The 66,583-nt window shown below is 47.1% G+C and overlaps 1 protein-coding gene and 1 pseudogene across 1 annotated transcript; both read left to right on the top strand.

The window, feature by feature from the left end:
• Positions 1–20,885: 20,885 nt before the first annotated feature.
• INSYN1 (inhibitory synaptic factor 1) lies at positions 20,886–33,309 on the top strand. The gene is made up of 3 exons (XM_039856457.1): positions 20,886–21,746; positions 22,140–22,848; positions 32,487–33,309. The coding sequence occupies exons 2-3, from the start codon at positions 22,693–22,695 to the stop codon at positions 33,207–33,209; spliced, it is 879 nt and encodes a 292-aa protein (XP_039712391.1). The 5' UTR covers positions 20,886–21,746; positions 22,140–22,692; the 3' UTR covers positions 33,210–33,309.
• A 17,627-nt stretch (positions 33,310–50,936) lies between these two features.
• LOC120597826 (heat shock protein HSP 90-beta-like) lies at positions 50,937–54,757 on the top strand (annotated as a pseudogene).
• The last annotated feature ends 11,826 nt before the right edge of the window (positions 54,758–66,583 follow it).

Below are 66,583 nucleotides of genomic sequence, written 5' to 3' on the forward strand. Positions count from 1 at the left end.
GAGGGCAGGGTCCAGAGCAGGGAGAGAGAGTGGGCCCTGGAATGATGAAGACCTGTACTATAACCCAGCTCTAACACCTACATCTGGGTGACTTTGGGCCAGTCCCTAAACTCTCTGAGCCACAGTTTCCTCATCTGTGAAATGGGAATGGTAGTAATAGTAGTTACCTTGCAGGGTCAGAGTGACGTCACTATGAGCGAGTGAAGAGGGTTTTCAATCATTTTAGCTCCCCTGGGGCTTTGAGAATAAGGATTTAAGTGGTCTGGAGGCCAGAGGTGGCCAGGTGGTCCTTAGGACTCAGATTCCAGGGCCTCAAGTACTCTCTTTACTCCAAACATGAGAGAGAAAGAAGAGAAGAGAGTAGCAGAGGGGCAAACATAGCAGAGCTGGCTGGTATTGTGGCTCCACAGCTGCATGTCACGTTGGAGCTCCCCAGCCACACTGGATGTTCTGGAAGGGGTTGGATCTCCTGCTCCTCCTTGTCCCATGGAGGTGGCAGCTGTGACATCAGCCTGGCCCTACTTTCCCTAAGCAAGGGAGAAGCACTTAACAAATATCTGTTGATGTTCTTTGAATAATTCTATGATCCATTTCTTCACTTTTGAAACCTGTTGGAACCTTCTTCTTCCTGCTTGGAAAGTGAAGAAACTGAGGACAGGAAGAGGCAGAGTTGCTGGGCCTCTAGACATCGTCTGGTCCAGCCTCCTCATTTGACAGAAGGAAACAGAGCCCAAAGGGAAGAGAGTAATTGGCATGTAGGCAGTTCTGGTGTATGTTTAGTACAATAAATGTTCACTATAGTTGGGGCCAGATGCTTTAGTTAATTCTAACCCAGCCCTGTGAGGTAGGCATTGTGGTTTCCCATTTTGTAGACCAGACAGCTTTCTCAAGAAAATTCTACTAATAGGAGCTAGAGTTAGAGCTCTGTGTTTGAATTCACCAACCCACTCTTGGGATGCCTATATGAGTGGAATGTCCTTTCTGGCTCTGTGGAATGCCCTCTCTGGCTCTGTTCGGCACCTCCTGTACCCTGCCTCATCCTCTTGGCATGCTCCGTGAACTTCAGGTCTTCAAGGAAGCCTCTCCAGGAACTGAGGGTGGTCTGCCCACTCTCCCATGTGCCATTGCTCCATCCTGACCTTCAGAACCCCTGAGCTCACTGACGATGTTGAATCTGTCCTCTCCTCCCCAACTGTGAGTCCTTAAGAAGAAGGGTCTGGTTCTCATTAGTCTCTGCATCTCCATACCCAGCACAGGGCCTGGCACAGAGTGAGCCAATGTAAATGTTTATGGAAGGAAAGGAAAGAAGGAGAGAAGAAAAGAGGGAAGGCAGGAGAGCAGGAGGGATTCCAAAGTCCATGCTGTTTCCTCTATCCCACAGCTTCTTTTGACAGTCAAGGTCAGGCCTTCAGGTGTTATACTAAATTTGATATCCTTCCTCCTCTCATCACCACTGCCCCCTCCCCACTTCCCTAGTCTCCCTCTTCCATATGCTAGTGCCCCCTCCGCCCCTCGCTGCCCACCCCCACTCCGCCTCCCCCCCGCCTCCCCACCACTGTCAAGGGCAGCAGCTCCTCCCTGCCACACTGTCCACAGCTCTTAGGAATGGCCCTGCCAAACTCACTCCTAAGAGGGTCCAGGCCTCAGCAAGAGTTCCCTCACCAGGCCACTCACAGTGAACTGGTGACAAGGCCTTGACCACAGACCAGAGGGAGAAGGGCTTGGGGGCCCAGACTTGTCTAGACCTTTGAAGTCACTGAGAAAGTGCCACTTTCTCCACCAGTGCTACCCTCCGCTTACTGGGAGCTCTCATGGTCCACGCTCCCTCTCCAAGGTGGGTAGGGGGCTGGGGAGACTCCCAGTGTTTGTCAGCCAGAGTACTGTAGCTGGGGAGGACTGTGTTTCCATGGATACAAGCCATGGGATCTGCTGGGAGATGGGGCCATGGTGTACACAGACACAGATCCACACGGACCTGCAAGAAAAATAGCAACAGATTTGCTGAGTCATTGGCCCCACATATTTATAGTCTCTGGCAAAGGCAGACTTGCCTATCAGAGACTAATAATACTGCAGCAGTGTGTTAATTGCAAAGACGAGTCTTCAAGCATCCATTCAGATACCCACGACTGCTCCTTGAATAAAGAGTGGGGCCCTCACAGTGAGAGTCGGCATGTATGTGAGTGTGTATATTTAGGAGTATATGTGTGCAGGTATGTGGAACCCAGCTCAGGCAGATAAAGAAAACTCAAGCACTACATCAGCCAGTCTGAATCCACCCCCACAGCACTGTTACAAAGCATTCTGCAATCACCTAAGGATATCTAGGACTCAACCTTAGTGGAGAGGTGGGCAGGAAAGGAGAAAGGGCTGGTGGCTGTCTTACAGGATGGGGGAGGGGCCAGGATGCTGGTGTGCAGCCCTGAGACCTTTATCCCACAGCCCATGGGGATAGCCACAGTCCTCCAGCTCTGGGTAGTCTGGTAGTTAGAAGAAAGGGAGAAAACATACCTGCCTTCTAGGAAGTCGGCCCCATGCCCACCCCACCCCTGCACCATACCCGAGGTCACACAGGGGCCCCAATACAGGAAACAGAGTCAAGGAACATGGGTGCCCAGGAGCCTGGGTGCCATACTGAATAAACTCAAAAGGCCAAACTCAACTATAGAGAGGAGTCTTTGCACCTTTGCCTCTGAGAGCCAGGAAACACATGTAGCTCTGATGCAGGCAAATCAAGTCCTCACCTCCTACAACTTGCATTGGGACCTTATGATTCCACCCCTGAAACACTGGCACTAGTGGCACTAGTATGTGCCTATCCATTGTCTCTGCCACTCTGGGGGCTCCATAGACACTGGGGCCACATGTTCCCAGCAGAGAAGACCTTCAATGAAGACTTGTGGATAAGAAACCAAATCCCTCTAGTTCTTTGAAGGCACTTCTCAGGTCTCCCCAAGTCTTCTGAACGCCAAGCCAAATACTCCCCTGGCAGAGAATCAGGGCTCCTTGCTGGCTCTGTTCCTCTCTGGACATGCTTCTTCTTACATAGCACCCTCATTAGATGCAGAGAGCAGGAGATGGGGCCCCGAAGGGATCCTGGCCTTCCTAATCCCCCATTCTTGCCTACGGCCCCAGCCCTGTTCAGGACTGCAAGGATTGTTGAATCCAGTCTTCCCTTTGATTTAGCTGAAACACGGCCCCTGGCCTCTGCCCTCTAACTCAGCCTGAGGACAGAAGCCATATTCTCTTTACAGGGGTTTGATGGCAGAGGGGTGGTTTCCTCCAGGGACCCACAAAGGAACAGCAGAGCAGGGCTGTGCAGAGGGGAGGAGTTCACTGTGTGAGCGAGGCCTCAATTTCTCCCACTCCAACCTCCAAAACAGCTCAATCATTCGTGACTGAGTTCACAGTATTCCAGGGAAGGAAGACAGGAGAAGAAGGAGGGAGGGAGGAGGGGAGACGAGAGAGGGACATCCTTTCAGTTCTCATTTCTTTTCAAGAGCAAGTTGACTTAAGAGTTATTATTAATAGTAAATTAAATGGTGCAGTTATTCTGAATAATAGAGATCTCTTGTTCCAAGTTTCCACTGTCTTCTCTCCAGGGAAATACCTACTGTGGCCTGAGGTGTGGCATCCAATGATGGGCATTAGTAAGACAAAGATGATGCTCCCACTATGCCTAGTCACAAGCTGCCCCATCCCTCTAAGATTGAATGTGGGGAGACTGGCTTCAGGTGCCCAGGTGCCCTTTGTGATCTTATCATGGAGCCCGGATTGTGCTCACCTGAGGATGAGAACCTCAATGATGGTATCCCTGATGGCAGAAAGTGGCCCTTCCCTTTGCTAGCTGGATGACCTTGGGCAACTTATAAACTTGTCAGTCCCCTCATCCATAAAATGGGGATAATAACAGTATCTACCTCATGCTGTTGTTAGAAGATTAAAATTAATAATGATATTGTTATTATATGCATAAAGTTAATATACATAAAGGGCTTATAAGTGCTAGGCACTTAGTAAGCACAGTGTAGAGATTTTTTAAATAAATAAGAGGTGGCCAGATGTTCAAAGGGCAGAGCCTAAAATTCAAGACTTTAGGCATCAGGGTCTCTGTGTTTGAAACTACTCACTGCTCAGAACTCCTCACTAGAAACACGCTCAGACTGAGGAAGGGATTAAGCAACTTGGTGTCTTGCTCCTCTCTGGGCCTCAGTTCCCCTTCCCCCCCACCAATGGGGGATGCAGCTGTGAGGTGATAGCTATGGCCCAGCCTGCTCTGACCTGTAATTTATAATATCAGATAACGTTAATTGATTGTCTGCTATGTGTCAGATCTAAGTGCTTTACAGTCCTCACAACAGCCGCATGGGGGGCACTCTGTTCCACAGATGAAGAAACCGAGGCTCAGAGAGGTTAATTAACATGTCCAAGATCACACAGCTAGCAAGAGGTAGAGCTGGAATTTGAACCCAGGTCAGCCTGACCCCACAACCTGACCCCAGTGCCCTTTAGGCCATGTCATCTGACTTCTCATCAGATTCTTGTCTAGGAACATGTCATGTAACTCAAGATTGCTGGTAGTGTTATGGGGATACACAAAAGAGAGGAGGCAAGTCTGGGCTGCCCCCACCCCACCCAGGCTTAGTAGTCAAGCAGACTTCTACTTGATATCAGCTTGTCCCAAGAGGTGAGAACTCTACCTGGCTGCCTGGTGCTGGAGGAAAGCATAGATCCTAGGCAATGGAGAGAGGAGACCCTGGGAGAAGGTCCAATGGAGAGACAGAGGCAGAACTGTTCCCCAAGCCCGGATCAGGTGACAGCTGAAACCCAGGGAGAAGGCAGGGCCCATCGAGCCCCTCCCATCTATCCCAGTCATCTGGTCCCTTCTGGGCCCACTTGGCTTCCTCCTCCTATGTCTCCAATGGCAGCAGCTCTGAGGGAGAACACTCTCCCCTGGACCCCAATGCTGTGCTAAGTCATTGATTATATGGAGGAAACAAGGCCAACTGCATTTTCTAAAGAGGCTCCCGGGAGCTGCCTTCACCTGTGAAGCTGAGATTGGGGCCTCTTGAAAATTAACCACTGGGACTTGGGACAGTGAGCCCTGGGGGGTCACTGTCAGGGCAGGGGCTCAGCAGGGTGCATTTGTGAGTGTGAACACATGAGTGTGTTCCACCTAGGGCAGTGCTTGATGGAGCAGCACTTGCTCTGGGGCAGGCTGGGACTGAGAGATGAGACCCTGGAGAAGACTAGGCTGGTACTCAGCCTCCTGGAGTTCCTGGAGATAGATGTGCTCATAGGAACTACCTTCCACCTGATATGCACAAAAGAGGCAGTGAATTCAGGCACTGTGGCACCTGGGGAGGGCCTTCTAACCCAGCCTGCTGGGTCAGGAAGGCTCCCTGGAGGAATAGGTAAGTCCTACCTGGGGAATGAAGGTGGGAAAAGCATTCCAGAGAGGGGAGCTGAATGCGAGAGAGTGCAGAGGCTCAGGAGGAGACATGGGGTTGCTATCTGCCAGGACTTCCATGTGGTTAGAGGGGAGAATGTGGGGGTAACAAGGTGGGGTATTGACAGGACCACTTGTAAGAGGTCTGGGCAATGTGCCTAGAAGCTTGGGTTTTTCTGCTGAGGGCACTGAGGAGCCACTGAAGGGAGTCATCTGATCTGACCGGCCTTTCAAAGGTCAGTCTAGGACCAGTTGATACCCCATCCAGCTCTTCGGAGCCCCAGCTCAAGCCCCTAGGCGTCACAGAGAGCCTGCCTGAGACTGCATCCTGGATTAAAAGGTAGGGGGCCATGGCAGGGCATAAAATAGATCTGCTATTCAATCAGATTTCTCTGGGACAATGGATCTCCTTCTCATTTCACAGATGGCTATGTTAGAAATACAATGAGGTGAAGACGAGATGATTACATATCACAAAATCAGTCCATATAATTAATCATGTCAATTACTAGAAAGGGAAAAGTTATGTGTAAATCTTAACGGACACTAAAGATGCATTTGATAGAATTGAACATCCATTCTGATGAAAACACTTAGTAAAATAAAAGCAAGAGAACATTTCCTTGACATAACAAAAAATATCTGTCTGCAACCAACAGTCAATATCATTCTTTGCAATAAAACACGAACGAGAGGCATTCATATTTAAGTCAGAGTGGGACAAGAATGCCTGCTATTAACACAGTTGGTTTACGTTGTTCTGCAAGTTCTAGCCAATGTAATAGTACAGTAAAAGTAAAAAGAAGCATAATATTCAGGAAGGAGAAATTGCTATCATTATTTGTTCATGATATGACTGTTTATCCATAAAACTCAAGAGAATCAACCGAAAAACTAATAAAAGACTAAGAGAGGTCAGTAAGATGGCCAGTATCAACATAAATACACTAGTGGTATATTCCAGTTAGAAAACACAAAATAAAGAAAAGAAGTCCCCAATGTGGGTTCTTCAGTGACTCCCCACACCCTGAGCAAATGGAGTGAGGAAGGCATTCCAAGTTCAAGAATAAGCTCTAAGCAGTCGACCCTGGTAGGAGAGGGGAAGGGTATCCTAGAGCATCTTCCAGGGCTGGCAGCAATTGGGCTTGAGCTGGGAGCTTTTCTGTCAAGGGAAGACCCAGCCCTTTGGGCCTGGTTCCCAGGAGCCCTAGTAGACAGCAGCAGCTCAGGACAGTGAGACCAAGGCAACTCCCTAGGGTTTGGTGAGCCTGGACGCACTGAGGGGAAGGACTCCGCCCCCCTGGAGGCTCCAGGCTTCACTGGATATGGGGTAGGGAGACTGCAGACCCTGATGGAGAATCTTCATCCACTACAGGGCACAGACTCCCAGAAAGTGAGAATGGCTAAAAGAGTGTTGCTGAACATTTGATGGGTTAATTACAAATTGCTCCTCTGGATTCATTAAAGCAGATGTCCTAAGAGAACCTGTCATGGCAGACGCATACCCAGTGCCCCTCCAAGCTCCACTCTGATGCCAATGGCTCACTCCCTAGCTCTCTCTACCTCCAGACTCCTGGCAATTGGGCCTTGTCTAGCTGGGGTGGCCTGATTCCCCTGGAGGTACCCAGCAAGGCTGTAGGTACAAGGGCACTACAGGGCCCATTTTCAGAAGGTAATGCTTGTAGACTTCTCTCCCATTTTCCACCATGTAAGTATAGCATGATATGCGTGCCCGGGTCATCTCAGATGCTGGGGAATGTCTGGGTTTTCAATCACTCACTATCAGAGAAACCCCATGGTGGAAAGTGTGACAGCTGGCCAACATTTTAGGGTAGCAAACTCTCTTGTCCCTACCCCCTTTCTCTTTTGTCCTCATTCACAGGCTCCATCTGAACTTTAAAAAAAATCATTGGCCCCAACCCTAGCATTACTGTTCCTTCCCCAGGAACAGAACGATCACCACCCAGGTGAAATATTGCCACTTAAGAGAGAGGTTAGGTGCAAGGCAGTGGAGCGTCTGTGGTGGAATTTTAGACACTGAGACAATATATAGAGGCATTTAATCACTGAATTAGGTGAGGGTCAAACTATTTACTGCCTGAAATTAATGAGGGTCAATGTGGTGCTTCAAGACCCTTCAGGAACCTGTGGTGGCCGAGTGATAGGGAGGAGGGGAAGGACAGGACAGAGGAAACAAACCAAACTAAGCATCTGCTAGGTGCCCTAACCAAGATGTCCCATGAAATCCACAACCAGAGAACATAGGCATTATTTATCCTGGATTCAAACCCTAGGACTCCACAGTCCATGTTCTTTGCTGGGCCTTGGCTCTTCCTTAGAAAACCGAGCTTTAGATGGCAAGCCCCTGATTCCTCTCCAGATGCTAATCTCCTTCTACCCCTCTGCTCTATTTCCCTCCTCTTCCTGTCTTCTCATCTGCCTTGGAGCCTAGAATTACCCCATTAATGCTTTCTACTCTTGGGATCAGAACTGCCCTCCTGGGGGTGCTCTGTGACCATCTATGTCTCCCTGTCAGGGGCCACACTGAATACCATGCCCTCCAAGAAGGGAGCTTTTCAGGCAGGACAAGGAGTGGGGCACAGAAAGGAAAGAAAAGCAGACCCCTTGCAGGCTGTCTTTGTGCCTCAGCCCCCACCTTTCCTTCTTCTGCAAATTCATTGATTATCTGGAGTTCCCACACTCCCCACGCAAGCCCAAAATTGGGGAGAAGACTCTGAGGGGTGGGTTTGTTTGGCTTGATTCACCATATCCCCCTGGCTTCTTGGTCTTGTCACCATGGAAACCTTGTGAGGTCACCAGTATCATTAAATGGGAGGAAAAAAATGTTCCTCCCTCTCCCGTAGCAAGTGCCCACTTGGCTTCAGTGGCTTCTGTGTAGGAGTGAGGACAACAGTCCGAGGGGAGAAAACTAGCCCCATCCTCAGAGATGGATTAACCCCTTGATGTCCAGAATGCTGGCTGCTAGGACACAAGCCGTCTGCCTCCCTGAAATTTTTCAGGGAAGAGAGAATCCTGCATTTTTGTGCACACGTGAGCAGGCTTCATGCTACACGTGGAGAAGTGGAAAAAAGCTCTTCTCAGGCGATGGTACTAAGTAAACGCTTGTCTAGCAGACTCGGGGAGCTGTTGCGGGGTAGGAGAGAGGGAACCAGAGTTCCAGACCATTGCTCTGTACCCTTCTCCCTCTTAATCAAAGGTGAGAGCAGGGATTGCCAATTAAGGCTGGCATGAGAGTGGAGGGGGTCAGAAGCCCTCCCCATGCCCAGGGGAGTGCTAACATTGGATCGGGTGCCACAGAACCTTCACATCTTCTTCCTCCATGCTGCCAGAAGAACACTGGAGAGGACCCAGTGCACCTGCTCTTCCTGAGTCCAGCAGTGGGGCTGGCAGCTCAGCTCCTCATCTTCTCCTCCTCTTTCCTACAGGCAGCTCAGCTCCCGCTCATTTTCCTACCAGGATCCAAGAGGTCCCTGTACTGCCCTGCTGGAGTCCAAATTCTTCTTTCCACTTTCAAGACCCTTCCCAGTACTCACTATCACTGAATTTCTCTCTGACCATTCCCTCTCACAGGTGGGTCGCCTTGCTCTTCTAGACTCCTGCTACTTCCTTTATTCACATTGTTTCCCACGCCTAAGACAACCTCTCCCCGCTTTGGCATTTATTTAATCCTATATGATATTCTTCATCATCACTTACACAATTTTCACCTTCATGTTTCCATAGCACCCCAGCACTGCCCTCAGGAACTTCTCCAATACCCCATCACCCATGGCTTTAGTGCCACCATGACCGGTGGGCTCACTTCACCACCAACACCACTCTCACCACCATTGAACTATCACCACTGCCCCTTCTATCATTCACACTGCCTTTCGCCATCATCATCACGCCTCACCACTACTGCCAAGTCCCCGCTGTCAGTGCCACCACCACCATCTTCATCGACACTGCACTCACCATCCCCACTACTGTTACCTGTCCCCACCACCATCCTCACTGTGACATGACCACTCATCACTATCGTAACTACCACTGCATTCATCACCATCGTTTGAAGAAAAATTATGTCTTTCTTCATAAAATCAATTTCAAATCCTCCAATGGAGGCCATGAAAGAACCCACATGGGAGGCTCTGGATCACAAGGCTCCCATTTGTGCTCTCTGGGATTCTTCCTCCTTTAAAGATCTCTCGCCAGTTGCCATTGTTGCCACCAAGGGCATCCCAAAAGGAAACTTTCTTGACTAACTCAAGGTATAGCTGAGACAAAGAACATTGATAGTAAGTAGGACAATAATATAAGCTGCTGATGAGAGAGTACATATTGGCACAGACTTTCTGAAGAGTAGTTTAACAATACGACAAACAAAGCCTTTGGAAAGTTCATTCTCAGAAATTTTACTTCTAAGAAACTATCCTAAGGAAATAATTAGATAAATGTGAGAAGATGATGCATACATGTCATAATAGCAATAACTGGTAACAGCCTAAATACACAGGAAAAAAAAAAAGAAATGGTTTAAGGAAACCACATGGACTAATATGCAGCTATTAAAAACAGAAAATATAGAGTTAGCTATTGACATAAAATAAGCTAACTCTATATTGTTAATGAATAAAAGCAAGTTTCATATCAGCACTTGTAGAATAACCTCCTATTCCTGTTTCTAAAAATGTAAATGTGTTCATGAAACAAGGTGAAAACATTTTCTTAACAGCTGGCACCAGAATCTTTCTGAGAGAGAGAGAGAAAAAAAACTGTCTTTATTTATAAATAGAAAAAACTTTCACCAACTGTTTAGACAGATGATGGTTGCAAACCACTCAGCGTGAGACAAGGAGAGGAATTAATTTTGCTCCTGAGGAAGATGGCAGAAAAGGGTGTGGCGATCAGAGAAAAAGGGAGAGGGACAGGGAAGTCAGTATGGAGAAGCGAGGCCAAGATAAGAAGCACACCAGAAACCCCCCTGGTGGTGTGGGGGAAGAAAAAAGGCCTTTAAGAGTTGAGATAATTGATCTTTGCTGTGTGGCTGCAGTATGGGCCATTGCTTCTTCTCCCCACACCAAATATTTCGTCAAGTCTACTAAGTGCTCAGAATTTCTGAATGAATGATTTTCCATTCACTCAGAATGGAATTGGAGTTTCAGGTCTGATCTACTCCAAAGTAGTTATTTCTGGTGGAGTAAATTTGGGTGGTATGTGTAATTTTTAGTTTTATTTGTATTTTCTAGTTTTCTAAAAATAAACAATAAAGAAAGAAATGTAAGTTTCAGGGACCACATTGGGAATACACCATAGAGTCAAATGGAACTGAACCATCTGGGTTAAAAAGTATGGCCAATGCCCTACCAGGAATATCCATCTTGAGGTCCTAGCACTTAGAAGCCTGGTCCCGAGAAAGTAACATTCTGGGAGACTCAAGGAATTCCCACTCCAGTGCCTAAACTTAGACCCATCTTCTATTTTTGTCTCTGCTCAGAAGACCTACATCTTCCTGCATGGGTAACAAAAGGAATAACCCCCTCTTCAGGGGACATCCTGCCACTCACGAGGACTTAGGCATGTGAGCTTGCACCACAGCAGTTCTAATAATCATACAACAGACACGTACACACGACAAAAGAGTGGTCATCTCCTTTGGTGCACCTCCAACACCACCATTGTCATCCCCTTCACCACCACCACCATCACTTTCGTGACCACCAGCATCACCTTTACTCCCACCACCATAACCTCCAGCTTCCTTTTTATCTAAGTAGTGTACGCCCATCCAGTTCTGCCTACTTTCAGGGTTAGCTTGAGGTGGGTCTGAAAGGATACAAAGAAAAGGAAAGTGGGGGGAGGGCTATTTTGTCCCCATCTCTTGACATGTCCCTGATCCACACAAAACCCTGTACAGTTCATTCACTTAGTATTCAATGGAATAATGTAGCTAGTAATGCATTTGTTTTGCATTCAGTTGGATAACACTGTTAGTTATGAATTTATGATTTGCAAAGGGATAGGCTTTTTTTTCAAGGCGTTAGAGAAGCTGTTGCTTACAAACTTGTAATTTGCCGCTGCAAATCCATCTGTAAATGACACTATTGCAAGCTGAAAATCTCCCAGGCACAAGGAATACAGCCTCAGAATTAAATTGTGTGTTTGACAAGAACCTGCTGTTCTGTCCTGCCCTGGCCCTGGTGGCTCCACCCTCTCTCCTGGGTTCAGCCTCAGCCTTATCAGTTAGCCTTCATCAGTTCAGCCTCCACAGCCCTCACCATCTCCCAACAGCAGTCCAGCGCTCTGCCCTGCTCTTCTTCCACATCCAGAGTGGGGTCAATGGCCCAGCCAAGGGTGCACAGCTTTCTGAGGAAAAGTGCAGACTGGCTCAGCCAGCATGGGCATAATCTGGGTTGTTGGATGAACACAGATCCCACTGTCCACTTTTCCTAACTCTCTCTGGGCCTTTATCTCCCCATCACTGGTGAAACTCCAACCCCCTTAAGAAGTGTTTCCCTCAGATCTGTCAGCCAGAGCATGGATAGGCAGAGTCTGCTCAGGAAAGCGACCCCTTAATCAGGACTGAGCCCAGATGAGGCATTAAGAGGGTAGGTGAGGAGTTGAGCCAAGGCCCAAAAGGGCAGAATTGGGTGGGGGCTGTGATCTGTGAGAGCTCAGCCTACAGACTATATGGAGCCAACCCTCTTTGCCTCAACTATTTCTAGGCTCTTATATTTTATACTTTTTCATCTTATTTCCTTTTGTGCTTCTCTCAATTATTTCCTAATTTATTCTCTTTTTAGTAAAAATTTCTTTTAAACTTTAAGATTCTTTAACTTAGGTTGAAAAGGATGAAAAATGAAATTGGTGCCTGATAGAAAGGCAGAGCTGGAAAAGAATTTAGGGAACTCATCAATAGAGTCAATCAACAAGCACTCACATAACTCCCTCCCCACTACGTGCCAGACACTGAGCAAGAAAGCGGGAACAAATAAGACGGCATGGCCTCTACTATAGCAGGAAGGCAGGACATTGTACAAGCAGGTGGGATAAGGCATTATCACTGCTTTGATAAAGGGAATCTGTGTGTTATGAGGCCCCATGGCAGAGTCATCAAAACTAGTATAAAAGGGTTTAACATGAGACCTGCTACCGATAAGCTGTGTGACCTCAAGCAAGTTGCTTAATCACCCTGAACTTCCTTAGTTGTCAGTCAGTATTGGCTGAACACTTGTCCTGTAGTCAACAAGAAAGATGTACATTCTAGCAAGGAATGCAGATATGACATCACAAGGGGCAGGGGCTAGTCTGGGGGAGGGTTCTGGGAAGGCTTTCCTGAGGACTGAAATTTAAGGCAAGGGCCTCAAGAGTGAGCGGGAGTTAGCTGGGCAAAGACAGGTAAGAGTGCCTCTGAGCAAAGGGAACAGCATGTGTCAAAGTCCAAGAAATGTGTGTGTCCAAGGCAGTGAAAGGTCAGTGCGACTGAAGTACAGAGAGTAAAGGGAAGTGAGAAGAGAGGCAGCCGAGAGAGCTATAGGGGCCAGACCACCCAGGGACTGGGGACCTGTGAGAATTTGGGACTTTAGGAAAATGTAAAACACATGAGGGATTTCAAGCGGGGGGATGAATGATATGCTGACTCAAAGTTCTTTGAGATCAAGGTGGCTGTGATGGGGCGAATACCTTGGAGAGGACCAGAGGGCATGTTGAAGGGGCTGGATTTCACTGTCTTATGGAGAGATGATAGTGCCTCAGAAAAAGGGGTGGCAGCAGAGAAAGCAAGACAGGAGAAGTGTTCAGGAGTCAGAATGAGAAAACAGGTGGATCTGATGTCCGGGAGTAAAGAGAATTTGTAAAGGAAAATTCCCCGAGTTTGTGTAAGAGCAGCTGAGATAAGGGACACAGGGGGAAGAAATGTTAGAAAACATCCCAAGTTCAGTTTTGAATTTGAGCTTCCCCAGAAGCAGGGGGATCCAGGAATCTGGAACTTGGAGAGAATCTGGGCTGGAAAGCGTATTTGGGGTAAGGGGCCATATAGATGGTAACAGCAACCACGAGAGAGGGCAGAATGATGGAGGGGAAAGAGAGAAGTAAGAATGAAAAGGACATAGAACTGAGGCTTGAGCAAATCCAATGTTCGAAGATGGACAGGGTGGGAAGAAGGCAGAGGAAGCTGTCTGCCAGCAGGGAATATACAGCCAGCAGAAACCCAGGAAGGCTTGGCATCCTTGAAGCTAAGGGAAGAGAGTTGGTTGACTATACCAAATGCAGTAAGAGGACAAGTCAGATCAGGACCTGTGGATTGAGCATCTTGGTGGTCACCATTGACCTTAGGATTTAAAGTTTTATTAGGAAAGTAGTGGAGGTGGACCCTGGGCCACAAAAGAAAGAGGAATGAGTGACAGCTGGGGGAGGAAAGGCAGGACATAGGGATAACTCTTAGGGAAGTCTGGCAGTGGAAAGAGGAACGATGAGATAGTACTCAGAGAGAACAGTGGGATTTTTTAAGATGGAAGAGTTCAGAGAGCAGGTTTAGATGCTGATGGAAAGGAGACAGAAAAGAAGGAGAGAGGGGTGGGCGAGAGGAGAAAAGAAAAGAAAAGAGAAGAGAATGGACAGCTTAAGATTCCCCAGAAGACAGGAAAGGATGACAACGCAGTTCTCCCATGCTGTAGGCAGACTAATTGAAGATTCTTTTTGTGAAAGTACTCTGCAAAATATCATCTTCCTGCAATATCCCAACATCCTACTTTCATAAAAGGAAGCAGAGGCACAGAGAGGGTATGTGATTGGTCTAAGTCACACAGCAGGGCTTTGTATACAGGTTCTTTCCTGAGAAGAGCAGGATCTGAATGTTAGAGATTCAGAAGGGTGTGAAAGCTCAGGATATGTCTTGTGGGGGACCCCTGAACTCTGAGCCCTGCCCCTTCCCTCCAGCTTTTCCCATCTCAGGTCACCTTTAAAATATTTTGTTTAATAAAGATGTAAAACAAGTAAGTAGTTTAGAGATTCAATATTCAAGAAACATACCTTGAAGACCGACTTCAGCAGACTCTGCTGGACATTGAGGACATAGAGGTATCTGCTCTTTAGCAGCTCATATTCTGGTGGGAGAGGTCAGAGCCACGAAGATGATGTAATGTGGCAAGTGCTATACTTGTGATGGACAAAGACTCTATGGTGGTGCAGAAGAGGAACCTCGCATAGTGGGAGATTCAGGGGGGTCTGGCAGTTGACCTCAAGGAAAAGAGTGAGAAGGGGAACATTCCAGGCAAAGAGGAGAGCAAGTATAAGGAGGATAGCAGGGAGAAGCTGCAAGTAGCTCAGTCTGGCAGAAGCATAGGGAGCAAGAGACAACAGAGAGGAGGTTGAAGAGATGGATGAGGGCAAGCTCCTGAAAAGACATGAATGCCAAACTAAGGAGACTAGGCTTGCCTTGTAGGGACCAGGAACCAAAGAAGGTCTCAAACAGGGGGATCAGAAAGCCAATACCAGCAACAGCAGACTCCGTGGGGGTGGGTCTGAAGGCTGGCAAATCCATTAGTTAGCCATCAGCTAACACAAGGATCAGTGAGTACAAGAAAGAGCCTGATCATCAGTAGTGAGAAAAAGAAATCTGTCTACACGATGTCAAGAGGGTAGAATCAACAGGACTTAGTGACTAATTAGATGTAGTAGAATGGGAGTTTAGAGTGATCTCAAGTTTCTGGCTTTTGTGGAAGAGTGGAAGGTGATGCTACCCTTTGAGATCAGGAAGACAAAAAGGGATATCTTTGGTGCGGGGCGGGGCGGGATGGTAATGGGTTCTGACTTGGGCACATTGAATTTAAGATGTCTGCAGGATGTCTTCATGGAAATGTCCAGTAGGCTGGTGGCGCTGTAGTCTGAAGCTTTGGAGAGGTCTCCAAATAGCGAATTGGAAGTAAGAACTTTTAGAGAATGTTAAAGAGCTTCCTTGGGGAAGGTATGCGGAGTGAGAAAAGAGTCTAGGTAAGAATCCCATAGGTCACCAACAATTAAGGGACCAGACAAAGAAGAAGAACCTTGAAGCTGCTGAGAAGCAGCACTCAGAGAGGTAGAAGAGAATTGGGAGAAATGAGTTATGAAACCACAGAGGAGAGGGTGCCAGGAAGCAGGATGAGCTTAGCAGGCTCAGGCACCACAAAGGAGTTGTCCTGGACAGAGGATGAAAAGTGTCTACTGGTCTTAGCAAGAGCAAGATCTTGCACGGTGAGGGTGATTTCAACAATGCAAGGACAGCTGGAACCAGGTTATCAGGTTTGAGGAGTGATCAGAAGGAAGTAAGCAAGAAGCAGCAGCCAGTGTAGAAAAATCTTTTGAGAACTTTGCTTCAGCTGGGGAAATTTCAGTGGGCAGGAAGATGACAGAAATGTCCCCAGATGTGGCTTCTCCACTATAAGCCCACAACTGTCCAGCCAGTTATTTATTCCTTGTTCTGAAATAGGCTATCTTAGGAGACTCAGATATAGACTCTCCTTTACTTGGGGATTTTCTCATGAAAAATTTGCTTATGGCGTTATGCATTCACCCCACCTCCGTGTTCAGAAAATTTCTCTAAGTTCCAAATATCAATAACAATAGCTAATATTTTGGGGACACCTACTAAGCCCTATGTTGAACACTTTATACAGATTGTTTTATTTCGTCTTCAAGATGACTATCAGGAAGGTATTTATGGAGAAACTGAGGCTTGGGGAAGAGTTAGTGAGTCAGATGGTTAGTGGGAAAGCTGGCATATGAGTCAGATCCTTCCAACTCCACCACCTAAGTGCTAGCTTGTCTAATGTCTCTATCGTCTCTGAAGCCTGAACGTGCTCACTCTGGCTCGGGCTGTGCCTCTCCAGTGCCAAGACCCACTTCTGCAAGAATTCAGCTTACGGATTGAATCTTTCTTCCCTCCTGACCTGCATGCCTATCTTGGTCCTGCACAGTTGGGCAGAATGGATGGAAGACTAATAAAAACAGCTACCATTTTTCCAGATCTGCCTCCTCCACCCTCACCTTGGGCACTATGTTTGATGCATCTTGTTCCTTATCTCATTCCACCCTCAAGGCAGTCACTATTATTTTGTCTACTTTACAGATAAGGAACCTCAAATTTAGAGAGGGCAAGTAATTTACCCCAAACCACACAGCTGGTGAATGGAAGAACTGGGACCTAAATCCAGGTCTGTCTGATACAATAACCTCTCAAATACCCACTCTCCTCTCTGTGGCCACAGGGCAGCAGCTCCTGACCCTCTAGTTTCAGGATCTTTAAACATTTCCTCCCCCATGTAGAAGTTCAATCATTTGATAGATCATCTGTTCATTTAGTATTCCCTGAGTGTATCCATAAGGCTCCCATTGGTTGCATGAGACAGAAATTCACTAAACCAGCTAGAGTAATGAAGAAATTTATTGGCTCACATAGATGGGTAGAGGATGTTGATGCAGTTCCCAGGACTAAAAGAAGGACTGCAGGAACCAAGGCGTGAGAGCCAAAATCAGGACTCAATGCTGCCATCATGCTCTCTAAACTCCTCCCTGCTCTATTGCCTTTCTTGGCTTCTACATTTAGTGGGAAATATGCCTTGTCCATAGCTTAGTCCAGCTTTGTGCACAGCAGGAAGGAGGCTTCCACCTCCTGGCATCTACATATCAATCCCAGGGAAAGCCTCTGACCATGCTTGGGTAATGTCCCCACTCCTCCAGCCAATCACTGGTGCTGGAGGATGGGCTTCTATGATTGGTGCAGTCTGGGTCACATGCCTACCTGCTGACAATGGGGTGGACATGGGTGAGAGTAATAAGACTTTAACAAACAACCCATCGGGTCTATGTGATGACAGGGAGGAATTTCCCAAAGGAAAGGGATGCCAGGAGTGGAATGATAGAAAACAGGCCATAGTAAAAGTCGCTAGCTGTCACTCTCCACTCCACTGGTCCAGGTGAGAGATGAGACAGACACAACACAGACACCATCCTTGGAGTTCACAGCCTCACAAGGAAATAAGGCTTACAGACAGGAAGCCATTAGTAAGACCTGAGAGCAGCTACCATCTATAGAGCATCTACCAAGTGTCAGGCTTTGGGCCAAGTACTTCCACGTTCATTATCTCAGTCCAGGCTCACAATGACCCTAGAAAGTAAATAGTCCTGTCATCCCTATTTTTCTGAGTCAAAGAGACAGTAAAAAATAATCTTTCTTTTTTGCCTTTTTGTCAAGGCAGCTAGTACAGAAAAAAATTAAAATGTTTATGGGCTCCTTATCCCTGCCCAGAGATGATAAGTGACTTGACTTGCCCAAGGTCACATAGCTAGCACATTGAATGAACATCCTGGTAAACACTTGGTTAAGGACCAAAAGACTAAAGGACCAAGGAAGGCTGTCGGGAAGGGGGGTGGGGGGGCAGGTGAGTGGATCTAAGCAGAAATCTGAAGGATGGGACATCTGGGCAGGTAGCCAGGGAGATTGTGGGGAAGAAAGGATGTGTCCATTTCCAAACACTAAGGAAGGCAAGCTTCAGAACCACTCAGAACCTATCTATCCCCTCTCACCTGTAGCAGCAGCCCTTGGAGGTTTACAATCAGAGACCCCTTTTGAGTCTCCTCTTCTTCAGCCTGCCCTGACAAGCCCCTCTTCTTCATAGGACACATACACCAGTCTCTCCCCTCCTCCAGACTGGCTGCTCTCCTGTGGACACACCTAGTGAACTGAGGTTTAGATGCAGTTTGATCCACACAGGTGACAGAAGTAATGTCATCTCCCTTTTTAAAAACATCTTACATCTTTTAATGAAACCCAAGATCAATTAGGTATTAAGCAGTCATATCCTATCCTCTCAAAGTAGTCATATCCCACCTTCTGAAACTGAGTTCATTGTCTCCCTACACTCCCAGTTCAAACCCAGCTCCCTCACACTGGACATGGGCAGATAGTTCATTTTATTTCTTCAGATTCAGCCTATTTTGATCTTAGCTATCCCTTAGCACAACAGCTTCCTGAAAAGTGATTAGTGAGACTTTATAATTCCACTTATATGAGGTACGTAGAGTAGTCACATTCACAGACACATTAAGTAGAATGGTGGTTGCCAGGGGCCAGAGGCAGAGGGAGAGAATGGGCAGTTATTGTTTAATGGGTACAGAGTTTCAGGTTTTCAAGATGAAAAGAGTTCTGGAGATGGATGGTGGTGATGGATGCACAACAGTCACTATCCCTGGAATTCAAGTCCCCGTGGGCCAGCTTCAAACCACCAATCAGCCCTATCTCCCTTGAACTCTAATCCACCTCTAGTTTAAGATCTCTACAACCCCGTCATTTAAACTTTTGACAATGTCACCTATATTCACTAACTCCTATTCATTACCAACCATTCAGCCCTCAATGTCTAATGATTTGGTTCCAGCTGCCTACCTTCCCCTCCACCCAAAAAACCTGCCCCTGCTACATCACTAATGGCTTCCTATATACCAAGGCCAATGGACCCTTTCCATTCCTTCTCTCACAGCTACTCTCTGAAGCCTTTGACACTGTTGAGCACATTCTGCCTCCAAACCCTCTTCTCCTGGTCCTGCGTGACACCCCACTCTCCTGGTTCTCTTCCTACCTCCCTGACCACTCCTATCCATCTCACTCAGGTGCTCTTTCCTAAGCCTCTAGCCTGGACCTACTGCTTTTGTTACTAGTCTACAGTCTTCCTGCTCAATCTCATCCCCTCTAATGATGATTCAAAAAAAAAAAAAAAAAACTCTCAAGCCCAGGCATAGATCCATATACTCAACTCTCTTCAGGATATCTCCATCTGTTCCAAATTGGGCTCCTCTTCACCCTAGACTTGTTCTTCCCCTCTATTTTCTATCTCAACTGGTGGTTCAACCATCTACCCAGGGTCTCAAGCTATAAGCCAGGGCATCCTGGACTCTCCCTCCTTTTCAAAGTTCAACCAGTCTCTAACTCCTTCCATAGTCTCCTGAATTATTTCTCAAAGCATTCTCTCCTCTCCATCCTTGCTGCTGCTTCAGGCCTTCCATTCTTGTAACGGCCTCTTAACAGATATCTCCACTTTGGCCTAGCCCTCAGGTACACCAGCTACAATGCCCCAGCAGGATCTCTTGGGATGGCAAACAGGACCAGGTTCCCTTCTGGTCCAGGATAAAATCTAAGCTCCTAAACACAGCCTCCAGCCTAGGGTCTCTTCAGGGTCTGGTCTTCCTATAATCCACTTTCCACAGAGCTGTCAAAATGGTATCTCTAAAACTCCATAGTGGGCTCAAACTCACCCTCACTCTGCTTCTGAGACCTGCTCTCTCCTCCTTCCTGCCTGGAATACTCAACCCCACCTCCCCCACGGTGACAGTCACCTGGGTAACTCCTACTTCCCTTTGCCATACAGCTCAGGGTTGTCTCCTGTGAGAGCTTACCAGCCCCCCACCCCATTGCCCCTTTTTATTGCTTCTAGAACTTGCCTTTGCCACCCCTCAATTTACTCAGGAGTGTCCCTCAATGAGCTGTGAGCTTCTTGAAATGCTGCTTTTCCTTCCTGTGACCGCAGAGTCTAGCATGGGGCCTGGTACACAAAAAGTTCTGAATAAACGTTGAGTAAGTGGATGAATAACTGAACGAAGTGACCTGTGTCTTACGCGTACCTGTCATCTGCGGAGCCTTCGACTCCCAGCCGCTCCCAGCCCAGAACTTGGCACACCGTGGGTACTCAGTCAAGATTGTCCATATTTCATTTTCTGAATTAATATCTGGGGTAGTTTGAGGTATGGTAAGGTAGAGGGAAGGCGGTCTGGATGCGGGAAATTTAGCCCAAAGGAAAGCGTAGGGTGCGCCGCAGTGGGGGAGGGGCAATGGGGGAGTCTCGAACGGTGGGAAGGAACTAAGTCTGTAGCCCACTGTCTCTCCGTGCCCCGAGGTCAGCGGAGACCGATCATGCTAGTCCGCCTCTAGCCCTGCCAGCGCAGAACATCTCCTTGTCACCTCGGTGGCGCAACCCCCGCTAGGCGCTCGCGCTCGGGCCTGGGAGGCGTGTGTGTCGCTTTAAAAGCTCCCTCCCGGCGCGCGGGGCCGGCCCTTCCCTGCCAGCGCCGAGCGCGCGGAGCCGCGGAGCCGGGCGGCCTTGGAGGGAGCAGCGCCCGCCCCGGCGACCAGTCGGGCGGGGGGCGCGGGGCGGGCCGGGGCGGCCGGGCACGGGCGGCCGACGGCGCGGCGCTCGGGGAGCGGGCCCAGGCCCGCGGAGTCCGGCAGGACAGGGCAGGGCAGGGCAGGGCAGGGCAGGGCGAGGCCGCGGAGGGAGGCCCAGCCTGCGCCCGCGACTGTGCGGCGGGCCGGCGCCCGGGACCGGCGAGGCGGCGAGCCGGGAGGGAGCAGGCGGGAGGCGGCGGCCGCGGAGCGGAGGTAGCGAGCCCGGTGCGCCCTGCCCGGCCGCCGCGCGCCCTCCCCTCCCAACCCTCTGCTCGCCGCGCCTCCTCCTCTTTCTCGTGTCGCCTCCTCTCCTCCGCCCCGCGCCGCTCCCGCCCGCGCCAGGGCCGCCGAACCCAGCCGGGCCGAGCCCCCTGCCTCGCGCGCTATCGGCCGGGCCCGGCGGGGACAAGTCCCGCGACCGACGCCGCCCCTCCCCAGGGGCCCGAAGGCTTCCGGACCTTTCCGACCGTGGACCGATTGGTGGGAGCGCTCTCGCCGCTGGCCGAGCCCCGGGCTGGGCTGCGACGACCCTCGCGGTCGCTCCGGACGCCGCGGGCGCGGGAGCGCGGACATCCTGGGTCCCGGCTGAGCGTGTCCCGGGAGCCCAGCGCTGCTAGCTCACTCTGGGCAGGGCAGACCCCGTGGGACCCGGCGCCGGCCGTTCTGGACTGGACAGAGCGAAGCCTGGACGGTGCCAAGCCGGGGGAATGCCGGGTGCGGGCTGAGGGATCCCGGCGCCCTCCGATTCCTCCGACTTTGGCTAACGAGCTGGGACTGGCCCGGCGTCGCCTCGGTCTCCCTGAGCCCGAGTCACCTGTGGCCTCCGAGCGCCGGGCCCGCCGGACCCTTGCTTCTTACCCACCCAGAGCCCGGCGGGGGTTGGGGGAGATTTTTCCTTCCCCCTTTCCGGGAACGCGGAGGCCCCGCCCCCTCCCACCGCCCAGATGTCTCCAGGGGTGGTTCTGAGGACCTTCCTGAGGCCAGGGGCCGAAGGGTCCAGAGAAAGAAGCCCGCCCTAGGGAGCCTGGGGGCCCCCCCAACCTCGACTTGGGGCTTGGCCCCCAACGCTGCTCGGAAGGCAGGCCGGTGCCCCCACCCTCGGTGAGTCCGGGAGCGGAGCAAGGGTTCTGAGGGAAGGCGGGGCTGGGGAAGGGAGGGTCTGCTGGGAACGAGGGCACCCTGAGGACACTACAAGGGAGGACCGAAGACTGGAGAGACCCTCTGGTGAACCTGTGGTGCCTGGCCTGGCTGGGGAGGGGGTACTTGGGGGAAGCTGGGGCACGGTGCCCCATCGCAGGCTGAGGACTTCTGCCTCTAAAGCAGGGGCTCCTTCTTTTCCTTCTGTAGACCATCTGCCTCCATCTACTTCCCCACAAAGAAAAAAAAAAATCCCCAGAGAAGAAGGGTGCAGGCTGGGGAGAGGAGGGAGGCAGCAGCATTGCTGGCTGGTGCTGCAGCCTAGGAGGGCTGACGCCAGGCTCGCTTTCTCTGCAGGGGGCTGATCCTCCAATCCAGCTCTCTTCCCAGAGCTACCCACATCTGGAGCCCCCTCCACATCTGGAAGACCCCAGCCACCATCTAGTTGCATCCAGAGACTTCTGCCTTTGCAACTGCCCAGGAGTCGTGAAGGGGTTGCTGCTGCCTTTCCCTAATCACAAGGGCATCTCTTACTCTTAGTCCCTGCAGAGTCATCCCCCTGCCTCTGTGTCTAAGCTCAGCCAGACATCAGCCCAGCATACCCACAGGCACTTCAAGTCCTGGAGGCCACTCCTGAGACCCAAAGCCCCTCCCCCGCCCCTCCTGTGTCCTCACTTTGACCCCCTCTGTCAGATTCTGTCTCCCTCTGGGTGTCCCATTCCCCACCCAGAGGCAGAGGAGGAGGGAGGTCAGGGGGCAGGGGCTGGGTGAGGGCCACCCAGGGCCAGGGTGGGCTGGGGGGCCGTTAAGATGTGGAGCTCTGCCTGGCTGAGGGGGGCTTCGTGGAGGCAGACGCAGTGTGTGCCTGGTTGGGGGGAGTATGGGCAGGCCTGTGGCCACGTGGTAAAGGATGAACATTCGGGGCACCCTGGACCTCGGGCAGCCCAGTGACGACCCCAGCAGTGGTGGCCAGCGTGAGCGGATTCGACAGCGCATGAAGATGGTCATCGGGCAGCTCGAAGGCATCCTGCGGGAGCTCAAGGAGGTGGCCAAGGAGCTCAGGGAGGTGAGTGAGGGGCCAAGACGGACCCTAGACCAGTGTTCCTGGGCCTGCCATGAAAACGTACTCTCATATGTATGTTTCAGTGTGAGCGTGTGCACACATGCATGCAGAACTGTGTGCACATGTGTCGTTCTGCTGGGTACCTCCTTCTTGTTCTCCTTTCTCCAATTCCGCTTTGCTAAAAATCTCACCATAGCCCAGAGCTAGAAGGGTCTTGGTGTTGCAAAGATTGCTTGAACAGCATGTTGTGGCTCTGTGGTTAGTGCTCAGGGCTGCTGAGGTGGCCAATAAAGACTGAGTCCCACCATGGCCTCTTCATGGGAAATATATGTCTGGAGCCCAAGCCGATCTTTGGCTTCATCATCTGCTTCCCAGACTCTGAGGTGGTCACAAGGGGTCCTACGAGACAGTGGATGGCTCTGAGGCAGTTCCCACTGCTCAGGTCCCAGGCTCAGAGCATTCTCCAGAGATCACACAGATACTCAGAACCCTTGATCCTGGAAAAATTAGGGCCAGCTAGGCCCTCCTCCCTTCCCTGAGGTGAGAATATGTCTAAGGGGCTGCTAGTGGGTGTGAGTTCCTGTGTATATTAGCAAGGGTAGGAATCACCTCTAAAAAACTACCCCATAGTTCTGAACGTTTTTTGCCAAGGCTGGAAAGTCACTGAGAGACCCAGGGATGTGTGTCCCTCTCTGTCTCTCTAAGTGGAGCCCGCTTTAATTACTGCTCCCACGTTGCTAGGGTAATGAGATACACATGTCCTTGGCCCTGCCCCCTGGGCTATGTTCGAGCCCAAAATGCATGACCAGCGTTCTGAGCCGCTGGCCTGAATTTGCCCCCTGGGTACCATTATGCCAGCCAGGTGGGCTTTAGGCAAATTTCAACTCCTTGTAACCAGAGCCCCTGCAGAGATGGCAGGGAGAGTGATTGAACTGGAGTTATGGACTTGAGTTCTTCCCAGCCAGCTGTGTGGGGAGAATGGGGGCTCTTGGAGGATTGAGGAGAGTGGGCGATCGTGGGTACCAACTGCAGACTGGCAACATGGCCTTCCAGCCTGGCCTGAGAGCCAAGGAGCAGGGAGTGTTTGAAGGGAGGTGTGTCCAGAGTGGAAATGCCGGGCAGGAGCTGAGGATGAGAAAGGCAGCCCCTCTGCCTGGAGTCAGCCTCATGGAGACTGCCAGGAATTCCTTCCTCAGGAGGCGGGAGTGGCTGTTATTGCAAGTAGAGAGAGGTGGTGGTGCTTCTGCCCATAGACTGGGCTGGCTAGGGTCTGCGCTGAACATCTCTGGAGAATACAGTTTGGTGGTCAAAGGCCAGAGGCTCCTGAGTAACCCCTCCTCCCCCAAACTTATTGGTCCAAAGGACAACCAATCTCTCTTCGTCCCTCCCCACACCCCACCCCTCATCTTATTTCAGATGTTCTGTAGTTTTGTCAGTCATGGAAACTGTCCAGAGTTTCAGTCTTGGGCAGGGGCATGGGACCTATGTCCCAGTAGGCCCACCCAGAAAGAGCCAGGATTGACTCTAAGCCTGGGAGTTGGCTTTGATATAGCAGAGAGCCTACTTCCAACTGACCAACTGAGCATCTTCCAGGCATTTGCCCCCACCCTAGTATAGCTATCTAGAGCTTGAAGGCATCTGACAGGTTATCCAGACCAGCCCTGTTCATTTATTGTTGAAGAATCTGAAGACTAGAGAGGGAAAGGGTCTTGTCAAAGGTCACAGAGTCTACCAGTGGCAGATCTAACCCTGGAACTCAGGTTCCAGATGCCTACTCTGGGGCTTCAGCAGATGGGCTGATGGGCAACGTTTTCCATTTTGTTAGGGACCTTCTAGAGATGATACCTTATACTCATGCAGTCTCTGAGAGGGTGCCTTTTAGGGGGTAAGGCAGGAAGATTTATTTGCAAATTTATTTACAGATCTTTTGAGTCCCCTCCCTCCCTTCTCAGCACACATGCTCACTCACTCCCATCTTCTGAACAGCAGAGCTTCAGGTTCATGGGCTGTGTAGCCCGGAGGCCTGAGCCAGGACAGAGAAAGATGAGTCCCTTCCCCCATACCCCCTGAAGACCATGTGCCTCCACCCAAGACTTTGGCAGGTTGCTAAGGCAACCAGAATCTACCCCGTATGCCACCGTCTGCCCGCTGCCAATGGCACCTAGCTGGGAGGGGGAACAGGCCTCAGAGCTCCCCTAGCCCCCAGGCAGGGTCTGGACATGGGGCAACGGGCAGAGAGGAATGTTGGGGAAGACAGGTGAGGCTCTGGGAGGCCCAGGTAGAAGAGGAGATGCCATAATTGACTTCCTGTGGGATGGGCTTTGTCAAGAATGGGGTTACCAAGTAGGGGTTCCAGGCCCTGGTTTGGGGTAAAGGTTTGCAGCCTCCCTGGAACCTGTGATCTTGGCTCTTGGTCCTCCAACGGGGCTGTAAAGTTGAATCAGCCTGGCTCTTCTCAGTTGCTTTGTGTGGCATTTTCTAGTGGAAGGCATGGGTAGGCCCAAGGTTGAGAGGGTTTTTTTCATCACACCCCACTCCCCAGACAGCATGAGCTCAGGGCTCACTAGCTGGGTTCTGGTCTCAGGAGGACAAAGCACTTAGATGTGAAGGCAAAGTTCACATACAAGACTTCCAAGGTGCTTGATGAAGGAGCAGGGCCAGCAGAAAGGAAGGGTTTAGCTATATTCCCTCTGCCATCTTCCTCCTCCATCTGCTGCTCTCTTCCCCAGACACCAACCATCATGGCAGAGCCTCCTCATCCTTTTGAGCATAAAGCCTAGAATTCACAGAAAGATGAAAGACACTAACGTACTTCTTCCCCAGGCTCCTGAGCCTCAGGTCTGCTCATTTCTGAAATGGGGATGATGATAATTCACACCCAGAGTGATCTTACAAGGATTTATTGGGGGTTTGGCCTGTGGTAGGGCCAACCCCTACTCACATCCCTAAAGGATTTGGAATGCCCTCTCCCGTATCTCCCCCTGTCCCCATACCCCTATTGCAGTTCTGCCACCTGCTCCCCAGGTAGGTGGGGAGCAAGTTCTGTCCCACGGGTGAGGAAAATAGTTTTATGGACTAAGTGAGGTAAAGAATGTAAAAGTGCCTTGGAAGCTAAAATTGTGCCGCAGAGGGATGTGACAGCCAATCATTAATTAGCCCTCATCTCTCCTAGGTTCCCCAGTACTCCAGGATGCCAGGCCAATCCTAGCAGGTTCTCTAAGTTCCTCAGAATTTTGTGGATATTAATTTAGAGATGCAGCACAGCCTACAGGCTAAGAGCATGAGCTTTGCAGCCAGATATCCTTAGTTCAGATATGAGTTCTGCCCCCTTCCTAGTTGTGTGAACTTGGGAAAGTTACTTTACCTCTCTGTGCTTCTGTTTTCCAGGTGTAAAATGAGGATACAGAATTTTATGCCTCTCCTTCTCCACCAGCCCTAGGGTGGTTTTGAGAATTAAATGTGAATATTATATGTAATGTGCTTAGCACAGTGATGGGCCCCAAACTAGCTCCATATCTGTTTGGTATTACTGATGACATTCTAGCAATGGCCTTCTCCTCAGCACCATGTAAGGCCTTGTTCCTTTGGAGTCACATTAGCTTCTTAGCCCCGATCAGGGAGGTCAGAGCCAGGGCCCTGACCTCCTTGCTAGCATCCTACAGGAGGCAGTTTCACCCTCTTCCATCAGGGAAAGGGGATAGAGAGTGACCGTGATGGGGATGGGAACAGGTATCCAATAAGATGGCTTTTGAACAGATACCCAAAGGAAGTGAGAACGCAAGTCAAATGGATATCTAGGGGGATGAACCTCCAGGCAAGGGGAGCAGTCAGTGCAAAAGTCCTGAGGAGGAAGTTCACTTGGCACAGTCAAGATCAGCAAGGAAGCCAGTGCAGCTACAGTGGGGTGAACCAGGGAGAGAAGAGCAGGAGTCAATGTCACAGAGGGAACAGGGAGTCAGGGCATACAGAATGTGCAAGCCACAGTACAGAATTTGGATTTTGTCCTCAGTGAGAATCCCACATACTCTCCAGGAATCTCCTTGTGTTTCTGGGCGAGAATTTGTGTCCCCACTGCTCTCTCTGTTCTCTACCCAACTGGGAGCCCCCAAGGGCAGGGGTAAGGGGCTTTGTCCTTGGCCCCCAGATATTGAGCTCACCTTAAGCTGATACTTGGCCTCCTCCTCCTTGGCTCCCCCTCCCCAAGATGTCACTAAGCATGAGGGTTCAAAATGTTCCTGTGTCAACCACTGGTATCCCTCACATCATCACTGGCTCTTTGGTAGGACACAACTTAAGGGTACAGTTGCCCACCTTGGCCTGACTACCTCAGGAGGATAGAGGGGTAGGCACAACCCTTCTGTAGCCTGGGGTGGTGGTAGAAATGCCCCCACCTGATTTTCTTGGGGATTAGGCACAGTGGCGATTGTGCTATCCCACTGTCAAGGTGCTGCAGATGAGGTGACCAAGAAAGCCATGGGCCGTGAGGGCATGAGATAAACATGGCCCAGTCAGGAAACAGCTGGAGCAGGAGAGGCTCGGGACCACAGAGCTGTGCCAAAGTGGGTCAGCTCCATCACCCGCAGCTCAGCAGGAATTGTGCGGATTTTTTCTTTTTATTCTTGCCTCTCTTTTCCCTTTGCATTCTCCTCCTCCGGACAGATTCGAGAAGTTCCCTGGCCAATTAGGGCAAATTGCAAGATGAGACTCATGAATCACAGTCAACTCACTCCCCCTCCCCAATGCCACAGCTCCCAGGAAGACAATAAATAACGTAATCACAGAATTAAAAAATAATCAGTGGTCATAAATAATGCAGAATCTCCAGTTATGTAACTAGCTGCCTGGAGAGCTGGGAGGGAAGGAAGGCGGTAGCAATGTGTCAAGCAAGGTGAGGGGGCCAGAGGTGAAGGGGGAAGACAAGAGATACAGATTGTGGGATTCCCGGGTCCTCCTTGATCCTGGCTCTAGAGCCTTATGGGACACAGAATTGTTTTTCTTGGAGAGGTGGCTCAGCCAGGGCTGGACGGAGGGTGGGGGCAGGCAGTATTGCAGTGTCCAGCATCACAGAACACTTTCTCAGAAAAGAAGCCCTTGGCTGTTTTTATTAAGCTCTCTGTCTCAACTCATCCACTCACTCAGTGGATGTATTTATAAAGAGTGTGCAAATCCCTGTACCAAATTGTAATGCAATGGTGGGCAAGGTATTCCCTGGCCAACCCTTGTGGGGCTTAGTGTCTTATGGAGAGACAGACATCAACCACATGACATATATACTCATTATATTATAGCAGGGATAAATACTGAATGATATTTTAAGGAAAGGTATGAGGTGTTTTGAGAGCCTTTCATAGGGAAACTGTCCTCAACTTGGGATCAAGGAAGACTTCCTTATAGAAATGAGATGGATTGAGTAGGAAAGCAGGGTGGCATTCAGGTGAAACCCAGAGCAAAAGTGAGCTCAGTGGGGTTCATAGGGGTGGTGAGGAGGCAGGCCTGGCAGGGTGGAGAACACAGGGTCCTTGGCCAGATTTGGTGTGTGGTGGTGTTTGGGAGGCTCAGGAGTTTGGGTAGCAGGGAAGTGCTACAAGCACAGGGGTGTCACGGTCCTGTTGGCTGATTAGGAAGTTCCCTGGATGCAGCATGCATCAGGAGCTAGACAGGAAGCTGCTGCCAGCAGGAAGGCTAGGCAGGTATGGGTGCAGTTGTTCAGGCGAGGGGCGCTGTGACCAGGACAGAGGTAGGGGACACCCTTGGGATGGGGCCTGAGACCCCCAACAGGTTGCGTCTCAGCCCTTAGCCCTTCCTCTCTAGAATTCCCTCTCGACCCCTCTAGAACAGATAATTCATGTCCTTAAGGGACCAGGCCCATGAGTCAGGACACCCAATTTCTGTTCTCAGCTCAGCTCCTTCTGGTCTCTGGGCCTCAGTTTCCCTATTAGCAAGAACAGTGAAAAGGGTAGACTCAACACTGCCTCCCATCCCTTCTGGCTTTGAGGTTCTAGGATTCTGTGACTTTTATGGTTCCATTTCTCTCTCCATTCTCTCTCTCTCCTTCTCTTTCCTTCTGTGTATATAATTATTTTCCCTGCACTCCAAGACAAACTCAAATTACATGTAGGCAAAATGATTATTAAATCTCAGAGAGAAATCACAGATTTCAACACATCCAGAGCAGACCGGCAGGTAGCCTGGGGCCTGCCCCACACCTGCCCTCCCACAGGCCCCGTGACATGAGGCCAGGGATAGGCAGCAGATTTGTGGACTGACCAGGCCCTGCATACAATCTGGGTACCCTTGGCACCTCACTCCCTTTTCTGATTCTCACGTATATCATTTATCAAGTGGATGTGACCTGCCCCACCTAATGGACTGGGCCAGATTTGCCTGTGGGCCTCAACCATTTGGCTTTTAGAACCTCTTCTGCTTCTGTTCTGTCTGGAGACAGCCCTACTTTAGGGAACATAGGTGCCATGTACTGAGGTTTAAAAGGCCTAATATGTCCCATTATCCTGCCGCAGGCACTGGAAATGTCCCCATCACAGTGTCATTCCTTTGGTGAGGAATTGATTTCTCTCAGCTCTTGGCCCTGGTAACAGAGGCCTGGTCACATTATAGCACCCATGGGTGTATGGCGGATATCAGTAGTCTGCATTGTTCTGCGTGCTTTCTGTGCATTGAGTAATTAAATCTTCACAACAGCCCCAACAAGTAGGTACTACCAGAGTTCTCCTTTGATGAAGAAACTTATGTGGAGACATTGAATAACGTGACTAAGATCACAAAGCCAGTAGACTGTGAGGCCAGGATCCTAGGTGTGGCTCCAGAGCCTAGATTCTTAGGTGCTTGGCTGTGCTTACTCTGCAGTTTGATGCACATTCATTTCTGTTCAGTTTCCACCACCTGGGTGAGAAGAGTGTCACTCCACTTTATGAGGGAGGCAAATGGGACCTGACGAGGAAAATCACCTGCCTCAAGTTCTTTAGCCAAGATGTGGCAGACTTGAGACTTGAACCCAGGCCTCCCTCTTTTCCTTCCTTTCATATCCCCAGGATAGAACCAGATAGGGTCATTCTAAAAGAGACGGGGAAGAGCCCAAATGTGAAGGCCACCTGAGCAGGTGGCTGGCAAGGGCTTCTTGGGTGCGGGGAGTGTTTCCAGGCCTGAAGGCTTCAGGGCCCCTTCCCTGTACACCCTGGATCTTCCTCACGGGGCATTAGGAGCCCAGCTTTTGGGCCTGGCCTGGCCTCAGCCAACCTTGTGCCATCACAGCCAAGTCACTTAACTCCAGATTCCTACTAGCATTGTGCCCTCTTATGCAGCAGCAGACTCTCAGCAGCTAGCTTGATGGGGGAGTCTAATTGGAAGGCATGGCCACCGCAGAGGTACAGGGCCACTCCAGAGGCCAGCAGTACCCTGTGGTGCTATTTCTTTACCAACTTGAATCCCCAGGACTCTAAGCCAGTCAAAGTTTGTCTCCAGACTAACAGCAGCAGCACCAGGAAGTCTGTTAGATCTGCAACTTCTTGAGCCCCACCCAAAACCTACCGAATCAGAAACTGGGGGTGGAGGGGGGCGGTGACCTGATGCGCACTCCAGTTTGAGAGCTTCTACTCTAGGCCAGGGTCCTTACCATGTCTCAGACAGGGCTTGAGTTGAACAAGAGCTTCTGGGGAATGTAAGCTTCTCTGTGGTACAGGAGTCATTACAGTGAGAAACATAAGAGGGCATGGCCAGATCGGAGGGTAGGGCCCTATGCCCATTGCCTGCCCAAGCCTAGAAATCACAGCAGCACTCGGAGCAGTGTGCAGTCTTGCAGGGGCCTTGCAGAGGCAGGAATCTCAGCTCCACTAATGACTGGTTCCTCAGGCCCGTCATCTATTCACCTATGACCTCAGGAGATGAAGATCTCATGGGTGGAAAGCCTGACACACAGTAGGTACTCAGAGATGGGAGATGATGTCACTTTTATCACTAGTGGCCCACTGAGCCCTTTCACTGCCCTTCTCATTGTTCCTCATGAAGCTGTAGTGAGATTAGCAGGGCTGGAGTTATCAGGCCCACTTGGTAGCAAATGAAGTTGAGGTCCAGAGAGGTTATGTGACCTACCCAAAGACACAAAACAATGTCTAAGCTGAGTCTGGAATCCAGGTGTCTTGACTCCCGCAGCGCTTCTGCAGGCCTTAGCCAAGTGTTCTGACCACCCCTGGCCTGAAGCCACAGGAGATGGTCATCCCTAGGCATCAATACTCCAGAACAGCTTAAGGCAGGCCCTAGCCAAGTGTTCTGGCCACCCCTGAAGCCACAGGGGATGGTCATCCCTAGGCATCCATACTCCAGAACAGCTTAAGTCACTCCTACAAACAGAGTCCTAGAATCTCAGAGATGGAAGGAAGCTTGGAGATCAACTAGTTCACCCAACTCCCCATTTGCAGATTGAGAAACTGAAACCTAAGAGGGAAATTGACTGACTAAGTCACCTGCATGGGACCCCCTGACCAAGCAGACATCCCACTGACCTAGACTCCTCCTGCCCCCTCAGTTTTGCCCTTGCTTTCCTGTTTCATTTTGGGGTGCTTCTACTCTTGCAGAACACCTAGTACATCCCTGGACAGAAATAGTCTTCAGTAAAGGTTTGTTGACTAGGGAGTTCATTAGGTGATTAATAAGTTGATTGCTCTGACCCCAGGTAAGAACACTGGAGAGGTGCTGGGAGTTGGCCCTGGGCTAGGGGACTCACCATATATCACTTTGTCTCTGGGTCTCTTGGCTCTTCAGCTTTGCTTTTGTTGTTCTCCTGTTTTTATATTTGGCCCAAAGCTTATCTCCTTCTCTTGATTGTCTTCTCCCTATGTCTCTTCCTGGGTCTCCTCCTTATTTTTCTCACTATCTTTGTCCCTAATTCACGTAGCTGACAGTGGCCTAGGCCGGGGGATGTCCTAAGGCAGGGCTGCCTGCACAAAGGCAGAGCTTCACTCTATGTGGGGTGAGCAGGATGCAGTGACCTCATAGCTGAGCTGCCCCCACCTTGAGTGCATTTAACAGACAGTTCTGGGCCCAGGATGAATGCATTTTTTTATTGCTTACCAAATAATTATTTTATTCCTTTCCCCAACAAGCCAGGATTGATCTCCACTCATCTGGAGCTAGGGTGCATGGGGGTGGGGTAGGGAAGCCCCTTGGGGGATCAGCTGCACAGGCTAGTCCAGAATGCTTCCTAGTCACCCCATATTATTTTCTCTCTGTGGGTGGGAGGACCTCTCATCTCTCCACTGAGTAGATTGCTGGAGTCTCTCAGCCCTCTTTAAATGGCTCCCTCTCATTCAAAGAAAGATCAAGCTCTAAGCTTAGACCAGCAGCTGGCTTTAGGGGAGAGGGGTGTGTGAATGAATTGAATGCAGGGTTGGAAGGCAGTCCTCTCTCCCCGCAAGAGACTGAGGAGTGGAAAATAGAAATGGCTGGAGCAAGCTTTGTTCACCCTGATCCAGTTTGGGTCCTCAATAGGAGAAACAAGCCTGCAACCTCAAATCCAGTCACCATCCTGTAGGGTTATCAGCCAGGGGCATGAGGGAGGGGCATGCTCACACCTAGGTGATGCTAGGTCTGGCTGGGCCCCTCTCACCCCTCTGCCTTTCCCTGGCCAGGTGGTGAGCCAGATTGATAAGCTAACCTCAGACTTCGACTTTGAACTGGAACCGGATGACTGGACCACGGCCACTGTGAGCAGCACCTCCAGCAGCGACAAGGCGGGCATAGGTGGCCCTTTTGACCTGGGCCACCTCGACTTCATGACAGCTGACATCCTCTCAGACAGCTGGGAGTTCTGCTCCTTCCTGGACGTCTCTACCCCCTCAGACTCTGTGGATGGCCCAGAGCCAAACCGGCCAGGGGCTGGCCCTGACTACCGGCTCATGAATGGTGGCATGCCAATTCCCAATGGGCCACGGGTGGAGACTCCAGACTCCTCTAGCGAGGAGGCCTTCAGCACAGGCCCTGCCAAGGGCCAGCTGCCCCAGCGGACCCCGGGCACACGGGAGAGAGTGCGGTTCAGTGACAAAGTGCTCTACCATGCTTTGTGCTGTGATGATGAAGAGGGGAATGGCGAGGAGGCAGTGGCAGAGGAGGAGGTGGGCCTGTCCCCAGAGACTCCCCGTACAGAGGTCCATGTGGGGCCTCTCAAGACCTCCCTGGCCCCCTACAAGCCGAGGCGCTCTCCACTGACCGGCCACCGCTCAGGCCCCACCTCGGCTCCTGAGCAGACCCGAAGGGTCACAAGGAACAGCAGCACCCAGACAGTGTCAGACAAGAGCACGCAGACGGTATTGCCCTACACGGCCACCAAACAGAAAGCCAAGGGGAAAAACTAGGGGCCAGGGAGGGGGCATAGTGGTGGGCACATAGAGTTATAAATATATACATATATATTTAAACAAACTCAGTCATAATAAAATTTAAAAATGCTAAGGATCCAGCCCTGCAGGCCCCAAAGCTTTCCCGGAGCTCATCTAAGAGACAGAGACTCCTACTCACCTCTTAGGTCCCAGGAGGTGTGCCTAGAACCTCCCTTCCTTCCTTCTCATTGTAGGGCTCCTAAAGGAGGGGCGTGTCTGAAAGTAGGTCAATGAGGTGGGGGAGGTCTAACCGGTACTCCTCTTGAATCTGGCTGCTTGCCTAGGCCGTGTCCTGTAGGGATTCATCTGCAGGAGGCAGCTCTCAAGGAGCAGTGTCCAAGGCCAGGGCTAACAGTCAGCATGTGGCAGAGGGGACCGTAGCACTGAGGGCCTGGGGTGGCATCACTTCAGCTGGGCCAAGGATCACCTGCCTTCAACTCTAAGGCAGACTTTGCTTCTCCTTCCCAAAGGCAAACTTACCTGGGTATATACAACCCTATCCTGCCCCCGATCTCAGGGTTGCCCAGGACACAGAGCAAGATGCTCCCATGGCGTGGGCTTCCATGCTACAAAGCTGAGCTTGCACAGACCGTGGAGGGCTGGGCTGCACAGGGGTTTGGAGAGCCTGGACCACTCCCAAACCTTTCTACTCCATGTTCATTCTTATCCTCAATGGAGTCTCAGCCAGTACCTGGCTCTGCCTTGAGCACAGCTGAGGTCCACATGAGAAAGCAGGCAGCAACCACCATGCGGCCATGAACCAGGGCCAGAGACAGGTCCTGACGCGCATCAGCAGGCAGGCAACCCCAGAGAGGAATCCAGTGGCCCCACTCTGTCTCAGCTCCTCCACACTGGGACTCTGAGGCCATCTTGGCAGGTCTTGAATGACACTAATAGAGAAATGATGGGAACCTAGAAGTACCAGAGCTTCACCTATGGCGTGGTCCACACAGGGACAGCATCTGAATATCCTCATGATAATAATCCCAATCACTGCTCGTATTTATTGAGCAGGTCTCTATGTCACTACTATCCTGAGTACATTTTATAGCATAATCTCATTTAATCTTCACAGTAACCCGAGAAGACAGGAGCTATTGCTATCCTCATTTTTCAAATGAGAAGACTGAGGTTCAGAGAGGTTAAGTAACTGGCCCAGGGTCACAGAGCCTGCGTCATCCTGTCCCCCATGAACATGTAGTTTCCAGGCTATACCTGGCTCTGCCATCTGGGAGCTGTATGACCTTGGACAAGTCCATTTGCCTCTCTGAGCCAATCTACCTCATCTATAAAATGGGTCTGATGGTGTTTAGCCACCCCGCCAGCTGCTGTGGAACTTTGACAAGATGGGGAATGTAAAAAGACTTGGTAAATGTCAAGGTGCTGGACATGTATTGTAGTCAATGAAACCCCAACCTAGATTTCAGTGTTTTCTAGGGTGAGGAGCCCTGAGTGGGGTGGGAAAGAAGCTACTCCTGTTGACTGGGAGCTGTCCCTGGATCATTGCTTGGCCTTGTCCCCCATAGCAGCTTGAGATTGAGAAATGGCCAGTTTTATCTCTCTCACTCTCTCGGAGCAGGGAGGTAGCATTGCAAGGATATTGCTCCTCAGGTGCCTCCCTGCGGCATATTCAATTAAGGCAGACTTACAGCCTGCCAGGGCCTATGGAGAAGGGTCTCTGCTCCTCAGGTCAGGGCCCAGGAGAACCTGACCAGCAGCCTGGCAGCACCCACTGAGGGGCCAAAGGAAGTGCTGTGCAGCCCCAGGGGTGGGGAGACATTTTATTAGACACTCTGGAGCGGATGCCAGGGATGCCATCAGGATGAGATGGGCTTAGGAGGCCAATGCTGCAGTGTAGGGCTCTCCCCTACACCCTAAAAAGCTAGCCAGGGTGCAGCCTCCAGGTTGGAAATCCAGAGTAGCGGGGCATGGCTAGCTGTTTCCACCCAGGCCTGAGAGCCAGAGATCTGAGTTCCTCTGTTAGCCCTAGGACCCTCTTGGGCAGTTGGTGTTGATCAGTGATAGGACCCTGGTTCAAAGGATGAATGCCAGGACTCCCATTAGGGAGAGGCAGCTGGTTCTTCCCTGTCTGGCAGTGAGGAGGGACACACCTAGCTCTAAGGAGAGATATCTGGGACTTTTTGCTCTCCAATAGCAAAATTGTTTGTGGACTTATAGTCTCCTAGTTTTACAACAGGGAAAAGAAATCTACAGAGTATCTGTTTCACCAAGGAAGAAACTGAGGCCCAGGGCAGGGGTCTCTGAGAAAGCCCTGGGTAAGGCATTGTCCTCTCCTGAGAAACCCCACCCCACTCTTCCATGTGATTGCATGTGGCCATGGCTAACATCTACCACTTGGCTACTTGCTCCAAATGGGACAGTGATACAACGGTGTCCTAGAGAAGGGGGAAGTGGTATAGGTTAAGGAAGGGCCCCAAAGTGCTTGGCTGCCCTTGTATTTATGCCACACCTAGTCTGAGCCTCACTGACAGTGGGGTGGATCCCCATGCTTTCTTATGACTTGAAAGACCTCTGCAAAGAATTGTGACTGTCAGAGCTATTGAGCACAGAATATACTGCTTCAGAGTGGTGAGCTTCCTTTTCTGGAGGCAGACGCAGCTATCCCCGGGACTTCCCCCAGACTTGCCTGCTCCTCCAGGTACAATCCCTCACTGCTCTTCCCCACCTCCAAAGCTCTGCCGATTTCTGGGTTTCCTTACCCAGAATGGTCCCATCAGATCTCCCTGTTTCTAGGAAGTCTTATTTCATTGACCACCTACTGTGAGCTCAGGCTTGTGATAACTGGTGCTGTGGAGGAGGCTGAGGGAGGCAGGTGCCATGACACAGAGACAAGTCATAATCATAATAGCTCACGTTTGTTGAGCACATACTGTGCACCTAAGCATATGCCTTATCACATTTATTCCTCATGACGAATATGAGATAAGCAAGTATATTTACAAACCTGCTTTCCAGATGAGGAAACTGAGACCCTGAGAAGTTAGTAACTTGCCTAAGGGCACAGGATAGGTATGACACCAGAGTGACCCCACACTCAGTGACTCAAACATCTGCCGTAGTTATATCTGTGGTGGACCAAGTGCTCTGGTCTCTCGGGGGTGAAGGAGGGCCTGGGGATTTGAGAGCTAGGTGGGCCTTTGGTGGGATGTGAGTGTTGGAAGCAGGAAACCTGTGAATGCCATTCAGTCTTTGGAGAGCTTGGCTACTATTAATGGCCCTTGACACAGAGCCTGGCACCAAATAGATTATGGTTTCAATAAATGTTTGTTCAATGAATGAACCCCATTTGCAGAGGGAGCATTCATTCAATAACTTTTATTGCAGACCTCCTACATGCCAGGTCTTATGTTGCTTGTGCATACACACACGACTCCCCTAATTGGGTCTGGCCTTGTGTGGCCCGGCAGCCAGGGGAAGTGCTGAGAAGCCAAAGGTGGTGATGGGTCCAGACTGTGTCTCTGAGAAAGAGGCCAGGAGCATGAGACAGTAGGTCGGCTTTGTGAGGAGACCACTCTGCAATGCGGGGAAGTGGTGGTGGCAGTGGTGAGGTCCTTAGCCTGACACTACTTTACTGAGGCTGGCACATTGCAGTGTATCCATTGTCTGTGAATGAGAGTCCTCATCATCCCCATTTTGTAGACAAGGGACAGGCTATCTAGCCTATAGGAGTTTGATGGGACCAAGGAGCAGAAAGCAGGGTAAACCAGAGACTCCAGTACCATTCCCTACCCTTAGAGACAAAATGAGGCCCTATCAACAGAAGAGAGAAGGGCAGGGGGTAAGCTAGAAATTCAAGGCAGGCCTAGCCAGGTACTCCTGCCCCTCCTAAGTTCCTTTTCTTTGTACCCCCTGTCCCCCCTGCCCCCACCTATCTCCCATTCTCCAGCTGGAACTTGTGTAAGAAATCTGACATTTATTGACCACCTGGTATATGCCAGGCACTGTGCTGCATCTTTAACTAACACAGATTTAGTTGTGCCCAGCACATAATAGGTTGCTCAATAATTATCTATTGAATAAATGGATGAACCACAATCTTTATTTTATAAGTGAGGAAGCTGATGAACAAATAAGGAATATTCAAAGTTGCACAGTCAGAAATTGGTGGAGCTGGGGATTTAAGATCATTATTATTTATTATTTATGCTACATAAGAGCTGCTATTTCTAGAACACCTACAATACAATGCATTAGGTACTTTGCATAAATTGTCTTACTGACAACAACCCCTCAAAGCAACTGAGACAATTATCATTTTACAAATGAGGAAAGAGACTCAGAGGGTATAGTATCCTGCCAAAAATAACAAGCTCCTCAGTGCAGAAACAAAATCTAAATCTAGACTTCACCCTGCTTACCACACTTCTAGCTTCAGGGGATCTAGAATCCCCTTAAGCAGAGATGTTGCCAGAGCCCAGATTCACCCTTGGCACAACTGAGCAGTGCTCATCAGGTTTTGGGTGCTGCTTTCTCCAACTTGGCCCTCAGGCCCCTGGGAATGTTAGCCCAGACTCCTAGGACCCACTCCAGGTTCCCTGTGGGTCTGGGGCACTGACTGGTAACCAGGCAAAATAGCTCCAGGTCCAAAGTATCCTTTCCCCATTCTCATATCTGTGGCAGACCTTGGAAGACTAGGCTGCCTTTAGTCCCTTTCTGGTCTGGGCTGAACTGGCTTTAGCTAGGAAAGCTTCTTTGAGGAGGTGGGATCTGAAACAGAATTTATTTGTGATAGAGTAGAACTTGGGCATCTGGAAATAAGAACTAAGGGCATTTGAGGCAGGTGGAACTTTACAAAGATGGCTGAGGGGCCACACAGTAGAAAGGAGAGAGAGACCTTGCAAAAGCAGAGAGTGCAAAATGTAGCAAGGGACTTGAGAGTCCCATAGCATCCTCAGAGCCAATCCATCCTCTTGAGTATGGGAGAAGGAATTGAGTTTTCCTGTCTAGTATGAGGCTAGGAGAATAGATTGAAGAGAGCTCAGCAGATAGGGAACCACTGTAATGAATAGATAAGAATAGCACATATTTAGCACATTGGTAAGTAAAATAGATATGCTAAAGCCTTTGAAAGTCATTGTACCTTACAAGTAGGTTAAACATCCCTCCTGCAGTGCATTCTCACTGGATCTCTTTCCCCAGTGGGGGTGGGGATGCTGGGTTGACACCATCCTGTTCTAGGTAAGCTAGCTGAGATCTTGATGAGACCTCACTTTATCCACCTGCCTGACCTGAATCCTGACTACAGAAGGGAGCCCAGCTGCTGTCACCACCTGCCTCTCCCACAGTACCTGTCCTCAGCCAAATAAGCCAAGGAAACTGAGGTGGTTGACCCCAGGCCCATGCTGTCCACTGAGCTTTATCAGATCTGACTCCCTGCCAGGAATGCTCAAGCTCACATCCCTGCCCATGTCTCACAGTTCCCTGTTCAGGCTGCTCCCTTTCCTGTCCCTGCTGGATCTGTATCACCATATTGTCACCCAGAAGGCCATCTTAGAAGTATATGGAAACCCAGTCTCCAGGTACCAGCTCACTACCAGTGGGGGAGTTACTTTATCCCACTTGTGCTCTACCTGCAAGAAGGCAGGACAGGATCAGCCTGAGGAGAAACTATGGAAAGAGGCCTAGGGACTCTGATATTTGTGAGTTTCCTTGTGGCCCATGGTAGGGCCTACCACAGAGACCTCTGTAAGGATGGATAATTTTCCTTGAGCCAGGAAGTAAACTACTTGTGGAAGGGGTCACAAAGGAGGTAGTGATGGCTACATCCATGTTGGTGACGTGGGGAAAGGAAAGAGTTCACTGGTGACCCAGGTGTGCAGGAGTATGTGGGGTGGGATGACAGGAAGCCCATGCAGAGCTTCGAAAACTACACTTGCCCAGAGATACCACCACATCTAGACCAAGCCGATCCTACTCACCCTCCAATTCCCTGGGCATTTCTCTTATTCTCTTATAGAAGTTGCAATTGGTGGCCTGCACACATGTTTTGCCTTCCACACGTATGTTTGTTTTAAAGAGAATTATACAAGGATTTTCCAGTCAAGGACATGGCAGAGTAGGTAAACACTATGCTCAACTCCTCTCATAACCACATAAAAATTACAAAATTATCAAACGACCACCCTGGTGAACCACCAGAAGACTAGCTGAACATATCTCCTATAACTAAGGACATAAAGAGGCCATACCCAGATTGGTAGGAGAGGTGGAGACACAAAATAGGCCAGTCCCATGCCCGCATGAAGCAGTTAAGAATTGAAAGGAGTATCTCCACTGTGGAGGTTCCCACTGAGAAGCAAGGGATCTCAGCCCCATACTGAGCTCCCCAGCATAGAGCACTAGTGCCAGGAAGAGGAGTCTCCACAATATCTGGCTCTGAAAATTATCTGTAGTGCTGTAGACCCGGGTGTCCTCTTAAAGGACCCAAGCACAGACCCATTTGTTCACAAACACTTGTCCTAAGCCACAGGGAAGGTACAGCAGATCAAAAAATGCCAGGAACATATAAGAAGGAACTGAATTGTCTGACTTCAGGGTGAGGGCTGGAGGGGCAGCTCTCTCCCAGATAGAAGTGGTTGTAGATGCCATTGTTCCTGTATTGAGCTTTACCCTCTGCCCAGCTGGCAGCTAGAGGTGGGCACCAAATCTGAATCTTCATCAATCTGGCTAACACTGCTCACCTTACGATGGTGATTCCGTGAGTCCTCGCCCCACCCAAATCAGCACTGGCTGGAACCTCTTTCAGCAGCTGTTTCTCACTAGCAGCCTGCCTCAGCTCATATTACTGACTTTTTAAAAAACTCACAAACCCCAAACAAGCAGTGGCTGGCCTCGGGGTGCTCTATATCTCTTGTTTAAGTGGCCCCAAGCCTGCCACTAGCAGCAGCCAGCCTCAGTTTGCAGCATAGACTCTGCCAGGCATGTCCAAGTGCAATAGGTGGCTAACAACTGCAGATCACTTTGTAGCTCTTATCAGGTGGCCCCAGCCTGGCTGCAGGAAGCAGGTGACCTTGGCCTGCATCAGAACCCCTCCGAAGAGGTCGAGAACCAACATACCCAGTGGCCAGCTTCAGACCATACCATAACACCACCTAATTATCTTCACAAACAACAAGCCCAAAGACTGAACTCAGCAGGTATCATTGCTCCATTAAAGCAAATTCCATTCTGTGAGGTCAGCCCCGACACACGAGTTCTTCCACTATAGTCACAGCCAGTCCTCACAATCGATCAGCCAGAGGGTGAATCCCTCCCACTGATGTGCAAAGAGCAACCAAGGCTAAACTGTAATAGGAGGACACACACAACCAACACAAGGAACATACACCCGGAGCATCCTGCTGAGGTGACCAGTGAGCATGCACCACTGAGCTCCATAGGACACCTACTACATAAGCTTGTTTAGATGAGGAGACATAGAAGTTTTACCTAATACATAGAAACAAACGCCGGGAGTCAGCCAAAATGGGGAGACAAAGAAACATGCCTCAAATGAAGAAACAGAAAAAAAGCTCCAGAAAAAGAACAAAACAAAATGGAGACAAGCAATCTAGTAGATGCAGAGTTTGAGACCTGGTTATAAGGATGCTGAATGATCTCAGTGAGGACTTCAACAAAGAGATAGGAAACATAAAAATGGAGATAGAAAACAAAACAAAACAAAAACTAGTCAGAAATGAAAAATATAGTAACTGAAATGAACAATACAATATACATTAAAGGGAATCAACAGTAGATTAGATGAAACGGAGAATCAAATCAGCTATTTGGAAGACAAGGTGGCAGAAAACACCCAACCAGAACAGCAAAAAGAAAAAATAATCCAAAAATATGAGAGAAGTTGTCCCATCTGGGACATCATCAAGCGTACCTACATTCACATCGTAGGGGTACCAGAAGGAAAAGAGAGAGCAAGAAATTGAAAATCTGCCTGAAGAAATAATAATGGAAAATTTCCCTAACCTGGTAAAGGAATTAGACATACAAGCCCAGAAAGCACAGAGTCCTAAATAAAATGAACTCATAGGCCCATGCCGTAATACATCCTTATTAAAATGTCAAAGGTTAAAGACAAAGAGAGAATCTTAAAAGCAGTAAGAGAAAAGCAGTTATGTACAAGGGAGCTCTCATAAGACTGTCAGCTGTTTTTTCAATAGAAACTTTGGATGGCCCGGTCAAGACAGCAGGCTGGGTAAAAGCAGCATTCATCTCCTCCCAAGACCACATGAAAATTATAACCAAATTATAAAACAAATAACTTGGAGAACCACCTGAAGTCTACCTGATCATAACACATACTCAAAGACACAAAGAAAAAGCCACATTAAGACTGGTAGGAGGGGCAGAGACACAAAGCGGGTTGGCCCACACTTACGTGTAGCAGATGAGCACTGAGAGGGAGAGTGCAGCTGCAGAGACCTCCCTGAAGGAGCAAGGGACCCTAGCCCTACATAGGGGCTCCCCATCCCAGAGTTCTAGTCCCAGGAAGAGGTGTCCCCACAAAATCTGACTGTAAAAACCAATGGGGACTCTGGCCATCTGGGTGAGATGGAAGGAACCTGAAAATCAAGACATTCCCTTAAAGAGCCTGTGCACAGACTTACTCACTTGCAGGTACTCTCCCTGGTGCCAGTGAGGGTCAGCAGCTCAGTAGGCACAAGAAACATATAGAGAAAGACCTGGAGGGACAACAGCCATTTCTCCTTTGTTAGGCCCCACTCCAGGGCAGTCTACAGGTGGGTGCCATCTTGCCTGTGTTTAACCCTCCCCCTGCGCAGCCAATTCTGAAGCTGCATTGGCCCAGTGGATTGGCCTGCTCCACACCCTCTCTCTCTGGGGCCCTGCCCTACCCAGCCCACAAATTGCCTGTGGCTGCCATTGCCAGGCAGCCAGCCCTATCCTGCACCTTCCCTGGGCTACACATTTATTGGCAGGCTGCAGCCCTCAGCTCACGCGACCCAGTGTGGCCTGCACGTTTCAGGGGATACTTTTGGTGGTGAGCCACTGATGCCAGCCCGAGCTGCAATATCTCTTGAGCAGATTGTGGGATCTGAGGGCCTGAGACAGACAGCAGCTGACCTTGCTGCAATCTAAGACTTTTACAGGAAGCAACAGATTCAGTACTAACATGAAACCTGACTCTGAAATGGCCAGGTAAAATTTACTCACTTTACCCCAGTCACTTCCTGGGTCCCTGCCTCACCCAACTCACATACCACCCAAAGGCTTTTTCAGCTGCAGAATTATATGGGCATCTGGCAGACATTCCCAGGCTTTGTGGTGCACTGATCCTTTTGCTAAGCCACCCTAGGCCAGGTACTGTGAGTAACTGACCTCAGCTTGCAGAGTGGTCTCTCCCAATTGCCTCTAGATCCAGCATAGGCAGCAACCATCCATGGATTGCTTTGTACTTCCTACCAGGTAGCCCCAAGCAATCGAAGGCAGCGGCTCACCTTGGCCTACATGAGAGTCCCTTCCAAGGGGCCACAGAACCAACACACCCAAAAGCTGGCATCAGACAACAACAGAGCACCACCTGACTAGCCCCATAAGCAGCACACTAAAAGGGTGGTCTCAACAAGTACACAAGATTACCGGGGCAAATCCTGACATAGCAGCTTGTGCTCTGTGGGCGTGGCCAATCCTCACAGTCAGTCAGCCTGAGAGTCAATCTCAGCAACTGATGTGCTAACAGCAACCAAGGCTTAGCTACAACAGGAGAACACACACAACCATACAAGGAACACACCTAGAGCCCTCAATACAAGTGATCAAGGAGACTGTGCCACTGGGCCACACAGGACACCTATTACAAAAGGCCACCTGGCCAAGGCTGGGAGATGTAACAAATCTTCCTAATACATCAAAACTAAACATAGAGGCAACTAAAATGAGAAAAAAAAATTACACAAACGAAACAACAGGAGAAAACTCCAGAAAGAAACTTAACAAAATGGAGGCAAGCAACCTACTACAGACAGAGTTCAAAACACTGGTTATGAGGATGTTCAATGAACTTAGGAGGAGAATAGATGATCTCAGTGAGGACTTCAATAGAGAGACAATACGTATAAAAAAGGACATAGAAACCAAAGAAGAACCAGTCAGAAATGGAGACTACAATAACTGAAATGAAGAATACACTAGAAGGAATCAACAGTAGATTAGATAAAGCAGAGGATCGAATCAGAACAGCAAAAAGAAAAAAGAATTTTAAAAAGTGAAGATAGTTTAAGGAACCTCTGAGACGACATCGAGCATAACAACATTCGCATCATAGGAATACCAGAAGGAGAAGAGAGAAAGCAAGGATCGAGAACCTATTTGAGGAAATAATGACTAAAAACCTAGCTAACCTGATGATAAAAATAGACATACAAGTCCAGGAAGTGCAGAGAGTCCCAAACAAGATGAACTCCAAAAGACCTATACCAAGACACATCATACTTAAAATGGCAAAGGTTAAAGAAAAAGAGAGAATCCTAAAAGCAGCAAGAGAAAGGCAGCTAGTTACTTACAAGTGTAGTTCCATAAGAATGCCAGCTTATTTCTCAACAGAAACTTTGCAGGCCAGAAGGAATTGGCATAAAATATTCAAAGTAATGAAAAACAAGAACCTATAACCAAGACTCTACCCAGCATGGCTATTAGTTAAAACTGAAGGAGAAATAAAGAGGTTCCCAGAGAGGAAAAAGCTAAAGGAATTCATTATCAACAAAACAGAATTGCAAGAAATGTTAAGAGGACTTCTGTAAAAAGAAATGGGGGTGAGGGGAAACTCATAAATAAATCAATAAAATGTCAATTATAATGTACCTTTAGATAATCACTACAAACGTAAATGGATTAAATGCTTCAATCAAAAGACTTAGGGTAACTGAATAGATAGAAAACAGGATCCATACATATGCTGTCTACAAAAGACCCATTTCAGGTCATATGACATACACAGATTGAAAGTAGAGGGATAGAAAAAGATATTTCACGCTAATGGAAATGAAAAATAAAAACTAGGTTAGCAATACTTATATCAGAAAAAATAGACTTTAAAACAAAGCCTATAGTAAGAGATAAAGAAATGCATTCATGATAAAGTGATCAATACAACAAAAAGACATAACACTAGGAAACATATATGCACCCAACAGAAGAGCACTTACACATATAAAGCAATTATTGGCCAGCATAAAGGGAGAGATCGACAGTAATACATTCATAGTAGGAGACTTTAACATCCCATTAACACCAATGGACAGCTCTTTTAGACAGAAAATTAACAAGGAAACAGCCATCTTAAATGATACACTAGACCAGTTGTATTTAACAGATATTTTCAGTGCATTTCACTCCAAATAGCAGAATATACATTCTTTTCAAGTGCACATGGAACATTTTTCAGGATAGATCATATGTTAGGCCACGAAACAAAGCTCAGTAAATTTAAGAAGATTGAAATCATATCAAATGTCTTCTCTGAACACAATGGTATGAAACTAGACATCAACTGTAAGAAAAAAGCTGAAAAATATACGAACACATGAAGGCCAAACAACATGTATGGGTTAACAATGAGATCAAGAAAGACAACAAAAGATACCTAGAGACAAATTAAAATGAAAATACAATGACTCAAAATTTATGAGACACAGCAAATGCAGTCCCAAGAGAGAAATTCATAGCAATACAGGCCTACTTCAAGAAACAAGGAAAACCTCAACTTTACACTGAAAAGAACTGGGAAAAGAAGAGTAAACAAAACCCAAACCGAGTAGAAGGAAGGAAATAATTAAAATTATAGCAGAAATAAACGAAATAGAGTCCAGAAAAAAACAATACAAAATATCAATGAAACCAATAGCTGGTTCTTTGAAAGGATAAAAAAATTGATAAACTTTTAACCAGATTCATCAAGAAAAAAAGAGAGAGGACCCAAATAAATAAAAATCAGAAATGAAAGAGGAGAAGTAACTATAAACCCTACAGAAATACAAAGGATTATAAGAAAATACTACAATCACATGCCAATAACTTGGACAATCTGGACAAAATGGATATATTCCTAGAAACAACGGTCTCCAAAGACTGAGTCAAGAAGAAAGAGAAAATCTGAACCGACTAATTATTACCAACGAAATCAAATCTGTAATCAAAAAATTTCAAAAGACAAAAATCCTAGACCAGATGGCTTCATAGGTGAATCTTATTGAATATTCAAAGAAGAATTAACACCTATTCTTATCAAACTATTCGAAAAATTCAAGAGGATGGAAGTCTCCCTAACTCTTTTTATGAGGCCACCGTAACCCTGATTCTAAAATCAGACAAGGAATAGTACAAAAAAATAAAACTATAAGCCAATATTTGTGATGAACATTGATGCAAAAATCTTCAACAGGGGGAGAAAAAAAAATGATGTAAATGATAGAGACTCTGCTCACCCCTCTGGCGACCAAATCAAAGTTGTGATGGAAACAAGGAGCAGCAGCAAGGAAAAATCACCTGAGATCTAAAGGAATAAGCCATACAATTAGGGAGAAATTCAAGAAAGCACCCTGCAACTGCAGAAGGTAGGACGGGATGAGGATACGGGCTGCCCGGTCTCAAGCAGCTGAGTGAGACAGAGGCTGAGGCAGCGGCAGCAGCAGCAGCAGCAGAAGCAGAAGCCTCTTAAAGGGGCCGTGCCCGCGAGTAGATTTTCATGGTGATGGACCTGCCCGCTCTGAGCACCAGTGCCAATCTGGCTGCATTCAGGGGGCACCAGGGACTTACAGGGAGACATTGTCGGAGTGAAGGCCGAGATGAGACTTGCTCTGTACAGAAGTACCGGCTGTATCTATTGTTTCCTGTTGAGCCCTTCCCCCTCCCAGTGCACAGACACAGCACCACCAAAACCTTGATTTCATCTAACTGGATAACAGAGGTAGCTCTACCCAGAATTTTTTTAAACCCTGCCTCCCCCAACTCACGGCCCCACCCAAGCCTCATTCAGGTATATCCTCAGTGAGTCAGGTGCTCTTTGCTGAGCAGCACCTAGACTCACACTGGAGGCAGCTGGCCTCGATTTCTGGTGTGGCCTTTTGAGGCAATTATAAGCACAGCATCTGTGGATCGCTTGCTGAATTTTAACAGGTGGCCCCAGAGGGGTAGAGGATTGGGCTAAGTTTGGCCTGCAGCAGAACCCCTCTTAGGACTGTGCCACTGGACATTTACCTCACAAATCCACTAATAAGACCGGGAGACTCAGGAGCTTTGTTTAGTACATAGAAACAGACATGGAAAGGCAGCCAAAAAGGGAAGACAAAGAAGCAGAAACCACATGAGAGAAGAGAACAGAGATCCAGGTATAATGGAATCAAGCAATCTAACAGATGCAGAGTTCAAAACACTGGTTATAAAGATACTCAAGGAACTTTTGGGAAGTGTAGATAAATTCAGTGAGAACTTCATAAAAAACGTAAAAATGTAAATGGAAATTATAAAAGGAAACCAGTCTGAAATGAAGAACACATTATCTGAGATGAGAAGTATATTAAATGGGATAAACAAAGGAATAAACAAAGTGAATAAAGAAAAGGATCAAATACCCTATCTAGAGGACGAGAAAGCCAAGGATACACAATCAGAATGGCAAGAGATGAGATGCCAAGACTATAAAAATAATTTAAGGAGCATATGGGACACTATTAAGGGTCCAAATATCCATCTGATAGGTGTAACTAAAGAAAATCAAGATGTTGAACAGCTGTTTGAAGAAATAATGATGGAAAACTTCCCTAACCTGGTGAGGGAAATAGACATAAAACCTCAGAAAGCTCAGAGAATTCCAAAAATCAGCGATCCAAAGAGGCCCACACCAAGACACATCATAACTAAAATGCTAAAGTTTAAATATAAAGAATGAATATTAAAAGCAGCAAGAGAAAAACAAATAGTTACTTATAAGAGAAAACCCATTAGACTGGCAGCTGATTTCTCAGAAGAAACTATGCAGGACAGAAGAGCTTGGCACAAAATATTCGACAGGATGAAGACCCAGGATCTACAACTGAGAATAATTTATCCATCAAAGCTACCATTTAGAGTTGAAGGACAGATAAAGATCTTCCCAGACAAAAATAAGCTAAAGGAATTTATCACCACCAAGCCAGTATTACAGGAAATGTTGGAGGGACTTCTTTAAGAAGAAAAAACATGTATCAAAAACAGGAATAAAGAATGGTAACAACAATATTTCTAGCAATAAATACCTTAAATGGAAAAGAATTAAGTTCTTCAATCAAAAGATAGAGTGGCTGAAAGGATAAGAAAACAAGATCCCTACTTATGAGAAGGAAGGGGATGGAAAAAGATACTGCTTTGATGGACCTAGATGGTATTTAAGTCAGACAGAGAAAGATAAACACTATATGATTTCACTTATATGTGGAATCTAAGGAATAAAAAAACCAAACTAAAAAAAACCAAACAAATATAGTGGACAACTTGGTGACAGACAGAGAGAAGGGGGTTGGGGGAGGCTAGGAGAATGGGCTGAAGGGTTAACGAAGTACAAATTAGTAGCTGATAGATTGTCACAGGGATGGGGAGCATAGGGAATACAGTTAGTATTAATATGTTAGCTAGGTGGAGGGTCAGGGGAGGGAGGGAGCAATTGGGGGGATTGTTTTACAAACTATATAGATGTCTAACCAATGTACTGCATACTCGAAACTAATTAAAATAAATAAATTTTTAAAAATATTCAACAAAATACAAAGAAAATGAATTTAGCAATACTTATTTATTTAAATATTTAAAATATTTAAATATTCAGCAATATTTAAAAATATCATATACCATGATCAAGTCGGATTTATTCTTGGGATGCAAGGTTGGTTTAATATCTGCAAATCAATTAATGTGATACACCACATTAACAAGTTGAAAGATAAAAATCACATGATATCAATAGAAGCAAAAAAAAAATGTTCAACAAAATCCAGCATCCATTGATGATAAAAATTCTCAGCGAAATGGGAATGGTGAGAACATACCTCAACATAATAAAAGCCATACATTATAAACATATAGCTAATATTATAATCAATAGAGTAAAGCTAAAAGCGTTTTCCTTATGATCAGAGACAAGACAAGGATGCCCACTTTCACCACTTCTATTCAACTTAGTATTGGAAGTCCTAGCCACAGCAATCAGACAAACAGAAGAAATAAAAAGCACCACATTGGAAAGGAAGAAGTAAAACTCATTATTTGCAAATAACATGATACTAAATAGAGATGATTCTAAAGATTCCACCAAAAACTGTAGGAACTGATAAATGAATTCAGTAAATAACAGGATACAAAATTAGTATTCAGAAGTTGCTGCATTTTTATACACCAATGATGAACTATCAGAAAGAAAAATTAAGAAAACAATCCCATTTAAAATTGCATTGAAAACAATAAAACACTTAGGAATCAAATTAACTAAGGAGGTAAAGATCTGTCCTTGGAAAATTATAAGTCGCTGAAGAAAGAAATTGAAGAAGATATAAATAAATGGAAATATATATTGCGCTCATGATTAAGAAGAACTAACATTGTTAAAATGGCCATACTACCCAAAGCAATCTGTAGATTAATGCAGTCCCTATTAAAATACCAATGGTTTTTTTCAGAGAATTAAAATGAGTAATCCAAAAATTTATGTGGAGCCATAAAAGATCCCAAATAGCCACGGCAATCTTGAAGGAAGAACGAAGTTGGAGGTATTACACTACCTGATATCAAATTATACTACAAGGCTATAGTAATCAAAGCAGCATGGTACTGGCATAAATACAGACACATAGATCAATGGAACCAAATAGAGCCCAGAAGTAAATCTATGCCTATATGGTCATTTAATCTATGACAAAGAAGGCAAGAATATACAATGAGGTAAAGACAGTCTCTTCAACAAATGGTTTTGAGAAAACTGGACTGATACATGCAAAAAAAAAAAATGAAACTGGACCACTTTCTTACACCATACACAAAAATAAACTCAAAATGGATCAAAGACTTAAATGTAAGACCTGAAACCATTATACTTCTAGAAGAAAACATAGGCAGTAAACTCTCTGATATTGCTATTCGTAATTTTTTTCTAATATATCTTCTAGGACAAGGAAAACAAAAAAAAATGGGACTACATTAAATTAAAAAGCTTTTGAACAGCAAAGGAAACCATGAACAAAATGAAAAGATAACCTATGGAATAGGAGAAGATATTTGCCTATGATACATCTGACAAGGAGTTAATATCTAAAATTTATAAAGAACTTATACAACTCAACAACAACAACAACAAACAAACAAACAGACAAACAATCTAATTAAAAACTGGGCAGAGCAAAGCCATTCTGAGACAAAAGAACGAGGCTGGAGGCATCACTCTGTCCGACTTCAAATTATACTACAAAACAGCAGTAATCAAAATAGCATGGTATTGGCAGCAAAACAGACACATGGATCAGTGGAACAGAATCGAGAGTCCAGAATTAAACCCATATTTATATGGGCGAATAATTTTTGACAAAAAAAGCCAAAAACATACAGCAGAGAAAGGAAAGCCTCTTCAATAAATGGTGCTGGGAACACTGGAAAGCCACCTGCAAAAGAATGAAACTAGGCTGTTGTCTATCAGCACACACCAAAATTAACTCAAATGGATTAAAGACCTGAATACAAGACCTGAAACAATAAAATGCATAGAAGAAAACAAAGGAACTAAACTCAAGGACCTTAGACTTAAAGAGAATTTTATGAATTTGACCTCAAAGATAAGGGAAGTAAAAGTTAAAATAAATGAATGGGACTACATCAAACTAAAAAAGCTTCTGCTCAGCAAAAGAAACCATCAACAAGGTAAAGAGACAACCATCCGAATGGGAAAATATATTTGCAAGCAACACTTCTGATAAAGGCCTAAATTCAAAACACAAATAACTCATATGACTCAATAACAATAAAAAACCAAATGATCCAATCAAAAAATGGGCAGAAGACCTGAACAGACACTTCTTCCTAGAGAACATGCAAATGGCCAACAAATATATGAAAAGATGCTCAACATCACTAGCTATTAGGGAAATACAAATCAAAACCACAACAAGATACCATCTCACACCTGTTAGAATGGCTATGATCAATAGGACAAGTAATAACAAATGTCGGAGAGGATGCAGAGAAAAAGGAACCCTCATACACTGCTGGCGGGACTGCAAATTGGTATGGCCACTATGGAAAACAGTATGGAGTTTCCTCAAAAAACTAAGAATGAATCTACCGTATGATCCAGCAATCCATCTACTGGGTACTTACCCCAAAGACTTGAAAACTCATATCCAAAAAAATATTTGCACACCGATGTTCATAGCAGCATTATTCACAGTGGCCAGGACAGGGAAGCAACCAAAGTATCCTACAATAGATGATTGGCAAAAAAAGCTGTGGTACATATATACAATGGAATATTACTCAGCCATAAGAAGAGATGAAATTCTGCCATTTCCAACAACATGGATGGACCTCAAAATAATCATACTAAGTGAAATAAGCCAGACAGAAAATGTTGAAAATCACATGTTATCACTTATATATGGGATTTAAACCTAAAAGCAACAAATGAACAGGACAAACAAACAGATACTCATGGACATGGGCAATGGACGAGTGGCTATCAGAGGGTAGGGAGTAGGGGAGTAGGGGAGAGGTAGATGGGGTAAAAGGGGTTAAATATAGCAGGGTAGAGGGAGGGCAAAGTGGGTAAAGGGATCAAATATATGGTAGCCAAAGGAAACTAGACTTTGGGTGATAATCGTACAATAGAATATATAGATGTCAAACTGAGTATATACACCTGAAAATTATATAATCGTATTAACCAATGTTACCCCAATAAACTTAAAAAAATAATAATAATAAAATTTAAAAATTTAGGGAAAAGGTCATTGGGTGTAATAAAAAAAAAGGGCAGAGGACCTGAATAAACATTTCTCCAGAGAAGACATACAGATAGCCAATAGACATATGAAAAGATGATCAAGACATTAGTCATCAGAGAAATGCGAATTAAAACCACAACAAGATATCACTTCACATCTTTCAGATTGGTTATCATCAATAAATCAAAAAACATCAAGTGCTGATGAGGATGTGGAGAAATGAGAACCCTTGTGCACTGTTGATGGGATTGCAAATTAGTACAGCCATTATGGAAAACAGTTTCCTCAAATATAGAGTAATTTGGGGGACCATTTCATAAACTATATAAATGTCTAACCAATGTACTGTATACTTGAAATTAATAATAAATAAATAAAAATACATAAATAAATTTTTAAAAATTAAAAATAGAACCACCTTTGACCCAGCAATTGCACTTCTGAGTATTTATCTAAAGAAAACCAAAACACTAATTTGTAAAGATCTATGCATCCTTATGTTCACAGCAGTGCTATTCATAATAGCCAACATATGGAAGCAACCTAAGTGTCCATCAATAGTTGATTGGATAAAGAAGTTATGGTACATATACGTAATGGAATATTACCCAGCCATCAAAAAACTGAAATCCTACCATTTGCAATGACATGGATAGACCTAGAGGATATTATGCTAAGTAAAATAAGTCAGACAAAGAAAGACAAATGTCATATGATTTCTCTTATATGTGGAATCTAAAGAACAAAAGAAATGAACAAACTACACAAAAACAGACTCAGATACAGAGAACAAACTGGTGATTCCCAGAGGGGAGAGGGATTGTGGGCTGGGTGAAAAAGGTGAGGGGATGAAGAAGTACAATTTAGTAGCTACAAAACAGCCATAGGAATGTAGAGTACGGCATAGGAAATATAGTCCATATTATTGTAAGAGCTGTGTGTAGTGCCAGATGGGTGCTAGAGTAATCAGGAGGATCACTTTATAAATTATATAAATGTCTAACCAATGTAACATACACCTGAAACTAATATAAAATAAATAAAATTAAATTTAAAAAAATTTTTGCTGGCCAGAAGGGATTCAAAGTGATAAAGTGATGAAAAGCAAGGACTTACAACCAAGATTACTCTACTCACCAAAGGGATCATTTAGAATCAAAGGACAGAAAAAGAGCAATTGGACAAGAAAAAGAAATAAAAGGCATCCACATTGGAAAGGAAGAAGTAAAACTGTCATTATTTTCAGATAACACGATACTATATAGAGAGAATCCTAAAGATTTCACCAAAAAATTGTTAGAACTGATAAATGAATTCAGTAAATTAGTAGGATAAAAGTTAATATTCAGAAATTAGTTGAATTTCTACACACCAAAAATGAACTATCAGAAAGAGAAATTAAGAAAACAATCCCATTTACATTTACATCAGAAAAATAAAATACCTAAGAATAAATTTAACCAAGGAGGTAAAAGACCTATTCTTGGAAAATTATGTTATTGAAGAAAGAAATTGAAGAAGAAACAAATAAATGGGAGTATATACCGTGCTCATGGGTAGGAATAATTAACATCATTAAAATGGCCATACTACTCAATGTGATCTATATGGCATTTGTCACAGAATTAGAACAAATAATCTTATATTTTATATGGAACCACAAAAGACCCCAAATAGCCAAAACAATCTTGAAAAAGAAGAACAAAGTTGGAGATATCACGCTACCTGATATCAAACTATACTACAAGGCTATAGTAATCAAAACAGCATGGTACTGGCATAAAAACAGACACATAGATCAATGGAACAGAATAGAAAGCCCAGAAATAAACTCATGCCTATACACCCATTTAATCTATGACAAAGGAGGCAAAAATATACAATGAGGTAAAGACAGTCTCTTCAATAAATGGTGTTGGGACTACATCAGACTAAAAAGTTTTTACACAGCAAAGGAAACCACCAACAAAACAAAAAGACAATCTACTAAATGAGATACGATATTCTCCAAGGATACATCTGATATTGGGTTAATACTCAAAATATTTAAAGAATTCATGTAACTTAAAACCAAAAAAGAAAACAATTTGATTAAAAAATGGGCAAAGGGCCTGAACAGACATTCCTCCAAAGAAGACAGACACATGACGAATAGACATATGAAAAGATGCTCAATGTCACTAGTCATCAGAGAAATGCAATTTAAAATCTCTATGAGATATTGCTTCACTTCAATAAATCAACAGTGGTATGTGAGCCAGCCATAGTCCCTGCTCACCTTGCTCTCTAGCACTTGTATCTCTTCACCTGAGGAAGTGCACCATGGAGAGGAGAAGGTGGAGACTTTAGTCTTCCAGGCAGAATGTCAAACTCATGTCTCTCATCAATATCTTCTATTCCAGGAAGGAATTTTTCCTTCTGGAATTAATCAGTATCACTTCTGGTGCCTTGGATAAAATATGCTATGAGAGCCTGACTCATCTTCCAAATTGGACAGTGGTAAAGAGCTGAAAACTGACATAATCTCCAAACCCCAGGAATGCACTCTGACTCTGGTCGACACAGGTATTGGCATGACTAAAGCTGATCTCATAAATAATCGGGAAGCCATTGCCAAGTCTGGTACTGTAAAGCATTTACGGAGGCTCTTCAGGCTGGTGCAGACATCTCCATGACTGAACAATTTGGTGTTGACTTTTATTCTGCCTACCTGGTGGCAGAGAAAGTAGTTGTGATCACAAAGCACAATGTTAATAAGCAGTATGCCAGGGAGTCTTCTGCTGGGGGTTCCTTCACTGTACAAGCTGACCTTGGTGAGCCCATTGGCCACGGTATCAAAGTGATCTTCCACCTTAAGGAAAACCAGACAGAGTACTTAGAGGAGAAGTGGGTCAAAGAAGTGGTAGAGAAGCACTCACAGTAGATAGGTTACCCCACCGCCCTTTATTTGGAGAAGGGATGAGAAAAAGAAATCAGTGATAATGAAGCAGAGAAAGAGAAAAGTAAGAAAGAAGGGGAAGATAAAGATGATGAGAAGAAGCTCAAGACTAAGGATGTGGGCTCAGGTGAGGAGGATGATAGTGCTAAGGATAAGAAAAAGAAAACAAAGAAGATTGAGAAGAAATATATCAATCAGGAAGAACTGAACAAGACCAAGCCCATTTGGACCAGAACCCCTGATGACATCACTCAAGAGGAAAATGGAGAGTTCTACAAGGGCCTTACCAATAACTAAGAAGACCACTTGGCAGTCAAACATTTCTCTGTAGAAGGCTAGTTAGAACTGAGGGCATTGCTATTCATCTCCAGTCAGGCTTCTTTTGACCAGTTTGAGAACAAGAAAAAGAACAACATTAAATTCTATGTCCACTGTGCGTTCATCATTGACAGCTGTGATGAGGTGATACCAGAGTATCTCAACTTCATTCGTGGTGTGGTTGACTCTGGGGACCTCCCCTGAACATCTCCTGAGAAATGCTCCAGCAGAGTAACATCTTGAAGGTCATTTGTAGAAACATCAAGGCGTTAAGAAGTACCTTGAGCTCTTCTCTGAGCTGGCAGATGACAAAGAGAACCATAAGAAATTCTGTGAGGCATTCCCTAACAACCTAAAGCTTGGAATTAATGAGTCCTCTACTAATCGGTGACGCCTTTCTGAGCTGCTGTGCTATCACATCTTCTAGTCTGGGGATGAAATGACTTTTCTTTTGGAATAGGTTTCTCACGTGAAGGAGACCCAGAAGTCCATCTATTACATTACTGGTGAGAGCACAGAGCAGGTTGCCACCTCTGCTTTTGTGGAGCGAGTGCAGAAGCGGGGCCTCAGGGTAGTATATATGATGAAGCCTGTTGATGAAAACTGCATGCAGCAGCTCAAGGAGTTCGATGGGAAGAGCCTGATCTCAGTTGCTAACGAGGGCCTGGAACTACCTGAGGATAAAGAGGAGAAAAAGAAAGTGAAAGAGAAAGGCCAAGTTTGAGAACATCTGTAAACTCATGAAAGAAATCTTAGATAAGAAGGTTGAGAAAGTGATAATCCCCAATAGGCTTGTGTCTTCACCCTGCTGCATTGTGACTAGCACTTAAGGCTGAACAGCCAACGTGGAGCAGATCATGAAAGCCCAGGCACTTCAGGGCAATTCCGTGATGGGATAAGTGATGACCGAAATGCATCAGCCCCATTGAGATCAACCCCAACCACTCATTGTGGAGACTCTGAGACAGAAAGCAGAGGAAGATGAGAATGACAAGGTTGTCAAGGATCTTGTGATGCTGCTATTTGAAACAGCACTACTCTCTTCTGGCTTCTCACTTTAGGATTCCTAGACCCATTCCAGCTGCATCTATCACATGATCAAGCTAGGTCTAGGCATTGATGAAGATGAAGTGACAGCAGAAGAACCCAATGCTGCTGTTCTTGATGACATTCCCCCTGTTCCTGAGAGTGATAAGAATGCCTCTTGCATGGAAGAAGTAGATAAGGAGTTTCCACCTGCAGACCTTGTGCCCTCTATAGTGTCTCCATGGCTCCTTCAGCAGCCCTGAATGGCCCTGGCCCACCTTGTTTCCTCTGCTGATGTCTAATAGTTTTTTCTCTCTTTTCCGCCTGAGGCAGGACACAAGGGCCTCAAGCCTTCCTTTCCTGCATTTAACATTGGGTTTGGATGTTGTGGTGTGTTTTGTTTATTTTGCTCTGAAATTAAAATATGCAAAATAAAGAAGACGCAGTTTATAAATCAATCAATCAATCAATCAATCAATAATCTATAAACGACAAGTGTTAGCAAAGATGTGGGAAAAGGGAACCCTTGTGCACATTTGACGGGATTAGAAATTGGAGCAAAACTATGGAAAACAGTATGGAGGTTCCTCAAAAATTAAAAATAGAACTGCCATATTCCACTTGAATTCATCTGAAGAAATCCAAAACACTAATTCAAAAAGATGTATGCATCCCTATGTTTGTTGCAACATTATTTACAATAGCCAAGATATGGAAGCAACCTACGAGTCCATCAATAGATGATTGGATAAAGAAGATGTGGTATATATGTACAATGGAATATTACTTGGCCGTAAAATATGAAATTTTACCATTTGCGATAACATGAATGCACCTAAGAGGTTATTATGCAAAGTGAAATAAGGCCAACAGAGAGCCACATACCATATGATGTCGCTTATATGTATTATCTAAAAATAAATAAATAAATGAACAAACAAAACAGAAACATACTCATAGATACAGAGAACAAACTAATGGTTGGCAAGTGGAAGGAGGGCTGGGAAGATAGGTGAATAAGGTAAAAGGATTAAGAAGTACAAATTGGCAGTTACAAAACAGTCATAGAGATGTAAAGCATAGCATAGGGAATATAGTCAATATTGTAATAACTATATACGGCATCAGGTGGGTACTAGACTTATCGGGGGATCACTGTAAATTACATAAATGTCTAATTAATATGTTGCACACCAGAAATGAATATAATATTATATATCAACTGTAATAAAAAAAATTTAATTAAAAAAGAATCAGGGAATTTGGAGGCAAACTTAGTCCCTTCCTGGCTTTGCAGGCCACTTATTCATGGTGCTAGCCTGCTTCATTAGTCCTGCCTGCTACAGGGTTAACTAGCCCCTCAGTACCCCATTTCCTTCCTGCCTACCCCTGCAGGAAGTCATTTATAGTGGCTCCTGCAGGCCACTATATGAATCTGATTCCTCTGCTGATCTGACCTGCCCCCAGTTCATCTTTCATCATGCCATCCCTTCCTTTCTGCTCCTGCTGAGACTTAAATGTACCTTCCTTCCACCCTCATTGTTGCACCAAGATTTACTTTCCCTGTATAGCTATCTACTCTAGTGGATTACAAGACCCTTGAAGGCGGGAATAGTTAATGTGCTTCCAGGAGCTAACTCAGGGCTGGCACATAGTTGGCACTTTGTGAGTGTACACTGAGTGAATGTGCCTCTCACCTTTGCTCAGGCCCTCGGTAGCCCTCCTTTGCCTGCAGAACTTAACCCTTCTACAAACCCATGATTCCTAAAGTCTTTTTCAAAGGAGGAGATGTCATTCTGGGTCTTGGGGAGTGAAGGGACCTGATCCTCCCGCTCCTTGAGGTGTTGACCTCTGTTGGAAGTGCCAAAGCACTCACCTCATTTTGTTTTACTTTGTTTTCTAATTCAGAGACACCACTGCAGGGACGAGGGATGATTTTAGAGTTTTTAATAAAGGAATCTTCAAGTCAAATAGCCCTTGTAGCTATTCCATCAATCCACTGGAGCACCAGCCACAGAGATAATTCATTCACTAAGTAATTGCCATCATTCAAGTGTTGGATGGGACATTGTGTGATGTCAGTAAAGTGAATTTTTGCTTAATCAAGTGCCTTTGCTCATAAGGTTTATACATCTTAAGACCCAGTGAAACTTCAGACAAGCTTCTTAAATAAATCAGCATCTGTATCCCCCAGCTTCCCACTGCTGGTGGCCTTGGGAGGCTCCACCAGAAGCCCCTCTGGCCAGCCCTGTATCCTTAGCTCCCTCTGCACCTGCCCCAGCCCTCTCAGAACTTCTTTCACTGGGGCGCTGTTGAGGGCACCTGCCAGGACCACTGCACATCTCCAGAGACACCATTCATATTACATCCCACATAGAATGGCCCTTTAACACAGCTCCCAAAAGTACACCATGGGAAAGGTGTCCCTCAAAATTGTGCAATGTGGTGGTTCTGGCACCCACACAAGACCACAAGGAAATGTGGCTCAGACTCTGAGCTGAGGCCATCAGGGCTTTTGAGACCCTAGATTCAGAGCCTCCTCATACTTCATGCTTCTGAGCTCCAGCTGCCCCTAGAGCACCCTCATCTCACACACTGTGGTCTAGAGAATTTCCAATACAGAATAGAGCATGGGGTTGGGTATGGCTAGTGATGGTGTCCTTGCCTTGGCCCCAGACTAGTCCCAAGGGAACCATAATTCTCACCCTACGTCCACCTCTGGCAGAGACCCCATTCCCAAATTTCAGAGATCAGAGAAAAAGATATGTGGCAACCCAGGCCTAGCAGAGCACCATCCAGTCTTGAGGCTCAAGATCACTGATATCCATGGTCAGATTCATAAGCTGTCTGTACTCTGGACCAAATAGTAGGTGGGGCCAGCCCAGACCTATAAGGAACACAGGGCGAAATCATAGGCTTTGGAGACAGAAAGACCTGGATCTGCAAGTAGGGGGTCCATCTCCTACTTGCATTATGACTGCATGAGTTACTTCACTTCTTGAAGCTTCACTTTCTTAAGAATAATAAGACCCACCCAACAGCACTGCTATGAGACTCAATGACAATGTACATATAAAACTCCTATCCAAGGCCTGGCAGAAGAATGTGTACCAACAGTGTATGTTTCCTTCCCTCTCAAGGGCTGTCTGCCTCCCTGTCATTATGGCCCTAGGAAATGTCTTGAGCTTAGGAGCAAGACTCTAGTAAAACATTCCTGTGGCTGCTCTTGGAGTCAGTTTGCAAAGTCCAGAGAGAGATGGTATTTGCTTCTAATGTCACCACATAGGCGATGAGGAAGGTGGCACCAGAACAGAGCATACCCAGAGGCTTTGCTAGAAGTGGGCCTATCAGAGCCAGTGGTATCCTACAGGTTTTAACAAGCTGTCCATTAGGAAAGATTTATCTCCTCCACTTTGTAGATGACCATATCTGGCACTAGACAGAAACCTCCCTTGTCTCCTGGAGACTTTAGAGACAGGAAATTAAATAACTTGGAATTAAAACAGGAAATCTACGTTGTTGGGGTTGGGGAACAGGGAGGCATGGCCAAAGTGTCTCCTGGAGCTGGAAGGGAAAAGTGGGAGAGGTGGGCTGCAGGGGCTCCAGCACAAGGGAGAGATTTACCTCATCTGATGACCGTGGGCCGCTCCCTGTGTTGTAAGGACCTTGTACCCACCTGCTAGCAGACAGACAGGTTGTTGTCTTAGGGTCCCTTCGCAGGGTCCAGCTCTGCCTGCTACCTCCTCTGACCTGCAGCCTCTTGCTGCTTCCATCCAGTGTTGCCTGTCTCACGGTAGATGCCAGTGAGGGATGGCCTAGGCCTGTCCTGCTTACCAGGGCTCCTCAGCCCTCTTCTCACTAAGTAAGTCCCCTCAGAATATGGCTATGAGAAGGCCTGGTGTCTGATCTCTCTCCTGGAGACTCGGAGAGCTCACCTAGCTCCAGGTTGTCACTGCATGCTCCCCTACTGTCATCTCAGAACTTACCTTCCTCTCCCCACACTCCACCTCCTCTTCCTATTCCTCCTCAATTCATCAGATGCAAAGCAATATTGCCCAGCCATCCTTCACCAGGAAGCTGACACTTCTCTGCTTTATAAAGATGTGCATTCTGGGCTATGGACACCGCAATAGAGAACAGCTGTACTGAGTGAATCACTCTTTCACCTGATTGCCCCCGTGATCAGTAGCATTCCAAGGATGGTTGGAGGAGATAAGGGCTCAGTCTACATTGAGAGTTAGGGCTCAGGGAGAGGCCAAGGACCAGGGTCAGAGTTCAGTTTACTCTCCCTGACTCAGCTCCCTGATCTCTAGTGTAAACCATTCTTCATATACAAAATGCAAAACGACTTCTCACTTTCCTGCTTTAAAACCTCTACAAGACGAAGAAAACACAAAACTTCAGTCATTCCTCATGGCCTTTAGGGATTACAAAGCACGACATTTGAGACCCTCCACAGCCTGGTCTCTCTGGTCTCTCCCTTCTTTGCCACTCTTATCTGAGCAGCTTTCATTCAAAGCAGATGAGCTGCTCTCAGTCCCTGAAGTGTCTGGTTCCTCATGCTTTTGTGTTCTTCAAGGCCATTTCCCCTCAAGAGACTGACCCTACTTCTCCTCAGTATTGTGTTGTGTAATGGTTTGCTTGAGCTCTCAAGTAGAGCAAAGCTGGGTTCAAATCCTTGTTTCCGAACAGAAAGAATTCATCTACCTGGCGCTAGCAGAGCCAAAAACTAAACACTGAGAATTGCAGTGGAGAAAGATTGGTTATTTTATTATGAATAATGCCACCCAGGGGACCAGGAAGCTAATGTTCAAAAACTTGAACCCCCCAGTGGTTTTCAGACAAGGAGTTTTATAAAGCAAAATCAGAGTTATTATGCGTAAGGGGTTTGAGGTCACGAGTCTTGCTAATTGGCCAAGCAAGTGAAATGCAGTAAATCATAATTTCAGGTCTTGCGGTCAACTTCAGTGTCATGGGGATGTGGCCATGCTTTGGTGCTCAGGAGCTGAAACACAACTTACATCATGATGTTATCTTTAGCTTAACAGAAACCTATACCTTGTAACCCTTAGTCAAGTCTTGGCCATTATTTCTGGCTGTCTTAAGAGGTTAATTACTAGTAAAGGAAAGGGCTAAAGCTTACAGGGCATGCTGTGAAGAAACTGAATAGAGTACTGGGGCTACACATTAAATCAAAATTATACATTAAATCAGGACCCTCAGTTTCACTCTGCCTTTATCACTTGCTTGCCATGGGACTTGGGACAAATAGCTTAGCCTCACCTGAGCACAGGGCACAGCTACAATACCTATATATGGGCCAGGGTGAGGCTTTTTAAATTTTTTAAATACTCAGTACCCTAGAATCAGCCCCTTTCTGCTTAAAATACAGTAGCTTCTGTTTACTACATTCAACAATGACTAAAGTATGAAATATCCTTCAGGACTCAGCTCAAATAGCCTTCTTCACTTCCTCCAGGGTTCCTCCTCTGGACCCCACAGCTCCTCCAAATCAAATTTGTGTCAATGTTCATTTCCCTAGAAGATCATGACCTCTCCATCCCACTATAGCATGGGATCGAGCATGAAGGAAGGCTGCATAAAGAAACAAGCCAGAGGTCCACAGCTGAGAGCAGCTTCCTGAGCACCAAGTCTTGGACGCAGGCAGAGGCAGGCATGCCCTGGGGAGGTGAGGGATTAGCCAGAGGGGAAGGGGGTGCTGCTGCCTGGGCAGCCAGCGACACAGGAGGAAAGCCTGGGATAGGAAGCCATCTCAGTCTCACAAACCACCCAGGCTCAGAGGAAAAGCAAAATATGAAATAGTATGTTCACTAGCATCAGGGCCTAATCTGGGACTTCATGGCCCTGAATCCAGAATGCAGAAATAATGATGAGTGAGTGTGGAGGGTCAAGTCTAGAAAATGATAAGTAAGAGAGTAAGTCTCCCTTGACTGGAGGCAGAAGAGGCAACTAGCCAAATGGTATCCTCATCCACGGCAGGCCCTGACTCCCTTCACCTAGGACAGGACACGTGCTCCAGCTCAAGAACCCAGAAGGGCATGTCCATGTCTGGTTGTAAATAAAGCAAGGACACTGTTCCTTAAAAGTGTCAGATGCATGCAACGAATCAAAGAAAACTTTGCAAGCCACCTTAGATAATATGAATATGAAGAGGGGATGCAATAGAAGGGCAGGCAGGGGCTCCTTGGAGTTTCAGAGGTGGCCCTGGCAGAAGGCCACCTCTGCTGGCAGGCAAGAATGAAAGAGCCCCAAACCAGAATACATGAAGGTTCTGCTCTGCCTGTGGCTATTGCATGATGTAACATTAAACAGATCCCCTGCCCCACCTGGGCCTCAGTCTCCTCCACCTGAAGTACAGAAACAGCAGATTCCACACCAAAGGGCTTAGGGAAATGTAGAAAACAAGTAAGAGTTGTGCAAAGTTAGGGGTCAGGAAGGTTGGCGGAGTAGGAGATGCAGATCCTGGGCCATGGCAAGAAAGGGACTCTGGCTGGGGAGGGAGGCCTGGGATGTCACTAATGAGGTTTTGATAGACAGGGCTGGGCGTGAGTGAGCTTGAGGGACTGGCCTTCCTTCATTCCAATGCTCAGCACACTTCAAATTAATAATTAAAATGCTTCTTGTCAGATTCCAGCCTGACACGTAATTAGAGCAGCTCCAAGCTTTAGGCGATGGTGATAAAAACAGTTCTTGTTAGAAAGAGACTTTCCTAGGGATGAGCTGGGTGAGGATAGAGCCCTCCTCCCAGATTTCTCCATCAGGTCCTCCTCTCCAACTGTACTCCAGATAGATAGGACAGAGGTTCCCTTTCTCTCTTGGGAGGGGTGAGGGCATGGGCAGGAACATCCATTTTCCCACCTGCGCCAGGAGGAGGTTGGACATGGTACCATTCTAGCTGACATGAGGGATCAGCACAAGGGTTTGTGCAAGGAGGGCAGGCAGGGGCTCCTTGGAGTTTCAAGGACCAGACAGACAAATCTAGGAACCATCTGCAGATCCTAAATCCGCCCCCGACATGTACACACAAGCTGTTACTATCATAACCTTTCTTCCTAGGACTGCTGGGGGAGCTGAGAGCTCAGCCACCAACTGTTCAGTGGTCAAGGTACCCCAGGTCCCTTCCCACCAACCCATGACATCTGTCACTTCCTTCTAGAGCACAGCCCTTCCTCATTCCTACCAGCAAGATGGGGCACAGACCCAGGAGCCTAGCTCCCAGCTTCTGGGCTTCTCATTTGCCCAAGGGCAGGGGCAGAGCTCGAATATGAGAAACTTCCATTTTCAGGCTCTTCCCTTGTGAGCAGTTCTTCCAGAGACTTGGCCAGTCTCCTCACTCCCTTGATCCCTTCTCCCAGAGCTCAGGCCTCGAGCCCTGCCCAATGGTCACACCTCCTCACCTGCCACCAAGCCTGGGCCCCTGAGAGAAGGAAGGTATCCCCACTGCTTAGCTCATTAAGAGAAAGTCGTGAGTGCCCATGCTGGGGCTTTGCTCTGTGGGCCTGCCCTGAGGAGCTTGGGAATCAGAGCTCATGTCAAAATTACCTATTAGAAGAAGAAAATCATCTTAAAGCACTGTTGTGCTACTTCATTGAAGTTGCCTTCATATATATTTTAAAGATGTTTATTAAGAAAACCACGGGAGCAGGGAGGAGGCTGCTGAGGCTGGGAGGAGAGGCGCTCTGTAAGGTCTCTGCTGCAGCCACAGCCACCACCGAGAAAACCTTTGCTCCTTCCGAGGGGCTGACCCTGTGGGGCCTGCAAAAAGGGAGAGCCTACATTGTTGGGCTACCCCACCTCTTGCAGGAGAAGTCTACACAGATACCTATGTTCCTGTCCTTGGATTGAACCCCATAGGGCTATATAACAGAGTCCCATGGACATGGTACTGAGTGGGGGCAAGGACTTACTGGGTCCTCCTCTGAGTTTTGCTCCCAATTGCTGGACATTTCCTTCCCTTCTTTGAGCTCAGTGATATAGTGAATGGAGAGGCCAGGAAGTCCCTTCCTGGGCAGGCTGACATTTCTAGATTTGTGGATGCTGTCCTTTGCTCTCATCTCCCCCTCCCTCATCCACACCCCCTGCGTACTCGCAACCAGCCAATGCTACATCAGACCAGGAGCAGCAGAGCCAGAACAGGTGCACAGAGCCAGACAAACATCCCCAGGAGCATCTTGGCCTGCCTCACCCCACTCCAGCCGGCAGGGAGAGCCTGGCTCAGAGCCTGGGGAAGGGTAAGGATGGTGTCTGCCTGCTGCTGCATCTTCCCTCTGGTGGGGATGGGGCAGGGAGGGAGGCACCATGCCTGCCTCTGACGCAGTTTCTCTCCTCCGGAAAGAGCCTCTTTTTCTTCCCAAGCCAAAGCCAATGAGCCAATTAAAGCCTGAGAAAGCAGAATCGATCTGCAGTCCACAGGATGACACTGATCTGCAGTGCTGGTACCCAGGGGCCATGGCTGCTTCCCCATGCACCTGGAGCTCCTCTGCTGTCATGCCTTCTGAGCAGAGAGCAATCTCCCCACCCCATCTCTATCCTACCTACCCTCTACACACCCTGTCTCACTGCCTATCCCCTCTCTGTTGATCTCAGGGCAAATCTCTCTGCTTTCTTCCAGCTGAACCCCATGCCGTCTGCTCAGACCTATCCATTTACACCACATCGTAAGTGTCGGTGGGGTGACCATATAGACAGACTATCTTTAAATAATCTCTTTCCATCTCAGTCAACCAGGGTAAGTAGGCACTATTCTTGATCCTGTTTTATAGATGCAGCCTACAAGGTCTCAGAGGATTTAGCACCCAGCTCCATAAGGGTTAGCAGGTAGCATCCCCCACACAGAGTGTATGGCAGTGGGCACAGGGAGCTTAGGGAAATTTCTCTGGTAAATATAAATAGAGGATGACTTGCAATTACCATATCAATTGTTTCTGGGCAAATAGAGGCTTCTAAGAGATTTTAAAAATAGATCATTGCTTAAAATAGGTTGTCAGTCCTATTTTAAGTCTCATTGGAAGTCTCATTGACATTATTCATTTGCTGGGAAATCCTGTTTTCAGGGGTAGTGCAGAAGCAAACTTCGGCCTGGTCCTTTCCATTCAGAGACTGGATTAATGTGATTTGGGTACTTTCCTGCCTGCACTGTAGCAAGGACAGGGGCTGCTCTCGGCCATAGGCTGGATGGGGAAAACCCAGACCTGCTCTGAGAAGAAAGAGATGAACTCCCAGAAAACAGCGAAGGAGCTGGTGCTTCGTCGTGGCTGTGAAACACCAGGTGCAGTCAGAGATCCGGGCGATGCGCAGGAAGGAGTGTGTAGGATTTGCATGGGAAGAGGAAACAGGGTGGATCTGGTGAGGGAAAGAATTTGAGCAAAGGCTTATGACCAAGATTGAATATGGTCCCTGCAACTTCTGCCCTCCATCAGTCACCTCTGTCCCCTTCTCCCTCATCACCCATCCTCCAGACAGAGCAAGATGCACTCCTCTCCCAGCACTGCAGAGCCCACTCCACAAACGCCTGGGGTCCAGAACCCCTGACTGCCAGCACATTCTCTTCTTGGGCTGACCTAGATCCTCCCAGCTGCAGTGGGCAGGCGGACATTCAGAAGGGCAGCATGGATAGAAACACCAAGGAAATCAGCAACCTAGCAAGGCCTCTCAGGGCACCAAGGCCTTCAGCGTAGTCACGCAAGTGGGCTGAGCTCCCTCTGCATCCTGGCCAGCTTCGGATTCTCGGACTGTTTCCATCTTAAGCACATGGACGTCAAAGCAATTATGAAAGCTAGAGGACTAAGAAAGCAGTGAGTTCATTCATTAGCAGCAAACTACACTAAATTATCTTAGCAAATATGGCAAAATGTCAGTTTAGCAGCTGGCAGAGACATATATCAGTTCTTCTTCCCAGCATCCCAAGACTGGGGGTCACATCCTGCAGGAACTGTTTAAGGGAGGGAACTGTAACACAAAAGGAAGGAAAGGAGGTGAATAGGGTGCAGACCAGGGCCAGGGAGCCTGATGACCTGTGAATTATGTGACTAGGCAAATAAACCCTGGATAGATAAATTTTGAGTCTGAGGAAGGACTAGAGACCCTGCAGGTCGGGGGCAGGGGTGGGGGGAGGTGGGGAGGTGGCCGTGCATGGAAGTAATAGAGGAGAGAGGTTCTGCTCTGGTCACTCTGGATATGACAGATCTGTAGACCAGTAGAAGCCCCAGGATACCCTGGAGCAGAAGCAATTTTGAGAAAGGGAGGGAACAAAGCAGAAAGAGCACAAAGGCTGCTTTCTTGAGCCTGGCACATGCACACAGACTGACGGCTGCTGGTAGCTGCACAGATGGTCCCTCCTTCATGGAGAACACGGTGCTAGAGGGAGAGACCGGCCCTGTGACTGCACATCTGGAGACCTAGGGGTAACAAAGGAGAGAGACAGAGGGAGAAAGGGAGGAGGATGGGGGAGGGCCCCCCGTTTGCCATACTGAACTGAAAGAGACTGAGCCATCATCCATGGCACCTGATCCTTCCTCACTCCTTCAAAGCCTGGGTGCCTGGTCTGACCGAGGGCAGGAACTCGGAGTTCCTGCTCTCTCCTGAGCCCCACAACACAGAGAACCCCACACTAAACATGAGCATGTCCCTCAACCTTCCTTGTACCTGTATTTTCTGTGTATCCTTTAGAGAGAAAACAAATGTCCTTTGGTCTGATTCAGTGATCATGGAGGACAGCTGGCTTATCTCATGTGCCTAGTCTCAAAGGTCTCTATTCAGGGTTACCCTCTGAATCCTATTTTTCATTAACATGGAAGGCAGGCTAGAGCCCCTGGGGTATGCACATGAAATATTTAGCGATGATCTCAACCAACTGCACCAGAACTTCTAAGGATGGAACCCAGGCCCCTCTATTATTAAAAATCTCCTAAGTGATTCTAATGTGTAGCCAGGATTAAGAACCATTAGACTAATGAGACACAGAGCTGTATCACTGGGAGCATAGCATTCAGGATCAAGGAGGTGAGAGGCTGATCTATTATGAGCTGAAATATTACAATCCATGCCAGGGGCCTCAA

The sequence above is a fragment of the Pteropus medius genome, unplaced genomic scaffold (genome assembly GCF_902729225.1).
Source record: "Pteropus medius unplaced genomic scaffold, Ma_sr-lr_union100, whole genome shotgun sequence".
Classification (NCBI taxonomy): Eukaryota; Metazoa; Chordata; class Mammalia; order Chiroptera; family Pteropodidae; genus Pteropus; species Pteropus medius.

What these genes read in the sequence shown, in the direction of transcription:
- INSYN1 (XM_039856457.1), top strand. Translation starts at nt 22,693, where the DNA reads ATGAACATTCGGGGCACCCTGGACCTCGGGCAGCCCAGTGACGACCCC. An exon ending in TGGCCAAGGAGCTCAGGGAG is followed by an intron (nt 22,849 to 32,486) that starts GTGAGTGAGGGG and finishes TTCCCTGGCCAG; the next exon opens with GTGGTGAGCCAGATTGATAA.